Consider the following 72,089-nt stretch of genomic DNA (forward strand, 5'->3'; position numbering starts at 1 on the left):
AGCGCCGTAGCCCAGGCGCATGCCTCACCTCGAAGCAAATTTATTACTTAAGCCACCCGGCTAGCGTCTGACGCGTACATGACGGGACGCTGTGAAAAGACGAGCGAGCACTGCATCAAGAAGTCCGCGCACGTCTCGACACAGCCTCCGTACGGCTTTGGAGGGCTTATGTATGCTTCAGGGGACGGTGGGGGGGTTCGTTGAACGACCAGCGGAATGTCTGTCTCTGGTACTCGGTCAGCAGGAGGAGGTGCTGCAGCAGCGCCCTGAGCATGCGCTTCCACCTCGGCGGTGAGAGCCTCCATCCTCTGATTGAGAATAACGTTCTGCTCGGTAACTAAGTCCAAGCGAGCAGTAAAAGCGGTTAAAATTTGCTGCAGCTCACCTAACACGCCTCCTGCTGGCGCCTGTGCACCTCGCTCTTCCATTGGCTGTTCAAGCGATGGTTGACGCCCCTCGGGATCCATGACGCTGGCCGAAAAATCCTGTTGTGAAAGTGTAGGAACACGGACCCACAACAGGGGACGTAAATGAACGGGTAATGGATAAGCCAAAACAGTAACAATTTAATGTTATGAAGTGCACAACGGAATACAGACATAACAGGTTTGGAAAAACAGTCAATTATACGTTGAGTGACGTGTGGGCAGGACTCGAGGATAGGAGACGTCCGTCCAGAAACGAGCCGGATCCCACACGGCTTCCACCACCAACGGATCTGAAGAACACCGGAGCCGCCAAGTCCTGGGTCCCCAGGTGGCCACCGTCTCCAGCTGTCAGACCTGGTACTGCTGGCAGAGAGAACAGAAACAGAGCAGGTGAGTGTGAGTTCGCACACTCAGTAATCCCTTAGTCTGTGTTCCGGAAGGAGGGAGAACCTCCACCTCCAATAACACACTCGTACAGCTCCTGGAAAACCACTTATCTGGTTGGGGTGTGAGGCGAAGCCGTTGCAGTCCACACCAAACGCCAATACAGCAGATAAGGACACGTCGCAGGAAAACGGCTGTAAATGAGATCAGACTCTTGTTTGTTATAATTACCTTTAGGGTAGCTGATTTCTCGGCGGGGAGGTGGAGTTGCAGTCCGGCCTTTATGGTGATGGTGTTGAGTAGTGGATGAGTGACAGCTGGTACAGATGATGAATGACAGCTGTCACTCCTGGTCGCTCCGACGCCCTCTCGTGCTTGAAGCCCGCACTTCAAGCAGGGCGCCATCTTGTGGTGGTGGGCCAGCAGTACCTCCTCTTCAGCGGCCCACACAACATGTACTTTGGTTTTAATTGCACTCCTCCCACTGCACTGTTTTTTTCTGTTCCTCTTTCTTTCTGTTTTTCTGTTGCACACAGCCTTTCATATTTCATATGTCATTTTTTATCTTATATTTTGTCTTATTTTGGCACATGTATATTTTATCTTAGCATTTTATATTGCTCTGTTTAATGTTATATTATATACATATATATACATATATACATATATATATATATATATACCATTATATCGAAGCAAATTCCTAGTCTGTGAATCCTGTTCATTGGCAATGGCAATAAACTTCTTCTGATTCTGATTCTAATCTTTTTAGTCACATAGCACTACTATTATTCTGAACACTACTGTATATATATAAAAACAGTCAGTCAAATTTATATATATATATATATATATATATATATATATATATATATAATATATATAATATACATTTTTATACATATATTTTATATTTTTATACATATATTTATTTTTTATATATATATATTGCCCAACCCGGAGCCATGAATGAGGGCTATAAAGACCCGCATAATGAAATACAGTGGGTAAAATCATTATTAAACACATAACCATTTTTCTCAGTGAATATAATTGTAAACATGCTATTCAATCAATCAATCAATTTTATTTATATAGTGCCAAATCACAACAAACAGTTGCCCCAAGGCGCTTTATATTGTAAGGCAAGGCCATACAATAATTACGTAAAAACCCCAACGGTCAAAACAACCCCCTGTGAGCAAGCACCTGGTGACAGTGGGAAGGAAAAACTCCCTTTTAACAGGAAGAAACCTCCAGCAGAACCAGGCTCAGGGAGGAGCAGTCTTCTGCTGGGACTGGTTGGGGCTGAAGGAGAGAACCAGGAAAAAGACATGCTGTGGAGGGGAGCAGAGATCAATCACTAATGATTAAATGCAGAGTGGTGCATACAGAGCAAAAAGAGAAAGAACACTAAGTGCATCAGGGGAACCCCCGCAGTCTAAGTCTATAGCAGCATAACTAAGGGATGGTCAGGGTCACCTGATCCAGCCCTAACTATAAGCTTTAGCAAAAACGAAAGTTTTAAGCCTAATCTTAAAAGTAGAGAGGGTGTCTGTCTCCCTGATCTGAATTGGGAGCTGGTTCCACAGGAGAGGAGCCATGAAAGCTGAAAGGCTCTGCCTCCCATTCTACTCTTACAAACCCTAGGAACTACAAGTAAGCCTGCAGTCTGAGAGCGAAGCGCTCTATTGGGGTGATATGGTACCATGAGGTCCCTAAGATTGATGGGACCTGATTATTCCAAAACCTTATAAGTAATAAGAAGAATTTAAATTCTATTCTAGAATTAACAGGAAGCCAATGAAGGACAGGCCAATATGGGTGAGATATGCTCTCTCCTTCTAGTCCCCATTAGTACTCTAGCTGCAGCATTTTGAATTAACTGAAGGCTTTTCAGGGAACTTTAGGACAACCTGATAATAATGAATTACAATAGTCCAGCCTAGAGGAAATAAATGCATGAATTAGTTTTTTCAGCATCACTCTGAGACAAGACCTTTCTAATTTTAGAGATATTGCGTAAATGCAAAAAAGCAGTCATACATATTTGTTTAATATGCGCATTGAATGACATATCCTGATCAAAAATGACTCCAAGATTTCTCACAGTATTACTAGAGGTCAGGGTAATGCCATCCAGAGTAAGGATCTGGTTAGACACCATGTTTTCTAAGATTTGTGGGGCCAAGTACAATAACTTCAGTTTATCTGAGTTTAAAAGCAGGAAATTAGAGTCATCCATGTCTTTATGTCTGTAAGACAATCCTGCAGTTTAGCTAATTGGTGTGTGTCCTCTGGCTTCATGGATAGATAAAGCTGGGTATCATCTGTGTAACAATGAAAATTTAAGCAATGCCGTCTAATAATACTGCCTAAGGGAAGCATGTATAAAGTGAATAAAATTGGTCCTAGCACAGAACCTTGTGGAACTCCATAATTAACCTTAGTCTGTGAAGAAGATTCCCCATTTACATGAACAAATTGTAATCTATTAGATAAATATGATTCAAACCACCACAGCGCAGTGCCTTTAATACCTATGGCATGCTCTAATCTCTGTAATAAAATTTTATGGTCAACAGTATCAAAAGCAGCACTGAGGTCTAACAGAACAAGCACAGAGATGAGTCCACTGTCTGAGGCCATAAGAAGATCATTTGTAACCTTCACAAATGCTGTTTCTGTACTATGATGAATTGTAAAACCTGACTGAAACTCTTCAAATAGACCATTCCTCTGCAGATGATCAGTTAGCTGTTTTACAACTACCCTTTCAAGAATTTTTGAGAGAAAAGGAAGGTTGGAGATTGGCCTATAATTAGCTAAGATAGCTGGGTCAAGTGATGGCTTTTTAAGTAATGGTTTAATTACTGCCACCTTAAAAGCCTGTGGTACATAGCCAACTAATAAAGATAGATTGATCATATTTAAGATCGAAGCATTAAATAATGGTAGGGCTTCCTTGAGCAGCCTGGTAGAATGGGGTCATGTGATGGTTTGGATGAAGTAACTAATGAAAATAACTCAGACAGAACAATCGGAGAGAAAGAGTCCTAACCAATACCGGCATCACTGAAAGCAGCCAAATATAACGATACGTCTTTGGGATGGTTATGAGTAATTTTTTCTCTAATAGTTAAAATTTTATTAGCAAAGAAAGTCATGAAGTCATTACTAGTTAAAGTAAAGGAATACTCGGCTCATATAGCTCTGACTCTTTGTCAGCCTGGCTACAGTGCTGAAAAGAAACCTGGAGTTGTTCTTATTTTCTTCAATTAGTGATGAGTAGTAAGATGTCCTAGCTTTACAGAGGGCTTTTTTTATAGAGCAACAGACTCTTTTTTCCAGGCTAAGTGAAGATCTTAAATTAGTGAGACGCCATTTCCTCTCCAACTTACGGGTTATCTGCTTTAAGCTGCGAGTTTGTGAGTTATACCACGGAGTCAGGCACTTCTGATTTAAAGCTCTCTTTTTCAGAGGAGCTACAGCATCCAGAGTTGTCTTCAATGAGGATGTAAAACTATTGATGAGATACTCTATCTCACTTACAGAGTTTAGGTAGCTACTCTGCACTGTGTTGGTATATGTCATTAGAGACATAAAGAAGGAATCATATCCTTAAACCTAGTTACAGCGCTTTCTGAAAGACTTCTAGTGTAATGAAACTTATTCCCCACTGCTGGGTAGTCCATCAGGTAAATGTAAATGTTATTAAGAAATGATCAGACAGAATGGGAGTTTTCAGGGAATACTGTTAAGTCTTCTATTTCCATACCATAAGTCAGAACAAGATCTAAGATATGATTAAAGTGGTGGGTGGACTCATTTACATTTTGAGCAAAGCCAATTGAGTCTAATAATAGATTAAATGCAGTGTTGAGGCTGTCATTCTCAGCATCTGTGTGGATGTTAGAATCGCCCACTATAATTATCTTATCTGAGCTAAGCACTAAGTCAGAACAAAAGGTCTGAAAATCACAGAGAAACTCACAGTAACAACCAGGTGGACGATAATAATAACAAATAAACTGGTTTTTGGACTTCCAATTTGGATGGACAAGACTAAGAGTCAAGCTTTCAAATGAATAAAGCTCTGTCTGGGTTTTTGATTAATTAATAAGCTGGAATGGAAGATTGCTGCTAATCCTCCGTCTCGGCCCGTGCTACGAGCATTCTGGACAGTTAGTGTGACTCGGGGTGTGTTGACTCACTTTAAACTAACACATTCATCCTGCTGTAACCAGGTTTCTGTAAGGCCGAATAATTCAATATGTTGATCAATTATTATATCATTTACCAGCAGGGACTTAGAAGAGAGAGACCTAATGTTTAATAGACCACATTTAACTGTTTTAGTCTGTGGGTGCAGTTAAAGGTGCTATATTATTTTTTCTTTTTGAATTTTATGCTTAATAGATTTTTGCTGGTTATTGGTGATCTGGGAGCAGGCACCGTCTCTACGGGGATGGGGTAATGAGGGGATGGCAGGGGGAGAGAAGCTGCAGAGAGGTGTGTAAGACTACAACTCTGCTTCCTGGTCCCAACCCCTGGATAGTCACGGTTTGGAGGATTAAGAAAATTGGCCAGATTTCTAGAAATGAGAGCTGCTCCATCCAAAGTGGGATGATGCCGTCTCTCCTAACAAGACCAGGTTTCCCAGAAGCTTTGCCAATTATCTATGAAGCCCACCTCATTTTTTGGACACCACTCAGACAGCCAGCAATTCAAGGAAAACATGCGGCTAAACATGTCACTCCCGGTCCGATTGGGGAGGGGCCCAGAGAAAACTACAGAGTCCGACATTGTTTTTGCAAAGTTACACACCGATTCAATGTTAATTTTAGTGACGTCCGATTGGCGTAACCGGGTGTCAGTACTGCCGACGTGAATTACAATCTTACCAAATTTACGCTTAGCCTTAGCCAGCAGTTTCAAATTTCCTTCAATGTCGCCTGCTCTGGCCCCCGGAAGACAATTGACTATGGTTGCTGGTGTCGCTAACTTCACATTTCTCAAAACAGAGTCACCAATAACCAGAGTTTGATCCTCGGCAGGTGTGTCGACGAGTGGGGAAAAACGGTTAGAGATGTGAACGGGTTGGTGGTGTACACGGGGCTTCTGTTTAGAACTACGCTTCCTCCTCACAGTCACCCAGTCGGCCTGCTTTCCCGGCTGCTCGGGATCTGCCAGAGGGAAACTAACGGCGGCTATGCTAACTTGGTCCGCACCGACTACAGGGGCCTGGCTAGCTGTAGAATTTTCCACGGTGCGGAGCCAAGTCTCCAATTCGCCCAGCCTGGCCTCCAAAGCTACGAATAAGCTACACTTATTACAAGTACCATTACTGCTAAAGGAGGCAGAGGAATAACTAAACATTTCACACCCAGAGCAGAAAAGTGCGGGAGAGACAGGAGAAGCCGCCATGCTAAACCGGCTAAGAGCTAGTAGCTGCGCTAAGCTAGCAGATTCCTAAAAACACACAAAGTGAATAATGTGTAAATAATTTAGAGGTGATTCAGCAGAGGGAGTGCTTTAGTTAAGGCACGTGAAGATTACCCTGTGAATCAAATTGTTATCTAGGTAACTAGATCAATCTAACTGCGCAGATTAAACAGCTAACAGATACAGAAAAACACCGCTGTGCTCCGGAACAGGAAGTGATACAATACCACAGTGAGAGCCAACCACTATGAGAGTGAGAGCTATTGACATGAAATTTTCACCAGATGTCAGTAACAACACAAATAATACACACATATAAAGAAACCAAAACAAGTAAGTACAGAAATTCAGTTATGTGTAATGAAATGGAATGACATAGGAACAAGTACTGAAGATGCTTACTGAAATTTATTTAATACTTCATACAAAAGCCTTTATTGGTACTGACAGCTTCAAGACACCTCCTGTATGGAGAAACTAGTCGTGCATTGCTCAGGTGTGATTTTGGTCCGTTCTTCCACAGAAACAGTCTTCAAATCTTGAAGGTTCTGTGGACCTCTTCTGTGAACTCTGATCTTTAATTCTTTCCATAGACTAGTGCAGTGCCCGTAGGAGGTTTGTGTTCCTATAGAAAATTGGGAGTGTAAGTAGATTTCTCAGGTCCTATGAGGCTGTGTTTGAAGGTGGAATGTAGAAAGAGGTGTAATTATGTTATATTATATTATTATTTGAATATAGTGTGGATGTTTTGTGTTCACCTCCCTGCTTGATCCTTCTCTCATCAATGCCTTTGCTGAGCTGCTAATATTTGGAAGATGGTGAGCAGTCCATTAATTGCTGACTTATGATAGTTGGCTTGATTGATTGCATTGCCATGGCTTCAGGAAGGAATTGAAGGAATGTGGGTACATAACCAACTAACAAAGATAGATTGATCATATTTAAGATTGAAGCATTAAATAATGGTAGGACTTCCTTGAGCAGCCTGGCAGGAATGGGGTCCAATAAACATGCCGATGGTTTGGACGAAGCAACCAACTGAAAATAACTCAGACAGGACAACCGGAGAGAAAGAGTCTAACCAATACCGGCATCACTGAAAGCAGCCAAAGATAACGATACATCTTTGGGATGGTTATGAGTAATTTTTTCTCTAATAGTCAAAATTTTGTTAGCAAAGAAAGTCATGAAGTCATTACTAGTTAAAGTTAATGGAATACTCAGCTCAATAGAGCTCTGACTCTTTGTCAGCCTAGCTACAGTGCTGAAAAGAAACCTGAGGTTATTCTTATTTTCTTCAATTAGTGATGAGTAGAAAGATGTCCTAGCTTTACGGAGGGCTTTTTTATAGAGCAACAAACTCTTTTTCCAGGCTAAGTGAAGATCTTCTAAATTAGTGAGACGCCATTTCCTCTCCAACTTACGGGTTATCTGCTTTAAGCTACGAGTTTGTGAGTTATACCACGGAGTCAGACACTTCTGATTTAAAGCTCTCTTTTCAGAGGAGCTACAGCATCCAAAGTTGTCTTCAAAGAGGATGTAAAACTATTGATGAGATACTCTAACTCCCTTACAGAGTTTAGGTAGCTACTCTGCTCTGTGTTGGTATATGACATTAGAGAACATAACGAAGGAATCATATCCTTAAACCTAGTTACAGCGCTTTCTGAAAGACTTCTAGTGTAATGAAACTTATTCCCCACTGCAGGGTAGTCCATCAGGGTAAATGTAAATGTTATTAAAAAATGATCAGACAGAAGGGAGTTTTCAGGGAATACTGTTAAGTCTTCTATTTCCATACCATAAGTCAGAACAAGATCTAAGATATGATTAAAGTGGTGGGTGGACTCATTTACTTTTTGAGCAAAGCCAATAGAGTCTAATAATAGATTAAATGCAGTGTTGAGGCTGTCATTCTCAGCATCTGTGTGGATATTAAAATCGCCCACTATAATTATCTTATCTGAGCTAAGCACTAAGTCAGACAAAAGGTCTGAAAATTCACAGAGAAACTCACAGTAACGACCAGGTGGACGATAGATAATAACAAATAAAACTGGTTTTTGGGACTTCCAATTTGGATGGACAAGACTAAGAGTCAAGCTTTCCAATGAATTAAAGCTCTGTCTAGGTTTTTGATTAATTAATAAGCTGGAATGGAAGATTGCTGCTAATCCTCCGCCACGGCCCGTGCTACGAGCATTCTGACAGTTAGTGTGACTCGGGGGTGTTGACTCATTTAAACTAACATATTCATCCTGCTGTAACCAGGTTTCTGTTAGGCAGAATAAATCAATACGTTGATCAATTATTATATCATTTACCAACAGGGACTTAGAAGAGAGAGACCTAATGTTTAATAGACCACATTTAACTGTTTTAGTCTGTGGTGCAATTGAAGGTGCTATATTATTTTTTCTTTTGAATTTTTATGCTTAAATAGATTTTTGCTGGTTATTGGTGGTCTGGGAGCAGGCACCGTCTCTACGGGGATGGGGCAACGAGGGGATGGCAGGGGGAGAGAAGCTGCAGAGAGGTGTATAAGACCACAGCTCTGCCTCCTGGTCCCAACGCTGGACAGTCACAGTTTGGAGGATCCAAGAAAATTGGCCAGATTTCTAGAAATGAGAGCTGCTCCATCTAAAGTGGGATGGATGCCGTCTCTCCTAACAAGACCAGGTTTTCCCCAGAAGCTTTGCCAATTATCAATGAAGCCCACCTCATTTTTTGGACACCATTCAGACAGCCAGCAATTCAAGGAGAACATGCGGCTAAACATGTCACTCCCGGTCTGATTGGGGAGGGGCCCAGAGAAAACAACAGAGTCCGACATTGTTTTTGCAAAGTTACACACCGATTTAATGTTAATTTTAGTGACCTCCGATTGGCGTAACCGAGTGTCATTACTGCCGACGTGAATTACAATCTTACCAAATTTACGCTTAGCCTTAGCCAGCAATTTCAAATGTCCTTCGATGTCGCCTGCTCTGGCCCCCGGAAGACAATTGACAATGGTTGCTGGTGTCGCTAACTTCACATTTCTCAAAACAGAGTCGCCAATAACCAGAGTTTGATCCTCGGCGAGTGTATCGTCGAGTGGGGAAAAACGGTTAGAGATGTGAACAGGTTGACGGTGTACACGGGGCTTCTGTTTAGGGCTACGCTTCCTCCTCACAGTCACCCAGTCAGCCTGCTTTCCCGACTGCCCGGGATCTGCCAGGGGGGAACTAGCGGCAGCTAAGCTACCTTGGTCCGCACCGACTACAGGGGCCTGGCTAGCTGTAGAATTTTCCACGGTGCAGAGCCGAGTCTCCAATTCGCCCAGCCTGGCCTCCAAAGCTACGAATAAGCTGCACTTATTACAAGTACCGTTACTGCTAAAGGAGGCCGAGGAATAACTAAACATTTCACACCCAGAGCAGAAAAGTACGGGAGAGACAGGAGAAGCCGCCATGCTAAATCGGCTAAGAGCTAGTAGCTACGCAACCTAGCGGATTCCTAAAAACACACAAAGTGAATAATGTGTAAATAATTTAAAGGTGATTCAGCAGAAGGAGTGCCCCAATCAAGGCACCAAACAGGCCATGAAGCAGCACAGGCAACACACGACAACAGCGAACGCACGACAACGGTGCTAAAATAAAATAAAAATCAACTAAACACGCTGTGGAGCAGCACAGATAACGCACGACAACAGTGCTAAAAGAGAAAAATAATAAAAAAATAAAATAAAAAAAAATAAAAATGAAAGCGTTAGCAAGCTAGTTAGCTTGCCAACGCTGATGAAAGTTAGCTGATAAAAGTGCTCCGTCGCGATGTTTTGACCGTTAGAGGTCTTCCTTAGGCGTTGGACCACAGTAAAAAAGTATAAAAAAAAAGTAAAAAGGTAAAAAAGTAAAAAAGTCTTGAAAAAGACTGTTAATTCAAGTCCAAAGCAGCAGGTAGCAGTCTCTGTGTAAACAGTCCCAACAGAGAGCCAAAATTCTGATGCCAACACGTAAACCAACCAATCCCATGAAACACCTTGCAGAAATAATTTCATACATCTGCAATGAATACTTCCAATGTGTATCATCACATTACACAGCTTCTCACCAGCTTACAGATGTTAGTCCATGAGCCCAAAGCTTCAACAACTTAAGCTCAAATATATACAGCACTTACAATGCAGCCTCAGTACACCACGTCCTACCCAAAAACGCATGATAACTTTTTGCAGAGTGGTAGATATACAACCCTAATTCCAATGAAGTTCAGATATTGTGTGAAATGTAAATAAAAACAGAATGCAATGATTTGCAAATCCTCTTCAATCTATATTCAATTGAATACACCACAAAGACAAGACATTTAATATTTAACTGATAAATTGCTAAATGGTCTCCAGATTCTCTGAAACTTCTGATTATATTATGGACTGTCGATGATGAAATCCCTAAATTACTTGCAATTGAACATTGAGAAACATTGTTCTTAAACTGTTGGACTATTTATTCATGCAGTTGTTCACAAAGTGGTGATCTTCGCCCCATCTTTGCTTGTGAACGGCTGAGCCTTTGGGGGATGCTTCTTTTCTACCTAATCATGACACTCACAATTAGTGTCCTCAGTTCCCAAATGCTTATTGAGTGTTAGAAGGAAAGGTGATGTAACACAGTGGAAACATACCACTGTTCCAGGTTTTTTGAAACGTGTTGCAAGCATCCATTTCAAAATGAGCAAATATTTGCACAAAATATTTGCAAACACATGTTTTATACAAACATAACTGAAACCACTTTAAAACTGAAATTGACCTTTGTCATCCAGTCATAGATAATTCAAACTATACCTATTTGGAATCTTTGTGATCAGACAAATAATGTGGCATACTTTTCAATGAGATTGGAGCCTTTTCAATGTTGACCCCTGTGAAATCCTTCAATGGCCTCTATCTGGCTCAAGCTACCACCATGTGTTGGCTAGCATACATTTTTATGTAAGCCACAGTATCCTGAGGCTGGATTGTTAATGTTGTTTAGTCCCTTTAAGAGGGGCTGAAAACCTGCTTAGCACATGGACTATGTAGTTGAAGTTTCACTTTACATGATGTCAGGGTGTTGGAATTTTGTTCACAGTGTCATTTAATTGGGCACACGATGAAGCTTGGATGATAATCAGCCCAAAGATGTCGTTTTTCAGTCTGTTAAGTAGTGTTTCTACTCATGACAAGAATTCACTTGGTAAAGTATGCCACCAAGTGGTGCAACTGTGCTATAGTGTCCTAATGAAAAGTCATCTCATCAGATAAAAAATGTACTCAAACCCAGTTTTTTCTCAGCCCACAGCAACCTCTATTCTGAAGAAGTTCAACAAAACCACTGTGACCTTTCATGGGAATGACAGTGTTCTTCTTCCCTCCGTGTAGGACTTCACTTGTGTTCCTTGTCGAGGAGACTGCACCCTGGGTTTGATACCACACCATAGAGAGCTTCACACATATACGTTTCCTGAATTTGCTATGGAGCAGCAGTTCCAGTGCCAGCAAAGACTCCTCAGTCAACTCGGAAAAGAAGCTTGAGGCTCTCAAACTGTAGGTGAACTTTTTTGCTTGTCACTTACTTTAACCATCCTAATGGCAAAAATGTAAAATTTCCTAGTCTAATGCATAAGAGTGTGTATCACAACCTTGGAAACAATCCGATACATATCAAGATATACAGGCAAAGATACAATTCAGGGACAAATCTTTATTATGGAATTATTTCATATAATGCAATTGATCTCATTCTTTTGTTTAATGTAGACATTCCTCTTCTGTGGTAAATTAGAATAAGCCAAAAGTCGCATTGCTTTCCTTTAAATGTGCGTTCTATCAAAGCTCAAGGTCCTTCTGGTTTTTGTTACTGTGTTGCAGCACACAGGTCGAGTAATTAAGTCATTAAAAAAACAAAAAACATTAGTTTATCATCCTTGACATCAGAAAAAAGTGATGCAGGAGGGCGGATATATAATTTTTTTTATTTGTTTTATGGGGCACAATCATTGGACTCATTTGTTATGCCAGTGTGTGCCTGACCCTTAGAGTGAAATGGGTGATGCTGATCAATATGTAGTTTACTGCTTTGCTAATTATTGCCACAGTACATGTTGTTATGTTATGCAGTGTCAGTTTTTTTTTTTGGTCATCTTGTTTTGTAATAATACACATACATGTATATTGGTGTGAGCATGCATTTAATAAAGCTGCTTTTATTTTGTTATAAAATGTGATTTTTAAATATACAATTTTCATTCACCCCACAATCAAGTTCTAACTAACCTTCCTCAGAGCAATATCATAATAATTACAGCTTAAAAGATTAATCGTTAATATTAAAAGTTATGAATCAATATAGTGTGTATGCATCATATAATATTTAGCAATACTGAGAACAATATTCACTTTATGATGGAGTTGTCCAACTGCAACTTGTTTATACTTGTATATTTCATTACAGTAATAACTTTGAGACCAATAGTCATGAAAATATGAATTTTACAGAATAATAAAGAGCAAAATAACTTTTGTGGTAAAATATTTATTATTTCTAAAGCTAAAAGTCAAGATTACAAAAGCTACAATTAGTTTAAACAGACCTGTCACCCATTGAAAATGTGTGGCGCATTATGAAGAGCAAAATATGACAACGGAGACTGTTGAACAAATGAAGTCGTACATCAAGCAAGAATGGGAAAGAATTCCACCTACAAAGCTTCAACAATTAGTGTCCTCAGTTCCCAAACACTTATTGAGTGTTGTTTGAAGGAAAGGTGATGTAACACAGTCGTAAACATACAACTGTCCCAGCTTTTTTGAAACGTGTTGCAGGCATACATTTCAAAAAAGGGAAATATTTGCACAAAAACAAAGTTTATCAGTTTGAACATTAAATGTCTTGTCTTTGTGGTGTATTCAATTGAATATAGGTTGAAGAGGATTTGCAAATCATTGTATTCTGTTTTTATTTACATTTTACACAACGTCCCAACTTCATTGGAATTGGGGTTGTAGATAACACCCGAGGATCACGTCTACAGCACATTTGAGTTGGCCGACATCTGGCTTGGGATGCTTTGTTTGTCCTCAAATGGTCCCAGCGTGCACCTCGCCAAATCCAATATGCCAGTATCCATGAAATGGTCTATTCAGTTCATCATGTTAAAAACAAACTCTTGACCATTTTCTTAGTGTATTTACATTGATTTGGATTGCTGTACCCGCGACCTTTGATTGGACTAAGCGGTTGAAGATGAGTGTGTGAGTGTGGATTACTGTAGTCATTTCTTTTTCTTTAAAAATGATTTCCAGTTTTTATTGATGAATTGTTACATCCCCACGAATGTTTTTTTTTTTTAACTAGCAGCTGACAAAGTAGTAAGAGTAAACATATGTGACTGAAAAGGTGTGGGCAGAAGTAAAGCTTATAAACACCCACCCCTTATATATACACATACAGTGAGGAAAATAAGTATTTGAACACCCTGCGATTTTGCAAGTTCTCCCACTTAGAAATCATGGAGGGGTTTGAAATTTTCATCTTAGGTGCATGTCCACTGTGAGAGACATAATCTAAAAAAAAATCCGGAAATCACAATGTATGATTTTTTAATAATTTATTTGTATGTTACTGCTGAAAATAAATATTTGAACACCTACCATCCACCAAGAATTCTGTCTCTCACAGACCTGTTAATTTTTCTTTAAGAAGCCCTCTTATTCTGCACTCTTTACCTGTATTAATTTCACCTGTTTGAATTTGTTACCTGTATAAAAGACACCTGTTCACACACTCAATCACACTCCAACCTGTCCACCATAGCCAAGACCAAAGAGCTGTCTAAGGACACCAGGGACAAAACTGTAGACCTGCACAAGGCTGGGATGGACTACAGGACAACAGGCAAGCAGCTTGGTAGAAGACAACAACTGTTATGATTATTTATTAGAAAGTGGAAGAAACACAAGATGACTGTCAATCTCCCTCGGTCTGGGATTCCATGCAAGATCTCACTTTGTGGGGTAAGGATGATTCTGAGAAAGCTCAGAACTACACAGGAGGACCTGGTCAATGACCTGAAGAGAGCTGGGACCACAGTCACAAAGATTACATTAGTAACACATGATGCTGTCATGGTTTAAAATCCTGCAGGGCAGCAAGGTCCCCCTGCTCAAGCCAGCACATGTCCAGGCCCGTTTGAAGTTCACCAGTGACCATCTGGATGATCCAGAGGAGGCATGGGAGAAGGTCATGTGGTCAGATGAGACCAGGATAGAGCTTTTTGGAATCAACTCCACTTACCATGTTTAGAGGATGAGAACAACCCCAAGAAAACCACCACAACCGTGAAGCATGGGGTGGAAACATCATACTCTGGGGGTGCTCTTCTGCAAAGGGGACAGGACGACTGCACTGTATTGAAGGGAGGATGGATGGGGTCATGTATTGCGAGATTTTGGCAAACAACCTCCTTCCCTCAGTAAGAGCATTGAAGATGGGTCATGGCTGGGTCTTCCAGCATGACAATGACCCCAAACACACAGCCAGGGCATCTAAGGGGGGGCTCCGTAAGAAGCATTTCAAGGTCCTGGAGTGGCCTGTCCAATCTCCAGACCTGAACTCAATAGAAAATCTTTGGAGGGAGCTGAAACTCCAAACCTGAAAGATCTAGAGAAAATCTGTTTGGAGGAGTGGACCAAAATCCCTGCTGCAGTGTGTGAAAACCTGGTGGAAAAACTACAGGAAACGTTACTTATTTGCAGCAGTAACATACAAATAAATTATAAAAAAAATCATACATTGTGATTTCCGGATTTTTTTTTTTTTTTTTTTAGATTATGTCTCTCACAGTAGACATGCACCTAAGATGAAAATTTCAGACCCCTCCATGATTTCTAAGTGGGAGAACTTGCAAAATCGCAGGGTGTTCAAATACTTATTTTCCTCACTGTACATACATATGCATACTTCCAACAGCAAATGCCAGTACAGACAATAAAAAGACACACACACAAAAACACACAACCAGACAAACACAGTGCACAATCCTCAAAAACAGTAACAACTAGAAGCACTCAGAGAGTGCAAACCTCCGCCAAGGCCATAGGGTCACTGATGCCATAACATCTACACGCCGTGGAATCATTGAACTTAAAAAAAAAAGTCTAACAACGGTATTTGCTCAGTAGTAAAAAAGTTTCATCTGCTGTGACTGGATAGCATGTATCCTTAGTGCTTGGCATCACAGTTTATTGCAACTTGCACCTTTCCCAGAAGCTACTGTCATCTGAGCACTGATATTGATATTGCATGTGCTTATAGACAAAAACAAATAAGAGACAAAATTCAATTTATTTTTCAACTAAACTGCAAATACAGGAATTTTTTTAACATTTATGAAACACTTCTCTAAACAAGGCCATAGGGTCACTGACCCTAAAGAGCTTCCCTCCTTGGCACAGTGATCTATTTCTTTTTGTCTCTTTCTCTAAAATTGTATATAATAATCATTAGATTATTAATATATAAACAAAAATAAATGTAAGAAATATTACAATTTGAAAACAAATGCGCCCGAACGTGATGACAGCTGCAACTGCTTAATGCTAACTTTTAACTTTGAAAATGCCATAGACATGCTAACGCGTTAGCATCGGATCTGGATCGTGATCCGGATCACCACTAAAATTTAATCACTTGTTTCTCTTGTCATTTGCAACCACTCCACAAAATTTCATCAAAATCCGTTCAAAACGTTTTGAGTTATCCTGCTGACAGACAGACAAACAAACAAATGCGACCGAAAACATAACCTCCATGGCGGAGGTAAAAATCTAACAAAAATCAGTAACAAAAATCTTTATCAATCATGTTGGACTTAGAGGAAGCACTGATTCCCTCCCGTTTGCCTCATGAATGTCTGAATTCCAGACTTGCTTTCAAAATGTCACCAAAACAGTTAGGGGAATACCGCTGTGTGAGATGGCAGCTTCTGTGAAATGACACTAACTATCCAATTTGACCAGTTTACATTCAGGCCCCTTCAAACCAATCATGGCTCTCAGTTCATAAACAAGCATTGTTGATCAGACTACGTTCACTGACCGCATGCTGAACAGGAGCCAACTTTACAGGGGACAGGATGGGAATCTCAACATGGCTGAACGTGCACCTCAGGGATTTATTATTTTCTATCTTTTGAAAGTAATGTGTGGTGACCATTGCTATGATGGACATGATGAAACAGGAGTTGAACCACAATGTTGTCCTGTTCATGTCCTCCCATTGGCCCCAGTGTTTGCACTCATATGACCTTAGTTGGTAGTGCTGGAAGTGAGCGGACTTGATATTTCTCAAGGGTCTGATTTGGCATAAATGATCCTTCTAACAGCTCCTCGATCTGCACTTTATCTATGACAATGGATATTGAAGAATAGGCATTATTTTTGGACTTATGAAGCTGATTCAACCGTTTTGCAAGGTCAAAATATGGCCATTGGGTGTTGCGAAGGCTTTGCATCTGTCCGTCCATCTATTTGTCTGTCCGTCTGTCTGTGCTCAGCATAAGTCCAGTCCTATTATTGCCAGTGTGTTCAAATTCACGGGGAACATTCTCTTGGACACGGACCATGGACAAGTTCAAAGATGGCCAAACCTTGACCTATTTTAAGAGGTCAAAAGGTCCCATTCTGTTTCCTATTTTGATGCTCATAGGGCAGAGGGTATTTTAGCATTGCGATATATTGTAATTAATGAGCTGGCAAACTGACAATAATGTTTGTAACATAAAAGCTATGGCTGTTTGGTGTGTATTTGAAACTATGTGAAGTCGGTGATCGGATGAAAAATCGTTCTTTACATTCTGTTTCAGTAAAGTCTGTCTAAATGATCTTTATGCAAAAATTTTGTTAAAAATATAGAAAAGTACATTTCAAAGAGTTCAACTCAAAAGGTCTACACAGCAGCAAGATGTAAAACCGAGAAAAAAATAATGTTTCTAATTTGAGAAGCAGAACCCCACGTGATCCATCTGAAGTAATCACCGCTCAGCTTTCACATTCTAGTAGCGTGTAAACAACATGGCGAGTGCCAGTGTCTCGACGGAATGGTCCCCTTTAAAAATCGGTCAAATTCAAATTTAAAATTTATTAATTTATATAGTGCCAATTCATGATGAAATCATCTCAAGGCACTTCACACAACATAAAACAACAACAACAAAAAAACTGAATTAAAAATTTAAAACACAATAAAAAGACGACCATAAAAGAATACAAGAATAAAAACACATAACACTATTGATAAAACAGGGAAAACAAATGAATCTTATAAACGTGACTTAAAAGTCTCCACAGCTCTGAGTCCGCTCAGAGCTGTGGAGACTTTTAAGTAACGACCCATGACCACTACATCTAAACATTGAAAGGGACCTGAGTCCGCTCTGCCTTCACTGCATGCATCATTTCTGAGCGTCAGCCCCGGTCCACCGATTGCCACCTCTTTTCAGATATCTGAAGCTTTTGTACAACAATCATTTCCACATAAATTCAGCATCATCATAAAAGACTGGAGACCGATCACGGTGCAGCAGCTGCAGCTACATGGCACATTTCTGACGTGGGTTTCATACAAAGAGTTATCGTCGATACACCGACATAAATTTGATCGCCAAGATACACCAGAAGAATATTTTGTAATATTTTAGGGCTAATTGTTGAAAGGCCCTGTTTACTTGTTAAAGGGTTCTTCCTTTACAGCCCAGTCTCATGTTTTTGTTTTTGTTTTCGTGCTCCTGTCACAAAATGATTAAAATTTTCGTGCTGGGGTTTTTTTTTTTTTTAACTCACTATTACTAACCCTACTCCTACTCCAACCCTAACCTTAACCATAACCTAACCATACTCCTTCCCCCAACCCCACTTTTACTTTCGTGCAGCCATCACAGAATGAATTAGAATGAATTTGTGCTGCCGTAACGACAATGTCCCGCTTTTCGTCACAATATCACGAACCAAAAGATTAATGTATATTTTGTTCTGCTGAATCCCGACTTGCCGTGAGACTGGGTTGTCCTTTACATGTACATGGATGCTTGTGGTCACTATACAGAGCAGAGAACATACATACATGTACAGTTAGCATATTTTTAATTGAATAAATTTGTACCCAGTAATTAAATGTGATCCTCCTCACTCCTCAGGATGAAAAGCGTGTAGCATTGAAAAGAGCCAAAGATCAAGATGCTGATTCACTGAATGAACCACCAGCCAAAAAAAACTTACTTCTTAAGAAGTGGCAGTACCACCCTGGTTCAGAAGTTAACTAATTTGCCAGCAACCTGTATCATACACAGTAAAGTGGACAAGTGGATAACCGGTGTATTTATTACAGTTCATGAATTACATGTATTCTCTAAGTTTGTCTTGACCAGAGTTAGGCCCATTGCCTACACTGATCCTGTTACCTTATTCACATCAAATATTTTTGAAGCTTATGTGCAAAATCAAAACACTCGGCAAGCTTTTATTTCTAACTTATGCAAGTCATGCCAAGAAAACTTTCCAACTGCAACAAAATTTACTTGATATGTCATTAATGTTTGTATGCTACTATATGAATGAGCATAAAAGGCACAATTATTTTGCATCTGGCAATTTCTCAGCATTATGACATTGAAAGCTATCTTTTTTAGTTTGCAGGTTTTCCTAAATTCAAAGCAAATTCTTCTTCTTCCACAGCATGAGGACATGGTTACAGTCTTTTTGAGGTGATTCAGTTGTGTTGGTGAGCTCCATCTAATCATTATTGTTCTCATCGCAATTAATTTAAATTCCCTTTTTGGAAGATCCTAATGTAAGGAGTAATGGAAGCTGGCAGGGCAGCAACAGATGGACAACATGCATGAAGACAACTTATTTTAAATGAGGTGCTCTACATCTGCCCTATAGAGAATAAGAGGCTGATGATGACTATTATTGCTTTGGACATTTGCTATAACAGCATAAAAGGAAAACAAGAATTTAGAAATTAATATGAATTGCGATAACATTTATGACATGTAATATACTTTTTGGGGGTATTCTATCAACATGTAAAAAGTTAATATTTTGAAAAAATGAAAAGGTATAAGTGTTAAGCTACAGTCTACACAAGTCTAACATGTCTAAAAATGTACAGGAAAAAAACATGATCAGATTATCAAGAATAATTTACAATATGTAAACAGAACAAAGTTCTCATGCTTGTTTGAGTCAAACATATACTTGTAATTCTTATATTATTAGTTATAATTATTTTTTAGATTATGGCCAGTGCATGTGAGACTGTGTTGAATCCCAACGACAAAGTAGGAAGTAAGTCTGTCTCTGCTGCTGCTCTCAAAACAAGTTGAAGAGGTCAATAATACACATCAATCTGCAGGAATTGGCACGTCCAATATAATATATACAGTGCTGACACCATGCATGCCATTTTCATTAATTTCTTGCCAGGGATTTCCATTCCAGATTTCTCCCATTTGTGCAGCTAAAATGTGTTGAACTTTTCAAATTTGACATGTTCGTATTTTAATGTACAACCAGTGTTATTTTCAAATAGACCAAATCTACTAGAACGAGAACATGTTTCTGGGAGTATTTTCACGTTGATCTGATCACCGAAAGCCCCATCACACATAGTAAGAATGTGGAGGAACCATGCCTGACACAGCAAATATTGCCATAATCTGACATAGTCGTGAGGAAAAGAGGCGTGGTCAGCCGTGTCAGAACACATCCGGATCACCTCATCCACACCTGCATGATGGCATCCAAAGCACATGTAGACAACAAGAAGATGAAACAGACTGCTGTCAGACGGCCATAAAAGGCCCTGAAGACTGTCCGATGTCCAAAGGTCTGGATGGCAAACACAGGACTGGAGCGCTGTGTTCCTCACGCACACACGTGGGGCTGCAATAATCACTCAGCCATGTGTCTGTGTGTTCATGTGTGCGTGTGCATGCATGACGCTGCATGAGCCTCGGGGAGTGCGTGCTTAGTGCCACTGGGCAACTTCACTGAACGTTTGTTGGCAGTGGGCCATGCAGTTCCATGCGTCAGACGGAGCGCTTTTCCAGTGAACTTTAATTTCTTTTTTGCTCACTTCAGGAGCACAAAACAACTCAGGACACTGCAATGGCTGGACTCATAGGACTCATTTTTTATTTTGGGTGAGAGGATTTTAACCACAGGCTGCTGTTTCGGCTTCACACTCCTGGAACGCTGTTGGAGGTGAGATTCATGTTTATTAATTCTGTCACAGCCTGGCACAACTGTTCCATGTTATATCTCCTACAGAGTTAGAATGTGATCATATATTACAGCGTGACATCCGCTCAGCTCCAAGCCTGACGCGTGCAATGACGCTTTACTGTGCACCACAGAGAGGCGCAGCTGCCTGGGTTATATACAGTTATGATGGAGCCAATATTCACATTATTTAAGTCACCCATGGGAAGGAATGGACAAATATCTGTACTGTAAGGTGTATTGTGGACATAACAGCCTGTTCAGATTTGCAGCAGTGTGCGCACAGTAGCGCAGAGAGCTTTCGGTTTGATAGCCGCTGTTCACATTCACTGTACATGATAATAATTTATAATTATCATCAAGATCAATCAATCAATCAATTTTTTTTTTATATAGCGCCAAATCACAATAAACAGTTGCCCCAAGGCGCTTTATATTGTAAGGCAAGGTCATACAATAATTATGTAAAACCCCAACGGTCAAAACGACCCCCTGTGAGCAAGCACTTGGCTACAGTGGGAAGGAAAAACTCCCTTTTAACAGGAAGAAACCTCCAGCAGAACCAGGCTCAGGGAGGGGCAGTCTTCTGCTGGGACTGGTTGGGGCTGAGGGAGAGAACCAGGAAAAAGACATGCTGTGGAGGGGAGCAGAGATCGATCACTAATGATTAAATGCAGAGTGGTGCATACAGAGCAAAAACAGAAAGAAACAGTGCATCATGGGAACCCCCCAGCAGTCTAAGTCTATAGCAGCATAACTAAGGGATGGTTCAGGGTCACCTGATCCAGCCCTAACTATAAGCTTTAGCAAAACGGAAAGTTTTAAGCCTAATCTTAAAAGTAGAGAGGGTGTCTGTCTCCCTGATCCGAATTGGGAGCTGGTTCCACAGGAGAGGAGCCTGAAAGCTGAAGGCTCTGCCTCCCATTCTACTCTTACAAACCCTAGGAACTACAAGTAAGCCTGCAGTCTGAGAGCGAAGGGCTCTATTGGGGTGATATGGTACTACGAGGTCCCTAAGATAAGATGGGACCTGATTATTCAAAACCTTATAAGTAAGAAGAAGAATTTTAAATTCTATTCTAGAATTAACAGGAAGCCAATGAAGAGAGGCCAATATGGGTGAGATATGCTCTCTCCTTCTAGTCCCAGTTAGTACTCTAGCTGCAGCATTTTGAATTAACTGAAGGCTTTTTAGGGAACTTTTAGGACCACCTGATAATAATGAATTACAATAGTCCAGCCTAGAGGAAATAAATGCATGAATTAGTTTTTCAGCATCACTCTGAGACAAGACCTTTCTAATTTTAGAGATATTGCGTAAATGCAAAAAAGCAGTCCTACATATTTGTTTAATATGCGCTTTGAATGACATATCCTGATCAAGATGAAGCATGCCACATACATTTCAACAGTTCCTTTGTGTTCTGGGGGGGAGGGGGGGCATTATTATACGTGGCACATGTAGGTCATACTGGCAGGCTTTGCCGTGCAAGATCCATCTCGAGGTTCCCTCGTATGCGCTAAAATCGTTTCGGATCCTTTTTTCCCCCCATCGGAATATGTAAATTGCAGTCAGATGGTCCTCAGATTGCACATGGATCGCCAGCGTACAGGTGTCTCATCTCAACGGCGCCGGGAGGGTTTTGAACATGTGCATCACACTAGGGGCCGTCAGCAGGTTTTGACCAACTGTGGACTTCCGCAGATGGCTGTCAGAATGTTTTTTAGCTGAAATCTGAGACTTTTCAGATGTGCGTCGATTCGTCATTCTGACACCATTCTGATTATGGCTTTGTGTGACGGGGGTATAATGATGATGATCATGATAGTATGGTGTCAGAGGGCCAAAAATGGACCTGAGCGGTAACCAGCTGGAATAGGTTGATTCTGATACAGAATTTCCTCAGCTTTACAGTAATGATATTTTTGTTGTTCTATCTGGAGGATATCTTGATAAAAAATCATTACCTTGGCAACCAAAATGCCGAAATATGTGAAATATAGTAATTTCAATATCTCTGTTACTGTTTATCTGATAGGCATGATTTTTGTGTTGAAATATATGTTACCAAGTGGGGCTGTCACAATGGGACTATGTGGGTTAAGGTCAGAGGTCAACTTCTCTTGCATATGGAAGGTTTTGTCACAAAATTGACCTTTCGGATCAAGAAGGTGGGTGACATCTCTTGCGTTACTTTGCCAGTCACGGATATTGTCATAAAATACAAATGGCAGTTTATCATGGCAACCTTTCCCCAAAAAATGAGAACAAAATTGTGATGTGGATGCCACTGAATCACACAACTTTAACATGGAAACAGGGAAGTTGACTTCTCCTCTCATGTGCACCTGATTGCAAATTTGAGGCTCATCTTGTATCCACCACAGAGATCAGTTAACATTTGCTTTGATTAGAAGTATCTCAGAGGACACTGAGGAAGCTAATGAGTGTAGAGGCTGGACTGACCAGGATCAAGCATGATGAAGAGGTGGTGAGGAGAGCAAAGACTGTAATTGAGGGGATGAGAAATACATTTTCAGTGTGACATCCTGAATGAGGATCAAAATGGCTGTGAATCTGTTGTACATTTTTCAGATGTATTCTGGGTCATTTTATTTTTATCTGCTGCATCAGGGCCCGCACAAGTTAACAACTTGGATGAAATGATATATAATGTGATATAGAGTTTTGTTTTGTTTTTAAATAGTGTTGGCTGGACTAAGGTATTCCCTTTATGCACACCCAAATGAATATCACCACAAAACAGTGAGGCTGCTCAGAGTAATAATATTTTACGATCTTTTTGTGTGTGTCCTTCGAACCCTGACCACATGAGGCAGTATGATCACATCTCCTGTGCAAAGGCATCAAAGTAAGAGTACAAATAACGTTTTGTAAAAAGCAGAGCAGATTCATCTCACAGGATGTACAAAACACAAATCAGAGATCAGATACAATACAAAGGCATGTAACATATAAAGATGATGCTGTTACTATTCCACAGGAATTATATAAAGATGTTCATAAAGAACTACATATTAAATCTGTTCACATTTAAAGAAAAGTTGCTTTTTTAGTAATTTCTATCAAGAAATACAATATTTAATTGACTCAAATGTGCACATAAATAGCAGGCAGTATTCTGGTTACTGATTAACCTAAAATGAAAGCACAATAAACCATTACAGAAGCAAAAATAGCCAAAGTTCATTTAAACACGTTTGACCAGTCTCTTTTAATAAGAATCCAAACACCAGCCTGCAGTGTTGATGCACAGGAAAGAGTCCTTCTTAAGAAATCAGTGTCATAGCCCAGGCATTGACCCTGACCTCATGCACTGATGTTGTCTAAAGTCTTGTTAACCTTCAAAATTTTCACTGAGCTGCTGTACTTGCAGCTATAAACTGATCTGAATTATTCATCAGTCCATCCGTGAAAAGGATCTCACTGCATTACTGAACAAGGCCAGTGGCTTCAATGACAGTTCAGCCACAGCAGTGATTGCTAGCCATACTCGGAGACAGGGGGTCCTGTCACTTGTTTAGAGGTGGCTGCCAAGGCTCCAAGGTCAAGGTATAAAGAACCCTTTCTCCTCATGTGACCAGAGTCTTCAGAGTACAAGGACGAGTCTGCAGAAAACACAGGAGAACATTTATTAGTGCATTTACTTTAGCATAGTGTGCAGGAGAAAACATATTCACCCAGGTGAACACTGACAGATTTGACTGAAAATAAAATGATACGCCTACAGACCATGAACAGTTCTGAGGGACACACTGATGCCATTGTCAACATCAGGTATTCAGTTTTGATACTAATGTTGTACTTGCTTTACCAACAGTAACGCAATTACAGAAGGTAGACAAGAGAAGCCAGCTGTTGGAACATGTTTTAAAATGAACAGATAACAAAAGTAAAGTGGATTACAACTTTTGCTCTGCTGAACTGTCAAGATGGGAAAGCAAAAGGACCAACAACACAAGCTGTCTTGTGAAGAAAAAAAAAAAATCTCTGTTGTGGCTTAGTTGAGGAAAGAAGTGTGTTTTCTGCTGTCACAATACTGCTAATATTTCTGAGCAAAGTAACGGCCAACGACCACTACATCTAAACATTGAAGGGGACCTGAGCTGCAGCTGTTAAGAATCTAATGTGGAAAAAGAAATGCAACAGAACACTACTTGATCTCAGTGATGCTTTGAAATGACTGATGTGCAGTGAAGGCATCAGCTAGCAGCTCGTGTAGCTAATGCGTTGTGATCGCTTCCTTCGTCTTTTATGATGAAATAATGCTGAATTTATGTGAAAATGGTTGTTGTACAAACGCTTCACATACCTGTCGCTGAGATAGATGATGACTGGAGTGCAGTTTGAAGCAGAAATAGGTGATAATTGGTTAACCATGGCTGATGACGCATGTGCTGTGAAGGCAAGGCAAATTGAGTTTTAGGGGGGACCGTTCGGTCTGCGACACCGGATCGGTCAAAGCCCAGGTTAACAGCAACCACCACCATTGCTGTTGCCCAACAGGATGCCGTGGGAAATTAGGCTACTGCTGGGCGAAGAAGAAGAAGAAGAGGAGGAGAGTGTGTCCAGAGATAGCAGGAGAAGAAGAAAACTAGAGGGGTGGAAGTGAGAGTCGGGACTCTGAATGTTGGCAGTATGACTGGTAAAGGCAGAGAGCTGGCTGATATGATGGAGAGGAGAAAGGTAGAAATATTGTGTGTGAGACCAAGTGGAAGGTGTTAGATAATATCTGGGCTAATTCTTTGTGCTATTTGTTTGGAAGTTCTGAGAAATATAAGTTAAGTTTTACTTCAGAGTGTGTCCAAGTTTTAGACACAGGGAGATCTCCCCCTGTTGGTGACAGTCAGTAACATTAGAAATGTGAGACTAAACCACACCTATTGTTAACACCCACAAGGTATAAAAAGTGTTGCGTGACTCATTTTGGGGACCTTTCACAAGATGGACACTGTCTGTGAGGGTACCAGGCCTAGTTTTTGACATGACCTTTAATAAACTCAAAATGAGGAATACAATGTTTCTGTGTAGGCTCTCAGTTGTCCAGGTGGTTTCCATAGTAGAGAAGATTCAAGCTTCAAGCTTCTCTACTGAGGAATACAATGGTTTGGTTTTTAGTAAGGGGCAGAATCTTGCATAAAAGAACCGGGTAAAAATAACAAAGGGAAGTAAAAGGAAAAGCATAGGCAATGGGTTCAAGTTGTTGCATCATGGTGTGGATAGGAAGAGAAATGGTGTTGGGGTCATTTTAAAGGATGAGTATGTTAAGGGCATGTTGGAGGTTAAGCAAGTGTCTGACACGGTGATGTGTGTGAAACTGGAAATTCAAGGGGTGATGATGAATATCATCAGTGCATATGGCCCACATGTAGGTTGTTATAATGATAGCAACCTGTAATGCCATCCTGGAGGAAAAGGGCAGCATCTCATACGCACAAATCAGTGATTATACTGTTGCCAGATCATTTACTGAAATTAGGATATTCCCCAATTCCAACACCAACCCAACTTCTTACCTTCTGTTGAGTCCGGATGCCGGCTGTGCTGCCGCCGCATGAGATGGCAAGTGACCTCCTCGAGGGCTGAGTCAAGACTCCAACACCGTGGTTGATCCTCTTTAGGTGGGTTGATGGCATCATCTTTTAGCAGTTCTGATGCTGAACTCCGAACAGCAGGGTTCCTCTCCAGGGCTCGCTGCAGGAAGGAGCGCATTGCCAGACTGCAGTCCTCTGCTATGTCCTCCACCGGAGGAGCCTTCTTGTGAATCTGACGGTAAAAGGAATCTTTCCATCAGTACAATTATGTATACACAATAAATTAGTTTGTGTTACAATTGTGGTTAAAAGGCAATAAATTTGGATGGCAGCTGGTCATGTAAGGAAATGAGTAACTCATCATATCAAAATGGCTGATAATATTTCAAGAAATAACCCACTTAATGTGATGCATTTAAAATAAGGGGAAGTAGTGGTTGAGACAATCGCTCATAGGTCATCTGAAACAAAATTGTCACATGCCCGATGTGTTGAGCCACAATCTAAGCTGAACAAAACCTGAATGTTTTCAGGGGGAAAAAAAATATTTCACTGAAGTACAATAAAATATGAGGCATTGTATATCTCAAGCATCTACAAGACTTTGTCTGAAAAAATATAAACCCTTCAAATTAATACTTAGCACACAAAATCTAACACTTTATTTTACAAACTCACCAAAAGCAGACCATCCAGGATCCTGTGCTCTACTTACAATATAGAGGTAGGATGGGTAGGCCGTGCGTGGGTATCTCCGGACCCAAGGAGGGCTACCGGTCTGCATGTGAATGACTGTGGTGCCCAGGCTGTAGATGTCCGTCTTAGTGGTATGTCCACGACACAGAACCAGCTCAGGACTCATGTACATCTACAACAAATAAGAGCAACTTTACACAAACTGGATACTATAAGATTGCTAGACAGGCTAAGCGGGTCATTCACTTATAGTGCAGCTATGTGAACAGGCTAGTTACCCACAAAATGGGAGGTGGGCTTCATACTAGATGAAAGCATTATTGAGCTAGACACTAAGGGCCTGATTTACTTAAGATTTGCATGTGTTAAAACATGCGTTGCGCTAGTAAATATGGAATAACCTGAAAGATGAACTCAAACAATGTCCAAATATCAATCAGTTTAATAAAGAATCAATATAAAGATGTGATGTTTTCAAGATATGCATCTGCTGAAGAAGGTTGAGTTTTGTGCGTTGCCAAATGTAAATGTAAATTTGTAAATGTGAATTTGTTCAGTAGCATTCGGACTGTGTCCTTTAAGTTGAAGAGTTTGAAGTGGTTGAAAATGGGAGTGGAAATAGATGGGGTTTTTTTTACTTCCCCCCACTCCTTTTGGACTAGATAATTTTATTTTTGGTTAAAGGTGTAGGCGTTAATAAGCTTTGTTTCTGCCTATACCCTTTCAGGCACACGGATGCATTGTAATCCATTTTCTTTCTTCGTTGTTAGTTTTTTGTTGTTTTGGACTGTGTGTGCTGAATAAATTCATTTATTCATTCATTCAAATATACCTGCATTCTACGTTACTAACAGTGCGTGAATATAGCATGAAGAGGATGACATTCAAATGGGTAAAACAGTGCATATTTTTCATTTAGCATATTTACACATTCATGCATATACAGTTTCAGGTTTTTCCACCTGAGTGCACAACATTCTGGGAGGAAACATGCAAACAGGTGATGTTTGCACATGCAACATGATTTATCAATGTCAAAAGGAAATTTAGTTGGTGCTGATAGTGTCTGTATTTTGTGAAAATGAAACCTTGCCATTAACTTATTGCACTTGACAGAATGGTGTTCCAGAATGCTGTTTCAGCACAGAGGCCACACAAAATAAAAGAGAAGAAAAAAATCAGTCATTGTAAAATTCAGGGATATTTAAGAACTTAACAGTTTACTTTGTGCTTTCATCTTTAAGAATAAATGTCCCCATGTGTAACAGGTGGGCCACACACAGACGCTCATCAGTGTCTGTGCAGGGCCTCACAGCACAAACAACAAACAAACAAAAAATTCAGATATTTAATTATTGTTCCAATTATTGTATTTTAGCAAACTGGTGTATAATTATGCTGCGTTCTGCCAGTGGAATGCAGAAAACTGTGTGCACAGTTGTCTGTGTGTGTTCTACCAAACTACCACTGAGATTTGGGGAAAAGAATATTGGCAGTTCTGCTTTCAGTTTTAAGCTGGAAGGTTTATTATTTATGTAAATATCAACTTTTTTGTGGCTGACTGGTTATATATTACAAAGAGTCAGCTGAACAGGCAACCAAAAAAGAGAAAATCTGCCAGGGGATAATAATAATGATTACAATAATAACCGGTATTCTGTTCAGTAGAGTGGGGGTTCCTGAGACATTCTTGGAAATACATATTCTTTCTCAAATTCAAACTTTTCTGAGATCCACTCATTTGGGATGTCCAATCCAAATTTTGGGAAAATCACAAATATTGTTCACGCTTCCAGGGGCACAAGTATAGACTATGCTTGCAGCCATGCACAACAATTGGCAATGTGAAAGGAGAAAATAACATTACAACAGTGATCATCCATGTATAAAATCTTAGACAATATCAGAATTGCATTTATTTTTATTTTCTTACCTCTGTTCCTCTAAGGTCTCTGGGAATGTATATTTCCTCGGTCATCTGCACGGTCAGGCCAAAGTCCACCAGTACAGCCTTATCAGACATCAGGACAATGTTACTGGCTGCAGAGAAATAGGACAAAGAGAGATTCTTTAAGATGATACAGAAGTATTAATGATTTACTAACTTCTCTCATGTACTGCCATTAGATACGTACACGTTTCACGTACCAAAAGTGCACTGAAACCAAAAGGAAGTGAAGTCAAGTGTGTGACGTGCTTGACTTCACTTCCTTGTTAGCTGAGTAGAGGTAAGAGTTTCTGAAACATCTCTTCCTGCTTCTTTACAGAGAGCAAATTTAGTGTTAAACCATTGAGTAGATTAACTGATTAGTTGTTTGACTCACAAATAAACAAACAAATAAATAAGAAATTACATCCACAAAAGAAGGATATATTTCCATTGCCTTTTGTTCTTCAGCAGGGTATTTCAATGCCTCCTTTGATTTTTTTTAAAGGTATTATAGGGCAGTGTGGACCTCATTAAGAAAAACAGATTATTAGATTTTGAGGCTGACCTGGATCAAGCTGTGGAACTAGCTTTTCTTAAAATGACCTTTTCTTGCATTTTGTAATGATAAAAAAAGGAGAATTTCTAAACTCACTGTGAAAAAATAACCTCCCCAACATGACATAAATGAAATTAAAATAGAACAGCCAAAACAGTGTCGTGCGCAGGCATGGATACCTTTCAGCATTACACAACTAAATCATCACTTTTAAAGCCAATTTCAACAAGTCAGGGGGTGGATTCATGAACATTTACAAGTCACTTGATATGTCTTGGACTTGTGTAATTAAAGTGCCACGTGTGTCTGTTGCAGTGATATAGCTTCATAGTGGACTGGAACAGAGAAACACTATTCTAAAGAATACAAGAGGTTTCAACATCAGTTTGTCAGACCCATGAGAGGCTCAAGCCTAGATGTGATCAATATGACTTATTTCAGTATCTGAAATACAAGAATTTTGCCTCTTGTGATGGCTTTGAAACTAACTGATCTTAAGCTGTTCTACACCCAGAACTGTTAATTTGACTTTTTATAAAGCATTATTAAGCCATTTGAAATGGATTTTTAAACAAGATATCCCTGCTTTGGAAAGTTGTAAAGCAATGGTAACATGGCTTGTACTGTTCAGATTTGAGATACATTGGATTTAATTAGTTGTCACCACCTTGCGACCCGATCCCGGATAAGCGGTTGAAGATGAGTGCATAAGTGAGTGAGTAGGTGTCACCAAGTAAGTTCCCAAAATCTGTAGATGTTGTGAACACAAATAACTGGAAAACTGGGCTTTTATGTTAACAATTTCAAAACATCCACCCATCCATATTCTATACCCGCTTACTCTAACTAAGGGTCACGAGGAGCTGGAACCTATCACAGCAATGTAGGGAGTGAGGCTGGGTACACCCTGGACAGGACACCAGTCTGTCACAGGACCACATATAGACAGACAAACATTCACACTCGCACGCACACCTACAGACAATTTAAGGTAGGGTTAGGGCCGATCTGATGAAATATCACTATTGGCTTCCAGTACAGGCGTAATTCACGGATTTGAGCTTTTTGATCCAACCTGCAGAGTTTTCCGATACAGCAACATCTGTGTTTTTGCTGAAACAATGACTGCTCTCACCCTCCTCCCCCGCAGCCAGTCGAGCATCCCAGCACTGTGACTGCAGCTCAGAGCGGAGAGCAGACACAGCACAGCACAGAGTGAAAGGAAGAAGGAAAAAAAACTTCATCAAAATCTTTCAGTAAATAATCCAGAGCTCCTCCTGTCTGTGTCGCTATGATACATTCAGAAATTAACGGTTTATTTTACAGTTGAAAGGCTTTGTGTTTCAAAAAAGTTTGGAAACGTTTCCAGTTTGCTCGAAGAAGCCGCAAAGACTGTGTGAGAAAGGAGAGGGAGGGGGCCCGTCTTCCTCCTCCCTCTCTTTGTCTCTTAAGCGCCTTTCACACCGGGGGTGCTCCCGGTTGCGCCGTGCGTCATTATGACAACGCCGCGTGGAAGCAACTCAGTGCAGAGACAATGCAGCTCCGCGCCACAACAGCGTGAGGGGCGCAAAGGAGCAAGCAAGTCGGGCACCGAAAAATTAAACCTGTTTAATTTTTTTGGCGTCCTGTGCTTGACGCAGAAAGGAAGTGGTTCCAGCACAAGTCAGGGCAAAGAGGCGTAATTCGGGGCAAAGAGGCATTACCCGGCGTGACTCGGAGCCAATTTATGATTCCTACTGTGTTCCGTTGTTCCCGCAGTATAAATCACGCAGGATTGTTTTTATACCGTGTACTTAATGCAGTAAAAACTACATGCTGAAAAAAAATGCAGAATGATTGCCAGAAATATCCAGTAAAAAGTCTGGACATCTGTAGTCCACTCATGGACGTTTGTTCACGCGTGCACATGTGAACAATTAAAAGAAAAAATAAAGTCTGGTTGCAGGCATTAGTTCCTTGTTCTCTGCTCAAACTCTCACATCACAGTTAAAAAAGGACAAAAAAGGACATAAGTCCTGAGACAGGACATGTCAACATCAAGTAGAACTCCAGACATCTCAACATTTGCTTGATGGTTTGCTTGCGCGCGCATCTCACAGTCAGAGGAGGAAAGAAAAGAAAAAAAAATTGTCTGCAGGCAGTTAGTTCCTTTCTCTCCTCAGACTCTCTTATCACAGTTTAAAAAGGATATAAGTCCAGGACATGTCAACATCAAGTAGAACTCCAGACATCTCCACATTTGCTTAAGGACGGTTCATGCGCGTGCGCATGCGCGCGCGCATCTCGCAGTCAAAGGAGGAAAGATAAACTATAACAGAACTCAGAGCGCAGCCCTGCATCGTCATGACACCACAGGAAGCAACTGGGAGCAGCCCCGGTGTGAAAGGGGCTTTAGAGAGAGAGGAGAAGGGGGAGGAACTGATCAGTGTGAACAGCGGATGTATGCGCTACACCCTGTCAAAAAGCAGCGAAGCAATTTTAATAAACGATCACCTTCACCACACAGCCTCAGTGAAACAGGAAAGTATGAAAAACTGACTCAGAAAGTTTCTGATGCAGGTTTAATCTTTAAAAGAGCAGGTTTGACAATCAAATCAGTCCAGGCTCAGCACTTGTTCAAACAAGACAGTTAGGGGTTATATTGTTAAAAAAAAAATTAAAAATAAAAATAATAATAATAATAATAATAATAAGAATAATAATGCAATCCCACTCAAAAATGTTGGAAAAAAAAACCCAAACTGTCAAGAGGACAGAAAAACTCTGCCTATCTCATTGAATTAAAGGTACAGTGTGTCAAGAAGAGAGCAAATGCTGTGTCCATCAGATATTTTAACCTCTTCAATGTTATTTATTTTATTAACTTAGACTTTGACAGAAACATGCAAAAGAGAACTTTGATATAACCCTATACCTTTGGGGGCTTTACCCCTTCAACCCCCCCGGGACATTGCCCCTGGACCCTGGACGTGAGCCGCGATCACATAATTTACCCGACACTAAAACTGTGATAAAATGGTGACCAACAATGAATAGTATCGTATCGGCAGATAACCAAATTCAGGTTTGCATCGTAAGTGAAAAAATGTGGATCGGTGCATCCCTAATTTAAAGTTTCCAGTTCAATGAACCTGCATGTCTTTGGATGTGGGAGGAAGCCGGTGCACCTGGCAGGAACCCATGCAAACACGGGGAGAACATGCAAACTCCACACACAAAGGGCAGGAAGAATCCCACAACGTTCTTGCTGTGAAACCTAAGCCACCATGTTACCCATTTCAAAACATTTATATACTTTTTAACTGATCGTAACTATACAAGTAGTCTACATATCTGTGACCATTAGCAGCACCTCTAATAAAGTGACGCATTTTAATTACAAGCTGTAAACACTGACAACCACAACAGTATGTCAGAACAGGAGGATGGCCATTCTCGTAACTCACTTGAAGTGCTGCCAGCTACCACAAGAGAAAAAAGAAAAACAACTGTCTGTGAAAACAAGCGCAAAAGAATCCTTTAACAACAGCCCAACATTTATCACAATAATCCATTTATTACTCTATTGAATCAATGCAAAACAAAGTTTATACTGGTACAAAGTCCCCTCAAGGATCTTAATGGTTTTAACATTGATTTTAGAAAGAACATTCAATAAACAGGCCTTATGTTTACAAAAACAACTTTTATGTAAATCATCGGACTGTGTGGCTACAACATTAGTCAAGCCATAATCTGTACATGGCTCCAAAAAAAGTACACAATTTTTTTTAAATGACACCCAACTGACCCATCCCAAACATGTACCTAATATTGGCTGGCTGTTGGTTGGAGATTCATGGGCACGGACTGGAAACCCTCAAACAAAACCTATATACTGCAAAATAAATTCTGTATATTACAGTTTTCTGATATTTTTTCTATTACAGTGCTTAAAAACTATTTTGTACAAGTAGTCTATTTTCTTCCCCACAGCAGGGCATGATTTAAGTTGTAAATTATTATCAATTTGAATTATATCTTTAAAAATTAACAAATTATGCCAAAACTTTCTTTTCTAAAACAAATTGAAAACATTTTATGAACCTATTCCAGTTAAAGAGGAACTATGCAACCTTTTTGCCTTCAGTTTACAGTTTCGTAGTAATTTTAATCACTAAATGACTTGTTTAGGGGAGACACCAACCCGGTATCTTTTGAATGAGAGTCTCTGGTCTTGTGAGAAACACAAAATGCTTTAAGGCATTCCAGCACATACACACCCCCCTACTGAGGCACAAGTGAGCTTGTTACTATAAGAACAAGCCATCGAAGTCTTTATTTCAAACATGTTCATTGTCATGGCAGAGCTGGCAAAAAAGCAAAAAAAATAAAAACATTTGTTAATATATTGAGACACTCTTTGTTCTCTGTCTGTTATCACTTTGTTGACATGGCTGCACAGATTGTGTTTGGCAGCTCCATTGAAAACTAATGCACATGGAAAGTGGGGGAAGAGGGGAGGGCGGAGAGCTGGCAGTGACTTTTTACAGCTTTGTGATTATATGTACTCCCGAGCTGTAGGGGGAGCTCCGTAGAGAAGAACGCGATAAAAAAGAGAGTGAAAAAACTGACCAGAGTTGCATAGTGCCTCTTTAAGGGTCATGGAGGACTGCAGCCTATCCAAGCGGTCATTGGGCAAGAGGTACCCTCTGTCATAGGGCCAACACATAGACACATAGACATAGACAGACAAACACATTCACACTCTCACTCACACTGAATTTAGAGTCACCAATTCACCTAAGCTGCATATGGGAGGAAGCCGGAGCACCCAGAGTGAACCTACACAAACAATGGAAGAACATGCAAACTCCACACAGAAAGGACCAGGTCAGAAGCAAGCCTGGCAAACATGGCAAATCTGACAAAACACATCTTGAACAAAAACATTGTTTAAGCTTTGACCAGGAAAAACAAGCATTTTGTTGTACTTACGTTTGATGTCATGATGAATGATTTTGTGTTTGTGGAGGTACTCCAGGCCCCGCAGTATCTGCTTGGTCACCCAAATGACCTCAAACTCCCTCAATGGCCCACAGCTGTCTACTTTCTCCAGAACAGAGCCACCTTCACCCGCCTCCATGAACAGGTGGACATTCTGATCCCAGAGAAGAGCACCATACAGCTCAGCAATGTTCTCATGGCTGAACCGGGCCTGGAATTCCACGTCGGCTGCTTTAAAGTTCTCCAAGGGAATCTATGAAAATGGCACATTATTTGAAGATGTTATTATTTGAAGATGCAACATTCAGGAATTTCAAATGTTGTGTCTTTACTTGCTAAACATGATACCACGCCCCAGCTAAAGCTGATAGCAACTAAGCCTATTCTTACTACCCTTATGTGTTAGTGCAAGCATTGCCATTGCTTTCTGTGCTGTGTGCCCACGTACCTATGAATAAAATAACACGTGTTTTTATGTGAACTGGACCAAACTTCAGAGTTATGACTGACTGTCAAACAACAACAAGCGATTGGCCACAGGCCAAGGTCAGAATTTTGGCCTGATGGTTACATATAGAGAATATTTAAAGTGGTCACTTCAAGAAAGTGAATAAAGACCCATTGATGGCTTCAATGAAAGAATAACATGACATAAAAATATAGGTGACCTGGAAAGGTCAAAAAGGTCACAGTTGTTTAACTCAAAGTTTGGAGCCAATAAGCCCTGTGATTAACAGGTAAGTAAAGAATTATTGGTGTTTGTCAGTCAGCTGCACAGCAAAACTCCCTTAAGTAACACAGTAAAAACCGCTATTTATCAGCTCTGAAATTTAGAGTTTTGATGAGCACAGGTTAGAAACATTCCATTTTAGTGATCATAACATAAGAAAGACAGGCCTATCAAGTTGGTTTTGAAGCCTTGTTCCTACTTGCATGGTCCAGTGGCCTCATGTACAGTGCGTATGCCGTATGCACGCGTATGCCGTATGTCCGTCTACACACATTTCCATGGTCATTTCAAAAGTGAAATGACCATGGAAATGTGCGGTGTATCACACAAAAATCCTGGCTGGCGTATACATTTCTACAGCTATTGTTCCACTGCTGACACGAAGAGGTGATGCTGGGACACTGGTAATAGTGTGAAAACAAGAAGTCATCAGAGTGATGTGCACATCAGAGACATGAACAATTAACACACCCACATGTTTGCAATTATACGGTTGGACATAAAAGCACGTGCAAAGTGATGCATAAAATGGTGTTAACAGTGGCTGCATTAACATTGTTAGAGGACCCTGTAAATGGTGCAATCCGATGTGAGCGTGTAATCAGGGAACGTGAGGATTTACTTGCAAATGATAACTGGTCTCATAAACTGAGGACACCATTTTTTTCCCCCTTGTTTTATCACTAGTATTTTATGTTACTGCGTGTCTTCTTGTATTCTTTTTACTTATTTATGTTTGAATTTTTGATTGTTTTTAATCTTTTAATTCATTTGGTTCTGCTTTTTTAAAATGATGTTTGTGAAGCGCCTTGAGGCGATCTCCTTGTGATTTTGCACTATATAAACTAATAAATTTGATTTTATTTTTGATTTAAAGCCATTTCAATTACCAAGGCCACTGTGAGCAGAACTGTGGCTGAGAGCACAATACGGCGAGGAGCCAGGGGTTGTCTGTGCCCACACAGGTGCTTGACCACGCTGGGCTTCCTGGCAACAGGGGCATTCCATTGTGAGCTGGCTGAACGGTGAGGCGTGTGCCAGTCAACCTTGCGATGAGCCATGCCAACTGTGTGGGATAGAATCATCCAAATGTCATCCAGTTACATCACATTCCAACATTAAAGCGCAATTTGCAGCGAAAACTGGTTTCTCTAATGTGATTGGAGCGATTGACTACACACATAAAGGCATCATTACATGATGATTTGTTTTTGTTCATAGGAAACAATTCTGTGGTCAAATCACATGTGATGCACAAATGCATTGCGAACAGATGCTGGTACAATGCGCGATGGATGGCTGCATGGGTAAATAGTTTATTTGTGTAACTGTTCCAAACGAAAACCAGTGTGGGCACATTTGGGCATATGCGCATTCAAATATGCTTTTTGTTACTATTATTAATGTGTTTTCGTTTTCTTGATGGTGAAACTAGAGCTGCAGCTTTTTAACAGGCCGTTGATTGTCTCCCTGTGTCCAGTATTTGTCAATAAATGGTAAATGGACTGCATTTATATAGCACTTTTCCATCTGCATCAGACACTCAAAGCGCTTTACAATTATGCCTCACATTCACCCCGATGTCACAGTGCTGCCATACAAGGCACTCACTACACACCGGGCCCTTACTGATTTTCCAGTCAGGTGGGGATTTGAACCCATGAACTTCTGGACTCAAGCCCAACACCTTAACCACTAGACCATCACCTCCCCTAAATAAATACGTGTGTAAAGCTGGGAATGTCACACAATGTCAACTGGTACACCTAATCTCTTTTAACTTATGTGTGTGTGCGCTGCTCTGAGCTCACAGCATTTATGCCCTCACACACACGCTCTAACTCACATTTTTCCAGTCTCATGTTTATTCCATGTAGGGCGACCAGATGTCCGACTTTGTGCCCCAAATTTAGATGGTTTCCAGCATTGCCATTGAGAGTCAGGCTTCAGTTTTGACATGCATGTTTAAGGGACCCTTCACACATAACACGATGGACGCTGACTACCACATGAAGGAGGAATTGCATGCCATTCATGAAAAGTCGGAGCTGCCTCCAATGCCTCGTACACCTGTCGCTACAGCTATTCGCACACATCAGCGGCTGAAAGACAGAGAGTGCCCTGTGAGAGCCCATTCGATCCCTTTTGCGGCAGGTGTCGCCAAATTCCAAGTGACACACATGAACATCCAACGCCGCTTGCTTGATACTTAGAAAATGTGTGGCCATTTGCGCTGTTAATGCAAAAACAGTGAGCAGATGATCACTTTCGAGCTGGATGTGAAATTTGTGAAATGTGTGAAAGTGCCCCCATGAGTGTGGCATTGCAAAAAGCAACACACATGTAGTCTGCATGTGTATCCTACGTGTGCATGTGTGCGTGCCCCCCTCCCCCCGAAACATATGTGGCGTACGTGTATTTCACACTTGCATTTGCACACTTGCATAAAATGCTGATATGTATGCACAGACATAATCATATGAGGGTCGGACAGCAAAGACTGAGTGCACACAGCATGGCAAACCACCTCCCAGCTGCTGACCGGAGACTCACTGACAGCTACAAATGACAGCTCAGTGCACACGACGTGTCACATTAAAAACACAGATACCACAGCCAGGACAGGTATATTAATAAGTACTACACTACCTACATACACAATTACATAACAAATAACTAAAAAAAAATTATCACATAACACAGAAGAGAGTGACATGTTGGTCTGTGCGCTGAACTGACAGGGGCCGTGGCCACCGACAGCAGCAGCTTTGAGATCTCTGGTTCTGGACGTCCCAGCTGGGGAACATGTACCATGTTTGGACGGACATGACCTAACAACTGTCTACTGTGAATGTCATGTCATGACTGTCTGTCTGTGACCATGGGTCATCTACAGAGGAACAGACGGTTCATACTTGTATTGTTCGCTCGATAAGAGGGATTCAATAAGATGTGTTTTTTATGGTGTGTGGTTTTATTTTATTTTCTTCACAGCAGAGGCGCAATGTGGTGCAACATCAAATCAGATCAAATCAATTTTATTTATATAGTGCCAAATCACAACAAACAGTTGCCCCAAGGTGCTTTATATTGTAAGGCAAAGCCATACAATAATTACAGAAAAACCCGAACGGTCAAAACGACCCCCTGTGAGCAAGCACTTGGCGACAGTGGGAAGGAAAAACTCCCTTTTAACAGGAAGAAACCTCCAGCAGAACCAGGCTCAGGAAGGGGCAGTCTTCTGCTGGGACTGGTTGGGGCTGAGGGAGAGAACCAGGAAAAAGACATGCTGTGGAGGGGAGCAGAGATCAATCACTAATGATTAAATGCAGACAGAGCAAAAAGAGAAAGAAACACTCAGTGCATCATGGGAACCCCCCAGCAGTTTAAGTCTATAGCAGCATAACTAAGGGATGGTTCAGGGTCACCTGATCCAGCCCTAACTATAAGCTTTAGCAAAAAGGAAAGTTTTAAGCCTAATCTTAAAAGTAGAGAGGGTGTCTGTCTCCCTGATCTGAATTGGGAGCTGGTTCCACAGGAGAGGAGCCTGAAAGCTGAAGGCTCTGCCTCCCATTCTACTCTTACAAACCCTAGGAACTACAAGTAAGCCTGCAGTCTGAGAGCGAAGCGCTCTATTGGGGTGATATGGTACTATGAGGTCCCTAAGATAAGATGGGACCTGATTATTCAAAACCTTATAAGTAAGAAGAAGAATTTTTAATTTGATTCTAGAATTAACAGGAAGCCAATGAAGAGAGGCCAATATGGGTGAGATATGCTCTCTCCTTCTAGTCCCTGTCAGTACTCTAGCTGCAGCATTTTGAATTAACTGAAGGCTTTTCAGGGAACTTTTAGGACAAACTGATAATAATGAATTACAATAGTCCAGCCTAGAGGAAATAAATGCATGAATTAGTTTTTCAGCATCACTCTGAGACAAGACCTTTCTAATTTTAGAGATATTGCGCAAATGCAAAAAAGCAGTCCTACATATTTGTTTAATATGTGCATTGAATGACATATCCTGATCAAAAATGACTCCAAGATTTCTCACAGTATTACTAGAGGTCAGGGTAATGCCATCCAGAGTAAGGATCTGGTTAGACACCATGTTTCTAAGATTTGTGGGGCCAAGTACAATAACTTCAGTTTTATCTGAGTTTAAAAGCAGGAAATTAGAGGTCATCCATGTCTTTATGTCTGTAAGACAATCCTGCAGTTTAGCTAATTGGTGTGTGTCCTCTGGCTTCATGGATAGATAAAGCTGGGTATCATCTGCGTAACAATGAAAATTTAAGCAATACCGTCTAATAATACTGCCTAAGGGAAACGTATAAAGTGAATAAAATTGGTCCTAGCACACACCCTTGTGGAACTCCATAATTAACCTTAGTCTGTGAAGAAGATTCCCCATTTACATGAACAAATTATAATCTATTAGATAAATATGATTCAAACCACCGCAGCGTAGTGCCTTTAATACCTATGGCATGCTCTAATCTCTGTAATAAAATGTTATGGTCAACAGTATCAAAAGCAGCACTGAGGTCTAACAGGACAAGCACAGAGATGAGTCCACTCTCTGAGGCCATAAGAAGATCATTTGTAACCTTCACTAATGCTGTTTCTGTACTATGATGAATTCTAAAACCTGACTGAAACTCTTCAAACAGACCATTCCTCTGCAGATGATCAGTTAGCTGTTTTACAACTACCCTTTCAAAAATTTTTGAGAGAAAAGGAAGGTTGGAGATTGGCCTATAATTAGCTAAGATAGCTGGGTCAAGTGATGGCTTTTTAAGTAATGGTTTAATTACTGCCACCTTAAAAGCCTGTGGTACATAGCCAACTAATAAAGATAGATTGATCATATTTAAGATCGAAGCATTAATTAATGGTAGGGCTTCCTTGAGCAGCCTGGTAGGAATGGGGTCTAATAGACATGTTGATGGTTTGGAGGAAGTAACTAATGAAAATAACTCAGACAGAACAATCGGAGAGAAAGAGTCTAACCAAATACCGGCATCACTGAAAGCAGCCAAAGATAACGATATGTCTTTGGGATGGTTATGAGTAATTTTTTCTCTAATAGTTAAAATTTTATTAGCAAAGAAAGTCATGAAGTCATTACTAGTTAAAGTTAAAGGAATACTCGGCTCAATAGAGCTCTGACTCTTTGTCAGCTTGGCTACAGTGCTGAAAAGAAACCTGGGGTTGTTTTTATTTTCTTCAATTAGTGATGAGTAGTAAGATGTCCTAGCTTTACGGAGGGCTTTTTTATAGAGCAACAGACTCTTTTTTCAGGCTAAGTGAAGATCTTCTAAATTAGTGAGACGCCATTTCCTCTTCAACTTACGGGTTATCTGCTTTAAGCTGCGAGTTTGTGAGTTATACCACGGAGTCAGGCACTTCTGATTTAAAGCTCTCTTTTTCAGAGGAGCTACAGCATCCAAAGTTGTCTTCAATGAGGATGTAAAACTATTGATGAGATACTCTATCTCACTCACAGAGTTTAGGTAGCTACTCTGCACTGTGTTGGTATATGGCATTAGAGAACATAAAGAAGGAATCATATCCTTAAACCTAGTTACAGCGCTTTCTGAAAGACGTCTAGTGTAATGAAACTTATTCCCCACTGCTGGGTAGTCCGTCAGAGTAAATGTAAATGTTATTAAGCACTAAGTCAGACAAAAGGTCTGAAAATTCACAGAGAAACTCACAGTAATGACCAGGTGGACGATAGATAATAACAAATAAAACTGGTTTTTGGGACTTCCAATTTGGATGGACAAGACTAAGAGTCAAGCTTTCAAATGAATTAAAGCTCTGTCTGGGTTTTGGATTAATTAATAAGCTGGAGTGGAAGATTGCTGCTAATCCTCCGCCTCGGCCCGTGCTACGAGCGTTCTGGCAGTTAGTGTGACTCGGGGGTGTTGACTCATTTAATCTAACATATTCATCCTGCTGTAACCAGGTTTCTGTAAGGCAGAATAAATCAATATGTTGATCAATTATAATATCATTTACTAACAGGGACTTAGAAGAGAGAGACCTAATGTTTAATAGACCACATTTAACTGTTTTAGTCTGTGGTGCAGTTGAAGGTGCTATATTATTTTTTCTTTTTGAATTTTTATGCTTAAGTAGAGTTTTACTGGTTATTGGTGGTCTGGGAGCAGGCACCGTCTCTACGGGGATGGGGTAATGAGGGGATGGCAGGGGGAGAGAAGCTGCAGAGAGGTGTGTAAGACTACAACTCTGCTCCCTGGTCCCAACCCTGGATAGTCACGGTTTGGAGGGTTTAATAAAATTGGCCAGATTTCTAGAAATGAGAGCTGCTCCATCCAAAGTGGGATGCCGTCTCTCCTAACAAGACCAGGTTTTCCCCAGAAGCTTTGCCAATTATCTATGAAGCCCACCTCATTTTTTGGACACCACTCAGACAGCCAGCAATTCAAGGAGAACATGCGGCTAAACATGTCACTCCCGGTCCGATTGGGCAGGGGCCCAGAGAAAACTACAGAGTCCGACATTGTTTTTGCAAAGTTACACACCGATTCAATGTTAATTTTAGTGACCTCCGATTGGCGTAACCGGGTGTCATTACTGCCGATGTGAATTACAATCTTACCAAATTTACGCTTAGCCTTAGCCAGCAGTTTCAAATTTCCTTCAGTGTTGCCTGCTCTGGCCCCCGGAAGACAATTGACTATGGTTGCTGGTGTCGCTAACTTCACATTTCTCAAAACAGAGTCGCCAATAACCAGAGTTTGTTCCTCGGCGGGTGTGTCGCCGAGTGGGGAAAAAACGGTTAGAAATGTGAATGGGTTGGCGGTGTACACAGGGCTTCTGTTTAGGGCTACGCTTCCTCCTCACAGTCACCCAGTCAGCCTGCTTTCCCGGCTGCTCGGGATCTGCTGGAAGGGAACTAATGGCGGCTAAGCTACCTTGGTCCGCACCGACTACAGGGGCCTGGCTAGCTGTAGAATTTTCCACGGTGCGGAGCCGAGTCTCCAATTCGCTCAGCCTGGCCTCCAAAGCTACGAATAAGCTACACTTATTACAAGTACCATTAGTACCACTGCTAAAGGAGGCCGAGGAATAACTAAACATTTCACACCCAGAGCAGAAAAGTGTGGGAGAGACAGGAGAAGCCGCCATGCTAAACCGGCTAAGAGCTAGTAGCTGCGCTAAGATAGCAGATTCCTAAAAACACACAAAGTGAATAATGTGTAAATAATTTAGAGGTGATTCAACAGAGGGAGTGCTTTAGTTAAGGCACGTGGAGATTATACTGTGAAACAAATCATTATCTAGTTATCTAGATCAATCTAACTACGCAGATTAAACAGCTAACAGATACAGCAAAACACCGCTGTGCTCCAGAACAGGAAGTGATACAGTACCGCAGTGAGAGCCAACCACCCAACAGCTGCAACATGTTCCAGCTGTTTTTTTTTTTTCTTCCACAACAGGGGAGATTACGGCACTTTTTTCACCGTCTACATCATCTAATTTCTTCTTTTTTTTATCTCTTTGTTGAGTTAAGGCATTTTACGCTCCTGTTATAGGACAGTGATGGTAGAGCAGTGGTAAAGTTTCCGTCTGTTAATCAGGGCTTTTGTAAATTCAGGTTTGAATCCTGTGGGTAGCATATATTTAAATTTTTTTTTCCACAGCAGCTGCGCAATGTGTTTCGACATGCTCAATTTGCTCACACTGTGTTCCCGCTGCGACGGTTTCATGCACGCTCCAGCGGGATCATTCACACCTGCCTGACTGTTTCCCTCCTGATGCCAGCTCAGTGTTTTCGTGGTTCGCTCATTTGGGCTGTTTTGCCGTGATTCACCCTGATTCCTACTTATTCTTGCTATGTGTGAAAGGGCCCTTAGGAATGCATGTTTTAAACACGCATTCAAAACTGAAGCTTGACTGTCAATAACAATGCTGGAAACCATCTAAATTTGGGATACAAAGTGAGACATCTGGTCACCCTAATTCCATGTGACAGGGTACCAATTAAACTATCCCTGTGTGTCTCCATGTCATGTCCAGTCATTTGTAGCTCACTTTTGTTTTCTGTGATCATGTTGACTGATCTGACAGAGTTGGAATTCCCAGCTCCCAGGGTCTATTTATATTCATTTGCATATTTAAATGGAGACGTGGAAAGGGAGGAGCTTGGTGTGTGTGCATGTGCGCTCAATTCCATATTCATTGGGATGCACAGTACAAATGGAATGTGCTTGGATCCACGCGTATGCACACATTGATACATGTGAATGTTTTTGTACATACGGCAGTTTCTGGGTTTTGGTGTACGCCATGTTTCAGTAGGAAATCCACGCAAGTCTTTTACATGAGGTCCCTGGTGTCCATTAATGCTACTGCTACTTGTAGATTAAACACTGTGGAAGGGTTGTGTGTTAGGTTAGGATAAGAGAGAACGACGATGTGTCTTTACAGGTGCTGAGAGCCATCAGCCCAGTATTTATCCATGGAGGATAAAGCATGAAACAGATAGGCAAGGGTAAAGCAGTTAAATTTTGGACAGAAATGGTGAAATATCAATGCCACACACACAGCTGTCTACAATATTACGGTGCAACTGAATCACAAGAAGTTAATCAGTATGAAACATGTAAAGTGTGTGTTCTGCACTGAGTGCTGCTGCTTGTTAAAATATGAAGCAATCTGTGTCAGCAAGCTTTGCTCAGTGCATTTGTAACAGCTTGTACTTTACAGAATGTCAAAATCACACTCTGTTGACCCTGGCTGGCCTTGTGTCAATATTTTCCTTATGACTGAAAGAAAGAACGCAGTGTCCCTCCATCACGCAGATACAAAAAAAAAAAAACATAGCACAGACAGAAAAGGGATTGAAGTGACACGCGAGTTGCTTAAAAACAGAATGTGTCTACGAGTACATCAGTTCCTGACCCTTCCCTGCAAAAAAAAAAAAAAAAAAAAAAAAAAAAAAAGATAAACTGTCCAAGACATGGCCCTTCTTCGGATAAAGTAATAACCAGTATAAAGCATCTGACTAACACCAGGTCACAAGACCAGAAAATACTACAACTTTACAACAAATACCCCCAACTTAATAAATAAGTCACTCTTAAAGCCAGAAACTGATAATACGTTTCTGATAACTTGATATCAACCTTTTATATCAGTTTGAAAACTTTGCTGCTTTCATCAGTTCATCCTAATTGGAAGTTTTTGAACACATGTAGAGGATTCAATCTGCGTTGTGTTCCCACTCGCCTCCCTTGGAACGCAAATCACGATCTCCAGCATGGGAGGCGGACACTCCAACCAGTCGGCTAAAAATCCAGGCTCTGGCCTGCATACCCAGAGAATCCTTTGTCTGTTGGGGGAGTGAAGCCTATTGACTACCACATGGAGAGTGACTCCTGCTGGCCTCCTGCACGCTGACAGTCCACCGCCTACTCCAAGATAAGACTTTGAATAGGCACAACATTCAGCGATGGAACAGATTTATTTATATATTTATTTATTTAAAATATTGCTGTAAAATTGTTGTACTGACGCATAATCCAGATTTTTTCAGCTTTAGATCGCAAACTAATGAGCTGACGTTTTCTTAAAATGAGTCTCAGAGAGCAGAGTTCATGGCAGGTGAAGCAGCGAGGCCTCGACTTCTAGTACGAGTTTCCTTTTTTGTCAAAAGCTGCATTTAGGCTCATTTAAAAGAGCAACAACACAAACATGTGACACAAAACCATCTTTCTCACAAAACCATCTGTCTCAGTAAATTTATTTACACCAAACATGATATAACTTTGGTGATTATTTACAATTAAAACAATTATTCACAATTACATTAGGGAGTGTATTTGTACTCTCCAGTATTGTTTTACAACTGACCGTTCAAGCTGCATAAGGGAAGATTGTTATGAAAGCAGATGATGTGATATTGACAGCTGTTCCCACTTTGGACACATTTATTACCACCTGCGTAATTGACTTTTCCCTTCGGGTACCTCAAACTGCAGCACCAATAAGAAAGGAGTGTCAAGCAGAGTTATGTACTTCCCCAAAGGGAGGTGAAACCGACTGCAGGGAATGTGACACTGATGGGACACATTAGTGTACTGTTTCCTCCGGGGAGTGTCTGAAAATGTTTGTTGCTTTGTTGCCTTTGTAGCACTATAATGTGTGATGTCTGTTTGGTGCTCATCCAGTTTTCACTATGATGTTTTTCAAGCTGGGCCAGTATTATGCTTGAAAAAACAATTAACATCCTCAAACCTGATTTAATCACTTCCATTAGCTGTACAGAAGTTTCCACTTTAGCTGAAGAGTGAGGTCATAGTCAACTCTTGTCTTGTTTACAGTCAGCCTGGAGTAGGATTACTTGTTATGAAGTCAAATCTGGGAGCATGTGCTGTTACCACACTGTGCCCAACCCAGTCTCACATCAAGTTGTGCTTCAGCAGCACAAAATATACATTCATCTATTGGTTCGTGATATTGTGACGAAAAGCGCCTCATGTTCGTCACGGCAGCACAAATTCATTCTCATTCATTCCGTGATAGCTGCACGAAATTAAAAGTGAAGCGGGGGGTCGGGGTGGTTATGGTTAGGATGGGGGGAGGAGTAAGATTAGGTTATGGTTAAGGTTATGGTTGGGATTAGGGTTAGGAATAGTGAGTTAAAAAAGCTCTGTCATGGAAATTTGATTCATTTCGTCACGGGAGCACAAAAAAAAAAACAAAAAAAAAAAAACGAGACTGGGCTGCTGTGCCACATCCACAACACCAAGGAACTGCCGAGAGTCTTGGTTGGCAACCACCCAGGCAGACAACCAGTCCATTCCCACGTCTCTAAAATAACCATCTATTTCTTGCAGCCAGGTGAAACATGGACATCCCCCTCATCCTTCTCCAGTCACCGAGTTCGTCAATCATGCACATCACATGTGAAAAAAAGTCAGTGCTGGGACTCCCTCAGAATGCAAGTGATACTCTTCATCTTAGTCTCCCAAAGACGTGGCACAAAAGGTACCAGGTCACTAGTTAGCATCCAAGTGCCACCATCATACAGTAAGACAGGCAACACCAGGACCCTCAAGACTTACACCTTCATTCTCCAACCAAAATATTAGCATCGTCAAACACCTCTGTCCAGTGACCTCAGGATACATAGGTGTCTCTTGATCTAAAAGACTGAGGAGCCAGAGATATGAATGTCACTGCCAAGATAAGGAAATGTCTCTATAATTGCAGGACTTTCACCACATACAGATACACTTCTGATTGCAAAGTTCAGGAAATTATTAAAAGTATGGATCTTAGTCTTGATCCAGGACCATCACAAACCCAGACACTCTGATTCCTCACTTAGCTTTTCAAGTGCTGCAATCAGGGTACCCACTGACTTTGCATGTTGTGGTCACTGTACAAGATGGTTTTGCTACTGAAGATCATTTGTTGCAACTGTCCTCTCACTCTGGGCTGATTGCGCAAATATTTGGTCTACATAAAACATTTTCTTGCAAGACAACATTACAAAATATGTGACATAATGGGTTTCCTGAATTCCAATCTGATGTAAAAAAAAAAAAAAAAAAAAAGTTTAGACCTCACTATTGCACAATTTAGTGTCCTGCACATAAACCCCCAAAAGGTCCAAGGATGATCATTAAATAACATCAGATTATATCTGACCATTCTGATCCATCCAACAGCACAAACTGATGAGGGCAATTTAGGCATGCAGATGGGGATCATAAACTAATGCTTTTTTCATGGGGCCTAATGGATTCAGGTGGACAAGCAAATTTTGTCCGTTAGAATCAAAATCTGCTAAATATATAAAACGGACAAATCAGCTATATATGTTCTCCACTCAGATTGCAATAGCCAATCACAGATTAGCCTTTCTGTCCATCATTTACCTGTATTTTGGCATGCTTGGCGCCAGAAAGTTATGTTGGATCCAAAAGGATCCAAAAAGGCTAGGACCAAAAGTTATATTGGATCGGTTCCCACTGACCAATAGAGTTAGAGCTTACTGCCAACAGCTAGCCAATCAGAGCACGGCATACAAAGGTCAGGAACAAGCTGACAGACGCTGGTTGAAAAAGTGGCAACAAACATGTCAACAACAGCAGAAAATCATCTGCCAGCGAGGTTTGGCAAGTTCACAGAGGAGGAACTGGTGGAAATATTGAACTCCAAGGATGACAAAAACACTAAGAAGGTAGACAAGCAAGCTACTGACATTTTAGAAGCATTCATCGCATCAAAATCGTCGATCACAGCAATTGGAGCTGAATCAACAAACTGTCACTGGACAGAACTTGACAGGCAAGGGCTTGCAAAGTTGTTACGAAAATGCTGAGGTGCAGCTTAATTTGGGAGGGGGGTGGAGAACATAACAATTGATGGATGGCAAGTCGTCCAACATAGAGAAATATTGGATTCAGAAAAGTTATATTGGATGATGCGTAGCCTCCTCCTAATGGACACCTTACCATCCATTAATTGTATAATATATAAAATGGACAAAATCCGTTATATGGATGTAATGGATTAGTTACAGTCAAGAGGCATCGAACAATCTACGGGGAATCCCCAGCACCAATTAGGCTTACATATTTCCTTGATTAAATGCCTGACCTTGAACAGGGGCCTGAGTCTTTTAATGGGCAAGTTAAAACGTCATCTGAAAAAAATAAACGCCTGCCTTAAATAAGCGCCGGGTGCATTATGTGCATTAAAAAAGATTACATTTGGTCAAGTCACTCATTTTTCTAAGTTCTCTGTGGAGTGGTACCTTAAAATCCTAAAGCCTAATTTATCCTTCTACAACTCCATGACTTTGGTGTGCGTGTGACCTTTTTAACTTTCTCCGTCGCGTTGGTGGGTGTCATAATGCAATTTGCCAGAGGAACAGTGGCTTTTTCTGGATCAGTTTGTCCCTGAACGACCTCCACTTCTTTATACAATCATCGACCTCCAAACTAACATTATGGTACAGTATGTGCAATTTCCCTCCCCATGAATTGTGGGTCATTTGCACATCTTTGTAACTTGTCAACTGTGTTGTGAAGTTGGTCAAATTTGCAGACTTTTATGCTAAACGTTCCTTATTTTGATCCATGTTTGAAATGTAATCATTGTGCGTATTGCAAAAACTTTTAAAATATGACAGGAGAGGAAGGAGTGAAAATGTAAAAGTGACAAATCCCAGCCCTTGTGGTCTCCATCGGTTTAGCAGGTGTGTGTCAGGCTCCAGCGAAAGTTCACAGCCACACAGAGCTCTGATCTAAAATGGTTCTCTTTGGTTCGCCACACCCAGGGATATGTGTGAAACTTACCACCATATTACAGTCTAAGCAGCAAGCAGTATTTTGTTCATAACTGCGGCCTTGAATAAAGGACTGCTTATTTTAGGTGCCAGGTCTGAGCATGGTTTGAAAAAAAAAAATGCCCAGGCTTTTAATCAAGGAAGTACGGTACCCACTTTCCTTGAATTGGTGAGTGTCAGTGCTGAACTTTATTTCATACCTCTGTTGTGACTGGGCATGTCCAGACTGCTCTGTCCAGTACATATGAGGGGTTTATTACATGGAAAACCATACAAAAGCATTGGGAATTTTGCTTTTGTCCAGTGAGTGCAAGTATCCGGTTTATACGATGATGGTTTACACGGGTTTTACTGTAGTCTCAGTGAATCCTGCTTTCAAAGGACATAAGCTGAAGGAAGCACAACAGTATTTCTCCCTGGACCAACACGGCATAGATTTTAATAATAATAATAAATACACATTCACAAAAGTCATTGAAATGAGCAAAAAATGTAAACTGTATTAAATTAAAGGCTGCTGGATTGGAGTTGTACACAAACAAGAATCTAGAAGATGTTTGAAAGATCAATTGTGAAACACAGACAAAAGTGAAATATGGCAACATGCATAGTACACAGCTAATTTATTGAGATTTTATCAGTTATCCTTGTACCAACTGGGTCTCTGAACATCTTTATTTTCCAGTACGCCAGCTAATTATACACTGTGCTGTTTTTGTTTATTTTCCCTTCTTCTTCTTTCAGCTTCCCCCGCTCACACAGGGACACCATATCAGATCCAGTACAGGTTTTATGCTTGATGTCCTTCCTAACACAACTCCAGCTCTGTACTGTAAAGTTGCTCACACATCCTGGTTTTCCAAGGTTTGCAATTCAGTTCAATTCAGAAAAATACTTTATTTGTAATTGTCATAATAACACAGTCCTAAGTAACAATGAAATATTTAAAGCAACTTATTACTGATGTAGAAGTTTGCAAGTGCAATGGTGTTTGCATGCATTTTTTACACATGCACACCTTTAATAAAATAGGCCCTAGGTGTCTTGATCAAGGACACAGGTAGCATGACCAGAAATCAAACCCAAGTCTACAGTATATATTGGTAGTTTAACTACTTATCCCGCTGACCTACCTGATCATTACAAATCATGAACACTTGTTTAAGATTCAGTTCTGTTTAAACATTTTTTTTAATTTCAATTATTCTTTTGATTATTGTACTACATCCATCTGCTTTACAAAAACATGGCACATTGATGAGCAAATACCCAATAACAAACATACTACACTACATTATATGTAAGATAGAAGCTACAGACTTTAGAAATAATGTTTTAGCATAAAACAGCAGAAAAAGGATCTGTGTTACAAAACATTGCTGCTGATACAAAGCTATATCATGAAAAAGTACATTAAATAAAATTGATTACACAAATATTATTTTTGTGGATTTTCTTTACTTTTTTCTGAGCTCTGTGTGGATTTCATGTTTGTAACAGAAAGAAGACTCTTCTGGTAAATGAGCATCATAAAAGTTCAGCAATAAGTGTTGTGTTAACAAATGTACTTGCCAGTTGTTTTGGCACATACAGCTGATTACCCAGTTTAGTCAGTACAGACTGCCTTCCCGCTTTGCTCCTTTGCGCTGCATGACTCACCAGTTTGCACGCCATTCTCTTCCTGGTTGTGGTATCTTGTGCTAAGTGAACTTTTCCGAAGGAACCCTTGGGCACAAGACCAGATCCATGGTTCTTGTAGGTTAATTTCCATGGAAAAAGAACAACATCCCTGTTGATCTGGTAGTGACCGTTTTTTATAGCCATATACGACTGCAAACAAGCAAATTAAAAACAATAAGTAGGTATGGGTTAGTCAAAATAGAAACAGTAGATTTTTTTGGGGCGTTTCTTTATTTATGGAAATATGCAAAGCAAAGCAGAAAGGGTTGTCACCTTGTTGAGTAGGATTCCCATCTCCTTGGACAGATGCTGCAGGCCTGCTGGCTGCATGTTGGACAGCAGATTGACAAAGGACAGGAGGTCTGCCACCGTCCCGTAACGAACTCCACCACCCTCATCGGCATAACTGTACTGACTCCTCAAACTCTCCGAGTCCTCAAACTCTCCTGCTTCCTCATTCACCACATCCATCTTCCCCAGGGATAGTCCATGTTCTCCAAAACACAAGCCTGCTCCATCCTCTTCAATCTGATAAAGTCTCTCTGCAGCATTGATAATGTCCTCGATATTCATGTGAGCCAACAGAAGCTGTATTCCATTATCATATTTGTAATCCATCCTGATTCTTGACTTGTACTACTGCACCTTCAGTGAAACATGGGGAGGTCAACTTCTGGTAACTTTTCAGTTTATTTCAGAATTAACAGGCATACAATGAAAGAAAATATGAACTTGTAAATGTGAGGAGAGCATTGCACAAAAGGCTTAAAGTCATCATCATTAAATATAACATCCTTTTCAAATACCAGGATGATATTTGAAAATGACTAAGTAGTGTTATAACACTATATATAACTTATGTGAGTCCAACTAGTCTTGCTGATGTGAAAGATGAAAGAACTGGAGCCTGACCGGTATGGATTTTTAGGGGCCCAATACCAATATTAGGTCGTAAAAAATTTATTAAAAATTTATGATACCAATACGTCTGCCATTATGATAAATAATTTTATATACATACTCGTATAAACCCAACAACCAACCAATGTACATTACACTGCCTTCACTCAGATTGCCAATCAACACCTTCCATTACTCAGCATTTGCATATAGTAGACTTCTGATCTATTTCAGCCACACCTATCTGGCGGAAGAACGACCACTTGTCACTTGCTATAAACTGCCTACTCTGATTGAAAATAAATGCCAGTTGGTCGCTTAGCTTCTGTCTCTTATAGTTAATCTGACCAAGAGGTAATGGGTGTCCCAGGCATGCTAATGCTGTCAGACCACCCTCTACTTGCTAAACTATGTAATATCATTATTTCCAACTGCCAAAGTGTTTTTTCTGTATTGTTTGCTTCATAAAATAAAAGTTTTCATAATGGCAAAAAGAATGCAGGTGTCAATATGTTCGTGAAAGGCTCATATCAGCCGATGTTATCGGTCAACTGGTATATCAGCCAGGCTCTAAAAAAAACCTAGAAGGACCTTAGCTGTTTGCTGCACCCAGCTTTCATTTTCTTAATTTTCATGTAGAAAACATGACTGAGTAAAGATGAAGCAGTACTGTTCGAGCAACCAACAGAAACCTGGAATTTAAATGACAAGATGGGGTCACTGTCGGAGTGCAACACTGATGATTTACATGTTTGCCACAGATCCGTGCATGCAAATAAATTCTTTATGATCAGTGAAACTATAATATATGGTTCTCTGTGGACTTGACATTTGATCAATTCTGTCCAAAATTGAACCACTTTATATTTGAACAATACAAAACCCTGCAATCATGTTTAATCCATATTAGCTCCAAACATTTTGAGTAAAACTGATATTTTTAAAGCTTGCCTTTGACCTTTCAAAATTACCAAAGTGAAAAGGTTATGTGACCATTATCAAGGTGATATATGACTTTAGATTAGTGTTTAATAGATACCATAGGTGTACTCATAACAAATTCCCGACCTTTCATGGTCACCTACAATCAAAGATCATGTGACTACTATAAATGTGCTATCTGCAAAAGGGCAAAACTGCACTCTGTGCCACAGAAGAACAACACAGTGATACATGAGCAAGTCAATCACAGGGCAACATTTCCTGATATGGAACCTTGTGTTCTGACTGAAGTTGTGGATTTGTTTGACGATAACCTTCAAAGCATTTGAAACAGCTCTACTTAGTGATTTCAGAGGCTACAAGAGTCTGAAAACAACTATAAACTGCACCAGTTGGGTTTTGTTCTGTCATTAGGTATCCAGTATACATGACTGGGATCTCATGTTTTTTTTCATTAACATTCAGTCCGAACATCTCACAAAATGTAGTGTTGTTTTTGATCACATGAACTAGATTAAGTGAATATAGCAGACTGTGAATGTGCCAAATCAAATCATTTGATGTGAGATTTCGGCTCCTTACTGTTTAATGAGCCGTCTGAACGTGTCAAGTTTAATTTATGTATTTTTCCTATTGCCTTCCTTTATGTATGTACTCAGAGATCAGATTCAGTTCTGATTTCATTCTGCTTTTTATGTCATTACTGGTGATATGACTGCTGTGAGAACAGATAATGGTCACTTACAAACAGAAAAAAAAAAGGATTCAGGAACAAATAACACAAGGACTCAGAAATGGGCAGACTGTCATCATAAACTGTACCGATGAAACAAGGACCAGAAGGAAAGTCAGCACTGCAGAATCACTGGCATCGACAACAGGCGTCTGTCTTCATATGTCAGAAGTAAGTAAGAAAATGGTATGACCACTTTTCATCTTTAAAAATGTAGAACTGTTTTAGGTGGTAAAAAAACATTATTATTTTTTGGTGATCACTTGTGTTTTACAAAGAAACGAGAGTGTGTGTGTAATCCAATTTGTATAATAATTTTCCAGCAGCTTGCATCACTCTTTTTGTTGTGATATACACTGACAAAATCATAATAGCAATAATAATAATAATAATAATAAAAAAATGAGGCTTATCTTCATAATTAACTGGTTAATTTGATGGAGAAAAAGAATCACATTTGATTTCATTGGCATGAGAATGTTAGGAACATTTCAGTTTAGATTTTCTTTTGATCCCCAGATGAAGACCAAAAATTAGGGAGAAAAAAGGGAAATGCTACATTATCAAATTTCTGTAAAACCTAAAACCTTTGCAGATTTGTTAATGCTAAATAGTTGCACATTTAACCTAATATGTAAAACATCAATCTAAATATTTAGCTAAATGCTGAAACAAATATGCACCTTAATAAAATTGTTTCTCCCTGAAAGACAGATTAATATAGCATATAATGACAGACATTTAGCATTTGAGGGCATGTTTATTCAAATGTGCAATTCACTGATGTTTTGTATAAGAGTTATATTGCAGCCTGTGGTCTTTTGATGTCAATTTCAATTACAATTTTAGGGGCACTTCTAAAATATTAATATTAATAATAAAATATTTTTTTTTAAATGGCTGATTGTGCAAAATTGTGTGTGTTTTTTTTGGGGGGGGGGGGTCTCGCCCAGGGAGTAATTCAGTGTGGAACCACCACTGACCACAACAAGGCTGCGCTACTTACAAACATTATTAATGTGGCTACGTACGATCAGCAACTTCCAAAGAGAAACTGTAGTCATTTTTTTCTGTCCATTGCTCGTTTGTTGCAGCTATGTAGAAATGATTAATATGTATATTGAAGCACCTAATTTTATAGGCACATTTTTTACATATTATGTCACCACAGCACTAAAAAAAAGAACAAAAGGAAAGAAGTCAAGAGGCCGCTGTCTGGTCCGGATGTGAAGACAACTTTAAAATTTAATTCTTAATTTAAATCTCAGTCACAGTGATGTTGATGTGAAATCACAATTAGAATTTTTCTATGATTCTTTAATACATAGCTACAATTTTGTTATAATTATTTGTTTGTTTGGTTTGAACTAGACAATCGACAACTAAATGTGATCACAAAACAAAAGAGTAACAAAATCAGGAAGTAGTTAAACACTTTTAGAAATTCTTTCCATCAAGGTTCCAGCAAAAGACACCAAAAACCAGAGTTTATAACCAAACCAAGCTGAAGTCTGCTTACCAGAGTGGATGTTTTTGGAGCTTCTGTGGTCGCTCCGTGTTGACTTTTCAGAGTCCAAATCCAGTCTGACAGTGTGTGTGTGCGTGTAGGAGGAAGTGAAGAGGGGAAGTGTGTTTGTTCATGTCACATAGCTGAACTCTGTGTCAAGCTTTCATTTTCCTTTTCTGCTCCACCATCAAACGAAAAGCACCGAGTATGAAACAGGGATCCAGCTTCCACAGAAATGTTGGGTATTTCCTTTGGAAAGAGCTCTGTGTGTATGTGTGTGTGTGTGTGTGTGTGTGTGTGTGTGTGTGTGTGTGTGTGTGTGTGTGTGTGTGTGTGTGTGTGTGTGTGTGTGTGTGTGTGTGCGTGTGTGTGTGAGAGAGAGAGAGAGAGAAATGTAAAATATGCAGGTCCGAGAAACCCCCCTGTGCTGTGGACTGCACAAATGTGAGTGAGTCCATCCCCATCTTGTGTAAACAATAAATGCTGCAAAAACAAAATGTGCAGAAGCTAACTGCTTTCATCCATCAACTAAATAGTTTTTGCACCCCTGATAATTTTCATGATTTTACTTTATAAATCATTGGTTGTTTGGATCAGAAATTTCAGTTAAATATATCATATAGCAGACGAACACACTGATATTTGAGAAGCGAAATGAAGCTTCTCGTATTTACAGAAAGTGTGCAATAACTAAACAAAATTGGGCAGGTACATCAATTTGGGCACCCTTGTCATTTTATTGATTTGAAAACATTTAGCAGTAATTATTGGAACACAAAATTGGTTTGGTAAGCTCATTGACCCTTGGCCTCCTTACACAGGTGAATCCAATCATGAGAAAGGGTATTTAAGGTGGCCATTTACAAATGTTTCCCCTCTTTGCATCTCTTCTAATGAATGGCAACATGGGAGTCTCTAAACAACTCTCAAATGAACTGAAAACAAAGATTGTTCAACATCATGGTTTTGGGGAAGATTACAAAAAGCTATCTCAGAGATTTCAGCTGTCAGTTTCCACTGTGAGGAACATAGTGAGGAAATGGAAGACCACAGGCACAGTACTAGTTAAGGCCCAAAGTGGCAGGCCAAGAAAAATCTCAGATAAGCTGAAGTGAAGAATGGTGAGAACAGTCATAGTCAACCCATAGATCTGCTCCAATGACCTACGACATGATCTTGCTGCAGATAGTTCTCTGTGCATTGTTCAACTATACAGCGCACTTTGCACAATGAGATGCTGTATGATGCTGTAATGCGAGGAAGCCTTTTCTGCGTACAGGCCACAAACAGAGTAATTTGAGGTATGCTAAAGCACATTTGGACAAGCCAGCTCTCATTGAAAGCTATAGGAAGTGTTTACAGGCTGTTATTTCTGCAAAAGGGGGATCTACTACATATTGATGTATTTTTTCTGTTGGGGTGCCCAAATTTATGCACCTGCCTAATTTTGTTTAAAGAATTATTGCACACGTTCTGTAAACCCTATAAACTTCATTTCACTTCTCAGCTATCACTGTGTTTGTCTGCTATATGATATATTTAACTGAAATTGCTGATCCAAACAACAAATGATTTATAAAGGAAAATCATGGAAATCATAAGGGGTGCCCAAACTTTTACATGCAAGTGTATTTATGAGGACAAACCCTATTGTATGTGGTAGGGGTGGGGCGAAATTGATTCTGAGATGCATCGTGATGTGGATGTGGACATGGATGATTCTGAATGATTCACGCATGTCAGTAATTGATTTTCTAAACATTAAGTGTGGGTGTTGGAATGGGGGTGCTGGCTACCCTTAACAAGTGCTTTTCACATCCCTAATGTAAACCTGTACTTCTGTTTTACTGGAGTCACTTTTGATCCAGAATGTATTTCAGTACATATGCCGTATGATTTTGTGACAGCCACTTTGTCGTTAGAGCACACCGTCTGACGTCTGACATTTCACTTGTCTCTTCTATGACATTAAAATCAGGGACTGCAAAGATTGTTGCTTCCACAAACTTCTCAAAGAGCTCAGACTGTGACAACTATATATTTAACATAGTTAGATGCATGACTACAAATTTTGAGAGTATATTAAGTAAAACTGGTGAATTTAGATTCCATGTTAATGAGGTGAAACCGGACATTGTATTTGTAACTGAAACATGGTTAAGGGCCCCTTCACACATAAGGCGAAGGTTGAACAAAGTGCACACTTAGTCCGCATGATGCAAGAATCGTGTGCAAACTGTGTAATGTCGTCCATGCCTCCAACGCCTCGTACACCTGTGGCTACAACTATATGCGTACACAAACGCCTTAAAGACAAAGTGTGCACTGTGCGAACCCATTGCACCCTCTCGCGGCAGGTGCTGGCCAAATTCCAGGTGACACACGAACATCTAACACCACTCGCGTGGCACATAGACAATGTGTGGCCAGTCACACTCTTGGCATGATAACAGACTACAGACAATCAGTTTCGTACACAGAAAATCACCACTGTAAAACGAACACTGCCAGTGTTAAATTAACACTACCAGTGTACATATGGCCCTACTCTGGCCAGAGTGGGACCATATGTGCGTGCCGAGCCTGTGCCTGTGCTGTGCACGCACATGGACAGGCTGCTCCTAGGTTGAAATGGACCATCAGATCAGAACACGCAGCGGGTGATCTCACTGTCATGTCACGCATGTGAGCTCTGTTCCACATGACACGGTGTCCTGCGACACGTCATCCACAAAATGTGTGCACGGCCGGTTGGAGACGCACCAGCAGATGTGGACATGAATGAGACGAGCCAACTGCTTCTCATGCATGTCTTTTCATGACTGTATGACCAAGGGTCATTTACAGAGGAAACAGAATGGATCATATTTGTATTGCTCCCCTTGATAAATGCGGTGTTTTGATATGGTGTGTGTTTTTTTTGTAATACTTCCATGTCCTTCCTGATATGAGACAGATTCCCGCAGCTTTCAAAGAACAGCTCTGTCGCTCAGTGGTAAAGTCTCTGACTTGCAATCAGAGCTTTTGAAAGGCATGAGTTTGTGTCCAGTGGGTGGTGTGTTTCTCTTTAAAAAAAAATTATTCCACATAAGTGGCATGATGTGGTTCCACAGGTACCAACTGGTTTTAATTTTTTGTTATTCTACATAAATGGCACGATGTGATTCTACAGGTACCAGCTGTTTTTATTTACCTATTTATTTATTTATTCCACATAAGCGGCGCAATGTGGTTCCACACATACCAGCTGGTTTTATTTTGTATTTCTTCGACATAAGCGGCGCCATCTGCTGAACCTTGCACTGTTCCTGCTTGACAGACACCGGCGCGTGCACAAACTCTCGCACCGGGCTTGTGCACACCTGCCCGTCAGCGTGTTGTTTCGTGGTGCGCTAATTTTGAAGTGTTTCACACTGTTTCGCTGTAATTGACCAGACGTTGACCAAACTTCACACTATGCCTGAATGGGCCCTAAAATGTGACATACAAGATTGTCTTTTAAAAATACCTGGTTTTAAATTTCATGAAAAGATCCTACTGATATTAGATGAGGTGATATACTTAATTAATGGTGAGAGACCACATAGAGGTTGAGTTATGTAATGAGTTAAATGACATGAATGTCAAAGATGATTTGGATGAAAGGTGATTGTGGTAAAGCTGACTTACTTGGCGTGGTGTGTGGAAAGGTTGATGCAAGTGAAGAATATAATGTAAGCCTGTTAAACCAATTTGGCATTGCTAGTAAAATCTGAAAAGGTGTATTACTGATTAATGGAGATTTTAATTTGCCCAACATTGACTGGCCAAACTGTACTGTCAATGAAGGTGAAAAATCTTTTTTTGCAAAGATTTTATGATAAACTTTGTGATTTATTTTTGTGTCAAAACATATTAGAACCTACTAGACAAATGGGGAACTAATAGCCCTAGTTTTTTGGATTTGGTTATTTCTTCATCACCAATGAACATGAGCAAAGTTAATATGTGTTGTCCAATTGGTAAAGCTGATCATAGTGTATTGACATGGGTTTTTCATACTAGGGTGAGCATGGTATGTGACAAAGGTAAAATATGATTATAATATGGCAGACTTTTAAAAAAATGTGTAGCCTGCTTAGTAATGTTGATTTGTCTTTTGTTTTGTTAACACAAACAAATTAATAATCCCATTAAAGAATGTGTACCTCTGATTAAAATAATAAGTGGCAGTTAGGTTAATCCACCCTGGTTAAATTTACCAGTCAAGAGGTGTATTAGGAAATATATTTTGCTTGGAAAAGGTATCAGGAAACTAAAACCTATGTTAGATACCAAGAGTATGTAAAAGAAAGGAATGCAGCTAACAAGAAGATAAGGGTTTCCAAGACAGACTTTGAAAAAACCTTTGCAAAAGGGTAAAAAAGAACATGAAGGCCTTTTACATGTATGTAAACAGTAAGACAAAAAGTAGATCAAAAAATGATCAACTTAAAGGTCAAAATGTTGGCATTTACGAGGCTATTACTGTTGCTTTTTTCAGTTAGTCTTTCTAAAAGAAGATGCTAAAAGATTCAGTTTAATGATTTTATGTACTGCATTTATGGTGAGGAAGTGTGTGAACCTTTCAACTTTAATGGTCCAGTTAGTGATATTGTATTTTTCTCTCCTGAAGATGTAAAAAAGCTACTGTTATTGATAAATCCCAACAAATCAATGGGTCCTGATGAAGTTCACCCTCGAGTACTTAAAGAATCAGCTGAGGTTATTTACTTTCTTTTGTACTGTATTTTGAGGTTGTCCTTAGACCAGTGCAAACTGCCTGAGATTTGGAAGCGTGCAAATGTTACCCTTATTTGTAAGAAGTGGGACAAACCTGCCACAGGTAACTACAGACCGGTAGGTTTGGCATCCCAAGTTTGCAAATTATGTGAAAAACTTGTTAGGGACAAAATTGTAATTTTATTGAGAAATTACTATCCAATGAACAATACGGTCTTTGAAGACAGATCCTGTCTTACAAATTTTCTTGTCACCTTAGTGGAATGGACAAAACTGTATGACAATGGCTATCCATTTGATGTTCTTTATTTAGATTTTCAAAAAGCTTTTGAGTCTGTGCCGCATGGGAGATTGGTGTATAAATTACTTAAGTATGGCATTGTAGACAAGCTTTGTAACTAGCTCAAAGATTTTCTTAGTGATAGAAAACAAGTCTGTACTAATGGTGCTAGCTTCACATGGATGCAAGTTACTACTGGCATCCCTCAGGGATTAGTCATCGGATCAATTTTGTTTTTATTATTTATTAACAATTTGCCAGGTGTGATCAAATCAAAGCGTAAGCTCTTTGTTGATGATGCTAAAGTGTATCACACCATTTTTTCCCTTATTGTTGTGGAAGAAGTGTAAGCCGATATTAATAATCTTATTGCATGGTCAGAATTGGCTGTTGAGTTTAAATGACCAAAACTATAAAGCCCTTCATATGTGAATGGAAAATCCCTGTTATGATTATATTATAAAAGGAAAAATTTTAGAGACTGCTACAGGGGAAAAAGATAATTTCAAGCAAAGAATCTTTTCTTCTATTGCGCAAGAGTTTTCCTTGATCATTGTGTACAGGCCTGGGCACCATATCTTGAGAAAAACATAGAGTGGGGAAAAAAGTATTTAGTCAGTCCCTGATTGTGCAAGTTCTCCTACTTGAAAAGATGAGAGAGGTCTATAAGTTTCAACATAGGTACACTTCAACTGAGAGACAAAATGAGAAAAAAAATTGAGGAAATCACATTGTAGAATTTTTAAAGAATTTATTTGTAAATTACAGTGGAAAATAAGTATTTGGTCAATAACAAAAATCTACTGCAAGTAAATTCATTATGGATCATTACAAATACTTTGGAAAGTACCAAGTATTCACACAGTGAGTCTAAATGAAATACAACAGGGAGAGAGAGAGAGAGAGAGAGAGAGAGAGAGAGAGAGAGAGAGAGAGAGAGAGAGAGAGGAGAGAGAGAGAGAGAGAGAGAGAGAGAGAGAGCACATTGATAACTGTTTTATAACAAAACTGCAGCCTGTGAATTGTAAGTGAATCAAATGGTGAGATGCCCAGACATTCCCACCCCGAGTATGTGGCGAACTTTGATGCACGAGAGGAATCAAGAGCAACTTTCCACCAATCAGAAGTCACTAACCCCCCATGTGTTCAGTAACCCCACGTATGCTTGTTCACAGCCCACCCACCCCACGTGGGTCTGACTGTGTGGTCACTTTCTCTTTATTACTGGTGGAAAGCGTGTGTGGTTAGTGTTTTGTTGTTGTTTGGGGTTTTCTTTGTAAAAATGAGGCATTTAATGAATGTGAAGCAAGCACTTCAATTATTTTTTGAACTGGAGGAAGACGGAGCGTGCAGCGCATCGTCAGAGTCTGAAACAGACAGTGAGGATTCTGTTGCTGAAAGAGATGATCCCTGTTTTGTTCTGGAGGAACAACCAAAGCAGGTGAATCCACTAATGTGTGCACGGAGATCTGAACAGAGGGTCGGAGTGCGCGCTTCTATTTCCAGATCTAGTTCTCCGCTCGGACGCAGAAGCACTGACTGCTGGAACACGGAGGAGGACGCAGCAGTAAGCAGATTTCGGCCTCTGCGAACACCAGGAGTCCAGGTTGATACACTTTCCTCCCAAAGACCAAAACATCTTTTTCTTTTGATTTTTTGCAACTGACACAAGTAGAACAATTTGCACCAACACCAATAAAATTGCTGCAAAAAACAAGGCATTAGGGGAAAAAATACAACTGGACAGACATTGAAATGGAAGATCTGTACAAATTTTTTGGACTTCTGATATAGGTGTCATTGGTGTCACTGCCAAGTCTCCAGGTCTGCAGGAAACAAAATAATATTTTGTCTGTGCCCTTTCCAGCAAAAGTAATATCCAGAGACAGATTTAGATCGATATCCTGGAACATCCACCTAAGTGATCCAGATGAGGATGTAGAAATGATAGAAAAAAGGGAACACGAGGTCATGACAAACTGTTTCGAGTCAGGCCTCTTTATGATGACATCCTCAGTGCCTGCCAGGCTTATTACCACCCGAAGACGGAGCTGGCAGTGGATGAAAGGATGGTGGCGACTAGGGTTGAGCTGGATACTCGTTTCAGACGAGTAGCCGGTACGGATAAAGCATTTTTGATGAGTACAAGCATTATACGAGTAAAACTCATCAATATCTGTGCTCGTGCTGAAGGAAAATTCTCATTGGCTAACTGACTGTCTTCATGGTCTGTGATTGGCCAGTCACACCCTACACAGACACGTCTCTCTGCAGCTTCTGGCACACACACACACACACACACACACACACACACACACACACACACACACACACACACACACACACACACACACACACACACACACACACACACACACACACACACACACACAGGATCTCTCTCTCTCTCTGTGCTTGGCTTGATTCTACCTCACGTTGCTCTCTCAGCTCATCTCTTTTCAGTTTGTATTATATTTAAAGTTACTTGGTGAACTTGTTTAATATCATACATGGTGCATTTGACAAGACAGAGCTGAAAACGGCTCGTGTCACGTCTGTCACTGCCTTCACTACAGTCGGGTTATTTATTTATTTATTCTTTAACCGTTTGCTTGCTCTTAGTTTGGCTGGTGATATAAAATCAGCTGGAAAACTTTGCTTGTACCGAACGCGGTGCTTTTAAGAAAAATACCGTGAACAAGGCTGACATATTATTTCCCTGTTTGCCATCACTTGATGTTTGCATGAATCACCACGTTTACACAGATCATTAAAAAATAAACACTTACAGACCACTTACACACATACACACATATAACTGAACACACAAAGTAGCCTATATTAATATTTGATTGAATAAGGCTGCATGCAGTATCTGACACTTTCTCACTGCAGTTCATAAAATAAATTGGTTCTTTAAAAATCCTACAGTGTGATTTCCTGGATTTTTTTTTTCTCATTTTGTCTCTCACAGTTGAAGTGTACCTATGTTGAAAATTACAGCCCTCTCTCATCTTTCTAAGTAGGAGAACTTGCACAATCAGGGACTGACTAAATACTTTTTACCCCACTGTATGTTCATTCCTAATACTGTCCATCGTCACTCAATCAATTCAATCAATCAATTTTTTTTTATATAGCGCCAAATCACAACAAACAGTTGCCCCAAGGCGCTTTATATTGTAAGGCAAGGCCATACAATAATTATGTAAAACCCCAACGGTCAAAACGACCCCCTGTGAGCAAGCACTTGGCTACAGTGGGAAGGAAAAACTCCCTTTTAACAGGAAGAAACCTCCAGCAGAACCCCACGCTCAGGGAGGGGCAGTCTTCTGCTGGGACTGGTTGGGGCTGAGGGAGAGAACCAGGAAAAAGACATGCTGTGGAGGGGAGCAGAGATCGATCACTAATGATTAAATGCAGAGTGGTGCATACAGAGCAAAAAGAGAAAGAAACAGTGCATCATGGGAACCCCCCAGCAGTCTACGTCTATAGCAGCATAACTAAGGGATGGTTCAGGGTCACCTGATCCAGCCCTAACTATAAGCTTTAGCAAAAAGGAAGTTTTTAAGCCTAATCTTAAAAGTAGAGAGGATGTCTGTCTCCCTGATCTGAATTGGGAGCTGGTTCCACAGGAGAGGAGCCTGAAAGCTGAAGGCTCTGCCTCCCATTCTACTCTTACAAACCCTAGGAACTACAAGTAAGCCTGCAGTCTGAGAGCGAAGCGCTCTATTGGGGTGATACGGTACTACGAGGTCCCTCAGATAAGATGGGACCTGATTATTCAAAACCTTATAAGTAAGAAGAAGAATTTTAAATTCTATTCTAGAATTAACAGGAAGCCAATGAAGAGAGGCCAATATGGGTGAGATATGCTCTCTCCTTCTAATCCCCGTTAGTACTCTAGCTGCAGCATTTTGAATTAACTGAAGGCTTTTTAGGGAACTTTTAGGACAACCTGATAATAATGAATTACAATAGTCCAGCCTAGAGGAAATAAATGCATGAATTAGTTTTTCAGCATCACTCTGAGACAAGACCTTTCTAATTTTAGAGATATTGCGTAAATGCAAAAAAGCAGTCCTACATATTTGTTTAATATGCGCTTTGAATGACATATCTTGATCAAAAATGACTCCAAGATTTCTCACAGTATTACTAGAGGTCAGGGTAATGCCATCCAGAGTAAGGATCTGGTTAGACACCATGTTTCTAAGATTTGTGAGGCCAAGTACAATAACTTCAGTTTTATCTGAGTTTAAAAGCAGGAAATTAGAGGTCATCCATGTCTTTATGTCTGTAAGACAATCCTGCAGTTTAGCTAATTGGTGTGTGTCCTCTGGCTTCATGGATAGATAAAGCTGGGTATCATCTGCGTAACAATGAAAATTTAAGCAATACCGTCTAATAATACTGCCTAAGGGAAGCATGTATAAAGTGAATAAAATTGGTCCTAGCACAGAACCTTGTGGAACTCCATAATTAACTTTAGTCTGTGAAGAAGATTCCCCATTTACATGAACAAATTGTAATCTATTAGACAAATATGATTCAAACCACCGCAGCGCAGTGCCTTTAATACCTATGGCATGCTCTAATCTCTGTAATAAAATTTTATGGTCAACAGTATCAAAAGCAGCACTGAGGTCTAACAGAACAAGCACAGAGATGAGTCCACTGTCCGAGGCCATAAGAAGATCATTTGTAACCTTCACTAATGCTGTTTCTGTACTATGATGAATTCTAAAACCTGACTGAAACTCTTCAAACAGACCATTCCTCTGCAGATGATCAGTTAGCTGTTTACAACTACCCTTTCAAGAATTTTTGAGAGAAAAGGAAGGTTGGAGATTGGCCTATAATTAGCTAAGATAGCTGGGTCAAGTGATGGCTTTTTAAGTAATGGTTTAATTACTGCCACCTTAAAAGCCTGTGGTACATAGCCAACTAACAAAGATAGATTGATCATATTTAAGATCGAAGCATTAAATAATGGTAGGGCTTCCTTGAGCAGCCTGGTAGGAATGGGGTCTAATAGACATGTTGATGGTTTGGATGAAGTAACTAATGAAAATAACTCAGACAGAACAATCGGAGAGAAAGAGTCTATCCAAATACCGGCATCACTGAAAGCAGCCAAAGATAACGATACGTCTTTGGGATGGTTATGAGTAATTTTTTCTCTAATAGTTAAAATTTTGTTAGCAAAGAAAGTCATGAAGTCATTACTAGTTAAAGTTAATGGAATACTCAGCTCAATAGAGCTCTGACTCTTTGTCAGCCTGGCTACAGTGCTGAAAAGAAACCTGGGGTTGTTCTTATTTTCTTCAATTAGTGATGAGTAGAAAGATGTCCTAGCTTTATGAAGGGCTTTTTTATAGAGCAACAGACTCTTTTTCCAGGCCAAGTGAAGATCTTCTAAATTAGTGAGACGCCATTTCCTCTCCAACTTACGGGTTATCTGCTTTAAGCTACGAGTTTGTGAGTTATACCACGGAGTCAGGCACTTCTGATTTAAAGCTCTCTTTTTCAGAGGAGCTACAGCATCCAAAGTTGTCTTCAATGAGGATGTAAAACTATTGACGAGATACTCTATCTCACTTACAGAGTTTAGGTATCTACTCTGCACTGTGTTGGTATATGGCATTAGAGAACATAAAGAAGGAATCATATCCTTAAACCTAGTTACAGCACTTTCTGAAAGACTTCTAGTGTAATGAAACGTATTCCCCACTGCTGGGTAGTCCATCAGAGTAAATGTAAATGTTATTAAGAAATGATCAGACAGAAGGGAGTTTTCAGGGAATACTGTTAAGTCTTCTATTTCCATACCATAAGTCAGAACAAGATCTAAGATATGATTAAAGTGGTGGGTGGACTCATTTACATTTTGAGCAAAGCCAATTGAGTCTAATAATAGATTAAATGCAGTGTTGAGGCTGTCATTCTCAGCATCTGTGTGGATGTTAAAATTGCCCACTATAATTATCTTATCTGAGCTAAGCACTAAGTCAGACAAAAGGTCTGAAAATTCACAGAGAAACTCACAGTAACGACCAGGTGGACGATAGATAATAACAAATAAAACTGGTTTTGGGACTTCCAATTTGGATGGACAAGACTAAGAGTCAAGCTTTCAAATGAATTAAAGCTCTGTCTGGGTTTTTGATTAATTAATAAGCTGGAATGGAAGATTGCTGCTAATCCTCCGCCTCGGCCCGTGCTACGAGCATTCTGACAGTTAGTGTGACTCGGGGGTGTTGACTCATTAAACTAACATATTCATCCTGCTGTAACCAGGTTTCTGTAAGGCAGAATAAATCAATATGTTGATCAATTATTATATCATTTACCAACAGGGACTTAGAAGAGAGAGACCTAATGTTTAATAGACCACATTTAACTGTTTTAGTCTGTGGTGCAGTTGAAGGTGCCATATTATTTTTTCTTTTTGAATTTTTATGCTTAAATAGATTTTTGCTAGTTATTGGTGGTCTGGGAGCAGACACCGTCTCTACGGGGATGGGGTAATGAGGGGATGGCAGGGGGAGAGAAGCTGCAGAGAGGTGTGTAAGACTACAACTCTGCTTCCTGGTCCCAACCCTGGATAGTCACGGTTTGGAGGATTTAAGAAAATTGGCCAGATTTCTAGAAATGAGAGCTGCTCCATCCAAAGTGGGATGGATGCCGTCTCTCCTAACAAGACCAGGTTTTCCCCAGAAGCTTTGCCAATTATCTATGAAGCCCACCTCATTTTTTGGACACCACTCAGACAGCCAGCAATTCAAGGAGAACATGCGGCTAAACATGTCACTCCCGGTCCGATTGGGGAGGGGCCCAGAGAAAACTACAGAGTCCGACATTGTTTTTGCAAAGTTACACACCGATTCAATGTTAATTTAGTGACCTCCGATTGGCGTAACCGGGTGTCATTACTGCCGACGTGAATTACAATCTTACCAAATTTATGCTTAGCCTTAGCCAGCAGTTTCAAATTTCCTTCAATGTCGCCTGCTCTGGCCCCCGGAAGACAACTGACTATGGTTGCTGGTGTCGCTAACTTCACATTTCTCAAAACAGAGTCGCCAATAACCAGAGTTTGATCCTCGGCGGGTGTGTCGTCGAGTGGGGAAAAACGGTTAGAAATGTGAACGGGTTGGCGGTGTACACGGGGCTTCTGTTTAGGACTACGCTTCCTCCTCACAGTCACCCAGTCGGCCTGCTTTCCCGGCTGCTCGGGATCTGCCAGGAGGGAACTAACGGTGGCTAAGCTACATTGGTCCGCACCGACTACAGGGGCCTGGCTAGCTGTAGAATTTTCCACGGTGCGGAGCCGAGTCTCCAATTCGCCCAGCCTGGCCTCCAAAGCTATGAATAAGCTACACTTATTACAAGTACCGTTACTGCTAAAGGAGGCCGAGGAATAACTAAACATTTCACGCCCAGAGCAGAAAAGTGCGGGAGAGACAGGAGAAGCTGCCATGCTAAATCGGCTAAGAGCTAGTAGCTGCGCTAAGCTAGCGGATTCCTAAAACACGCAAAGTGAATAATGTGTAAATAATTTAGAGGTGATTCAGCAGAAGGAGTGCTTTAGTTAAGGCACGTGAAGATTACACTGGGAAACAAATCGTTATCTAGATAACTAGATCAATCTAACTGCGCAGATTAAACAGCTAACAGATACAGCAAAACACCGCTGTGCTCCGGAACAGGAAGTGATACAATACCGCAGTGAGAGCCAACCACCAGTAGAGGCAAGCCAAACTCCCAAACACAATTGCAACATCTTCATCTCTGACACCTCCAGCTCTGCCTCCTGTCTTTTTGTTAGTGCCACTGTCTCTAAACTGTACAACATGCAGTTGCTGGTCTCAGTAGCTGTCTTGTAGACTTGCCCCTTCACCCTTGTAGATATTCTTGGGTCACAAATCACTCCTGCAACCTTTCTCCACCCACTCCACCCTGCCTGCACTCTCTTCTTCGCCCCACTATCACACTCTCCATTACTTTGGACAGTTGACCCCAAGTGTTTAAACTCATCTACTTTCACTACCCCTACTTCTTGTTACTGCACTATCCCACTGGGCTCACTGTCATTCACACACATGTACTTAGTCTTGCTCCTACTGACTTTCATTCCCCTTCTCTCCAGAGTGCATCTCCACATTTCCAGGCCAGAGTTAACATGCTCTCTGCTCACACTACAGACCACAATGTCATCTGCAAACATCATAGTCCATGGAGACTGCTGTCTGATCTCATCAGTCAACCTGTCATCACCATTCCGAACAAAAAAAGGACTCAGCGTTGATCCTTGGTGTAAGCCCACCTCTGCCTTGAATGAGTCTGTCATTTCTACTGCACATCTCACTGCTGTCACACTATCCTTGTACATATCCTGCACTACCCTCACATTCTTCTCTGACACTCCAGAGTTCCTCATACAATACCACAACTCTTTTCTTTGCACCCTGTCATAAACCTTCTCTAAATCCACAAACACATAATGTAACTCCTTCTGTACAAACAAGTCACCAGTCTTAAATTAACACTGACAGTGTCTATATGGGTCCACACTGGGTCAGGAAAGAATATATAGATACTGACAGTGTTAATTTGACACTGTAAGTGTTAATTTTACACTGGTGATTTTGCTGCATAGCCTTCTCTATACTTCTCCATCAGTACTCTCAGAGCAAACATTGCATCTGTAGTGCTCTGTCTTGGCATGAACCATATTGTTGCTCACAGATCTTCACCTGTTTTTTTTAAGCCTAGCTTCTATTACTCTTTTCCATAACTTCATGTTGTGACTGATCAGGTTAATTCTTCTGTAGTTACTGCAGCTCTGCACGATCACTCTTGTTCTTAAAAATAGGAAGCCGCACTTTCGTCTCCATTCCTCAGGCATTCTCTCTTTCCAAGATTTTATGAAACAATCTGATCAGAAACTCTACTGCCATCTCTCTTAAACATTTCCATGCCTCCACGGGAATGTCATGTGGACCGACTGCCTTTCCATTCTTTATTAACTTCATAGTTGCCCTCACTTCATCCATACTAATCTCTTGTACTTCCTGCTTTACTCTCTCTACATCATCAAGCCTTTTTTCTCGCTCATTTTCTTCATTAATCAGCTCCTCAAAATATTCCCTCCACCTTCCAAACACACTGTCCTCACTTGTAAGTATTTTACCACCTGTATCCCTTTGTCACCCTAACCTGCTGCAGATCCTTTCCAGCTCTGTCCCTTTGTGTGGCCAATCGATACAAGTATTTTTCTCCTTCTTTACTGTTCCAACTTCTTGTACAGCTCGCTATATGCCTTTTCCTTAGCTTTTGCCACTTCTCTTTTCATCTTATGCCGCATCTCCTTGTATCACTATCTAGTTTCTACATTTCTCTGAGTATCCCATTTCTTTTTCGCCAACCTCTTTATCCTTATGCTTTCCTGAACATCTTCATTCCACCACCGTCTCCTTGTCTTCCTTCCACTGTCTAGATGTCACACCCAGCACCTTTCTAGCTGTCTCCCTCACCACATCTGCAGTACTTTTCCAGTTGTCCAATTGCTTCCCCTCCATCTAGTGCCTGTCTTACCTGCCCACTGAGTTTCATACAAGAGTGCTCCTCCTTCAGCTTCCAACAAAATGCCTATAAAATTGTCCAATTTTCTAGATTTGAATATTTTGAATTCTAATTACCAACTTTCCAGGATGTACTTGACCTATGGTGACCTTGAGAGCTCATTGACCTTTCAGATTGCTATGTTACATTTTAATATGTGGTTGCGACAGTAAAATATTTTTATTATCAAAATGTTTAAATATCACACAATTTTAGTATCGTGTATTTTAAACAAACAATCTAAATATCATTTCATCATTGGAATCCTATTTGACGTGGTGAGCTTGAGAGGCCATCCAACTGAAGCTCATGTACCAGTTGACTCCATTACATTTACTCTGCCTTGTTTCTACATACAGATGTATGGCATCTACATGCAGCGGTGCATTGAAGCTTGTTTTTCTTGCATGTACAACTCCCTCTTATGCAATGAGTTGTACATCGACATGTAACCAAACTGACAAGCCTTTGTGTGCCAGAAGGTAGTGAGGTTAGTGCTGGCACCAATGCACCACTCTCAATTTTCCCTCCCATGGTCTGTGGCTGAGGCAGCACAGGTTGCTGTTGGTCTGCTTGGTTCCACACAGATGCTTGGTAATGTGCTCTCTGTATGTGAAAAGACAGGGTGTCATGAGTTGGTGGTAAGGTTTCCAGTAAACGTGTCTGAGCAAAGAGTGTTACCTGTGCACTGTCTGACAAAATGCAGTCAGTCTTAAAGTCTTTGCAGATGAATGCCTCTGCACCTGCACAGGTGTGGTCACTGAGATTCTCTTTGCCAAGGTTTAACAGTAGGTTGTAGCACTCCTTGAATGTCTTAAAGCAGGATTTCTTGCTGTGACCAGGAAGAAATGATGTGGTGTCAGAACCTGTGATAGCATGAAATGCTGGAAGTACATCATCTCCAAGAATTGCTGCTAGTGCATGAATGGGGGATGTACTTCAGTTTTTTGCTGTTCCCGTTTTCATCCAAACATTCTTGCAGGACATCTTACTGAAGTGAGTGAGCAAGTGAGTCAGTGATGCAACAACAATTTGAATATGAGATATGCAGTGCTATATATTATAACCACCAGCTATTCACAGTATAAAGTACATATAAACAAAACCAAATTACTAATATATGTATTTTCATATGTACAGTACTTTACAGAAAACCCACACTACTACAGCAGAATGAAAATCACAGACCCATTTTGACTAGGCCATTTCTCATTTCTACTATTGTGAAAGAGTTATGTGTATATATACATACAATGATATATATCATACAGACAGCTATTTACTACTCAAACTAATAAAGTCTTAATACTAGTATACTTATTTACATGTGAAGAGAACTGGAGGGAAATATCCACAGTACTACAGCAGAATGAAAGTCACAGACCCATATTGACTAGGCCATTTCTAATTTCTACTATTGTGAAAGACTTTAGTGTAGCTATGAAGTGATAATCAAATGCTCTTCTGAACTAGGCTATTTCTTAGCTGCTTGGTGGAAGCAGTTACCACACATTACCATGTACATTTTGGAAAATGTTCAGCACAGTTGATCCCTCGTGGTGTGCTCACAATATCAGCAGAGTCCATGGGGATTTTCCAGAAGTGAGATTTGGTCACAAATGGGATTGACCTTATGGTGCACAGGGAGGTAAATGTCTGTGATTATTTTGCAACTTACTACAGAGTCCCTGCATTGACAAACAAATATTGCAATTTAGCAGGCCCGGATCCAGACTGGTTTGGACCGATGCAGTTGCATCGGTCAAATTCTTTTTTTTTGGAATAATCCCAAATAGTGCCGAACGTGTCCCCGCGGTGAACACAGCTTTGGTTTTCATAGCAACCTATAATCCGTATAATCCGAGTCATATGGACGTACAAATAAAGTTGGATATTCAGGGTTTGGTCTGCAGCGGCTCTGTAATCAACCGTATCTGCAGCGCAACGCCACTTTGAAGCCATGAACCATTGAAGCAATGCATCGATTCAATGGCTCATGGCTCTTTGATTTGCTGCTCTTCAGAAGTGGTAAGTCCACTTCTTAACCCCTCTCAGAGCCATTAAAATATCATGAGTCACTTTTGTGTGTATTAAAGTCACTAACTGGGACTCTTGGCTTGTTGCAGTCAAGAAACGAGAATCGTCCTCCGTTCTGTTCACACAGCTTGAAACACTGCGTGGCTCTCTGCCGAGACAGTCCGGTCAGAATTAATAACTTCAAAATGAACTGCCGCTTTAAATAAAATGACACCTCTTTAAAACGTTGTAATACAGACAAGAAACTACAATCGAGTAAAATGTTTTTTCCTCCCAATATGAAACATGTTGTATTTCTTTACAAATTACATCCTGAAGTGAAGCACAGCAGCTGTAAGAGCTCAGCTCAGATATGTGGAAAGACATTTATGCCAATAATGTCTGAAAGGAAATGCTTTTGAGAAAAACTACAGATTTTGTTTATTCTTATTTATGTCCAGAGATCAAGGATCCACCATGTAGAGTTTATTACGTCCAAAGTTTAAGGATCCAGTGACCAATTTCATATTTATTTACTTTAAGACTCAATAAAATGTTCAATTTCAATTCAATTTCAATTTAATCGGCTTATAAAGTGCCAAATCACAACAAAATCTAAATATACTAAAACAAATACATCACAATTGTACACATATCACAGTTGTGATATGTGTACAATTGTGATGTATTTGTTTTAGTATATTTAGTCATGGACATGATGAATATTGTTACCTGCTGGACTGTTTCTAATTTGGATTGGTATCAATGGAAAATGTCTTCTGTGAACTGTCTGTATCTCAATTTATTATTATTAAGACTATATGCAGTCATATTTTTATTGATTTTATCAATTGAAAAAAAATCATATATAGATTCAGGTATAATTGAACGATTTTGGCAGTAAATTTGATCCTGTTTACAGTCAATTTTTGTTATAGTTTTTTTTTTAGGACATCATATTTATACAAATAAGAAGTGTTCACTATAGTCCATGAAGTATAATAAATATATTAAAAGAAGTGTGACAGTGTATGTTGCACACGAATAAAAGAATGAAGATTATTGAATAACAAGACAAGTACGATTTTTATTTTATCATTGGGCAAAAATGCTTCTGTCAGATTTTCACTCTGGATCCAGCCCTGATTTAGGACAGGACAAAAGAGTTTTAATGTTCTGTTTATCAGTTTGATGTTCCAAAGCAATGCAAACACGAAAGGTCATTGATCTCTTCCTAAAGATCATGTGCAGAATGACATTTCAGTGATTGGTTTGTGAAATACCG

General features: G+C 40.3%; 1 protein-coding gene and 1 long non-coding RNA gene across 2 annotated transcripts; both read right to left on the reverse strand.

Annotated features, from left to right (window-relative positions):
- Window positions 1–863: 863 nt before the first annotated feature.
- On the reverse strand, window positions 864–11,444 carry LOC117519878. Its single transcript, XR_004563471.1, has 3 exons — window positions 11,319–11,444; window positions 10,343–10,347; window positions 864–878 (listed from the first exon to the last, which is right to left on the reverse strand). It is a non-coding gene; the product is annotated as an uncharacterized LOC117519878 (long non-coding RNA).
- Window positions 11,445–23,741: 12,297 nt separating this feature from the next.
- map3k8 (mitogen-activated protein kinase kinase kinase 8) lies at window positions 23,742–54,334 on the reverse strand. The gene is made up of 8 exons (XM_034172421.1): window positions 54,133–54,334; window positions 50,312–50,683; window positions 50,018–50,188; window positions 34,281–34,542; window positions 28,751–28,857; window positions 26,837–26,989; window positions 26,104–26,353; window positions 23,742–24,195 (listed from the first exon to the last, which is right to left on the reverse strand). Exons 2-8 carry the CDS (start codon window positions 50,654–50,656, stop codon window positions 24,071–24,073), a joined length of 1,413 nt encoding a protein of 470 aa, XP_034028312.1. The 5' UTR covers window positions 50,657–50,683; window positions 54,133–54,334; the 3' UTR covers window positions 23,742–24,070.
- Window positions 54,335–72,089: the final 17,755 nt, after the last annotated feature.

The sequence above is a fragment of the Thalassophryne amazonica genome, chromosome 1 (genome assembly GCF_902500255.1).
Source record: "Thalassophryne amazonica chromosome 1, fThaAma1.1, whole genome shotgun sequence".
Classification (NCBI taxonomy): Eukaryota; Metazoa; Chordata; class Actinopteri; order Batrachoidiformes; family Batrachoididae; genus Thalassophryne; species Thalassophryne amazonica.

Excerpts from the sequence above, each read along its gene's own strand:
- map3k8 (XM_034172421.1), bottom strand. The coding sequence starts at position 50,656 with ATGGATTACAAATATGATAATGGAATACAGCTTCTGTTGGCTCACATG. Across the intron at positions 34,543-50,017 it reads AGAGAATGGCGTGCAAACTG|ATTCCCTTGGAGAACTTTAA; the intron begins GTGAGTCATGCA and ends CCATTTTCATAG. Across the intron at positions 24,196-26,103 it reads GCATCCGGACTCAACAGAAG|ACTCGTCCTTGTACTCTGAA; the intron begins GTAAGAAGTTGG and ends TGTTTTCTGCAG.